The sequence below is a fragment of the Silene latifolia genome, chromosome Y (genome assembly GCF_048544455.1).
Source record: "Silene latifolia isolate original U9 population chromosome Y, ASM4854445v1, whole genome shotgun sequence".
In the NCBI taxonomy this organism is placed as follows: Eukaryota; Viridiplantae; Streptophyta; class Magnoliopsida; order Caryophyllales; family Caryophyllaceae; genus Silene; species Silene latifolia.
This window is the reverse complement of record NC_133538.1, coordinates 90,376,367-90,448,455: the sequence shown is the minus strand read 5'-3', so window position 1 is coordinate 90,448,455 and position 72,089 is coordinate 90,376,367. Positions and strand designations below refer to the sequence as shown.

At 40.5% G+C, this 72,089-nt stretch overlaps 2 protein-coding genes across 2 annotated transcripts; one reads left to right on the top strand and one right to left on the bottom strand.

The window, feature by feature from the left end:
* The first annotated feature begins 48,885 nt into the window (after window positions 1–48,885).
* Window positions 48,886–49,692, top strand: LOC141628512 (uncharacterized). Its single transcript, XM_074441644.1, has 2 exons — window positions 48,886–49,090; window positions 49,379–49,692. Exons 1-2 carry the CDS (start codon window positions 48,886–48,888, stop codon window positions 49,690–49,692), a joined length of 519 nt encoding a protein of 172 aa, XP_074297745.1.
* Window positions 49,693–50,054: 362 nt separating this feature from the next.
* LOC141628511 (uncharacterized) lies at window positions 50,055–61,844 on the bottom strand. The gene is made up of 5 exons (XM_074441643.1): window positions 61,741–61,844; window positions 61,248–61,447; window positions 51,674–52,454; window positions 50,723–51,286; window positions 50,055–50,589 (listed from the first exon to the last, which is right to left on the bottom strand). Exons 1-5 carry the CDS (start codon window positions 61,842–61,844, stop codon window positions 50,055–50,057), a joined length of 2,184 nt encoding a protein of 727 aa, XP_074297744.1.
* Window positions 61,845–72,089: the final 10,245 nt, after the last annotated feature.

Here is a 72,089-nt window from a genome sequence, read left to right as displayed (position 1 = left end):
TCCAGGTTAATAACCAGTGAAGTGTTGTGGTAGCCGTGAGTATGAAAATAATTGCGAGTCGATGATAGTTACCTAGTTGGATGTTGAATGATGTGTTGATAATACTATTATGTCTAGTGATATGCGGTTATGTGACCCCGAAGCCATGCTAGTATAGTATCGTGATGGTAATGAGAGACACCATTGAATTGCTTGTTTCTAGTCGTAGCAAACGTGATTAGATGTAAGGGGTAGGTCGGGATGCGAAAGGATTTCTATGGGATAGATGTTTACGTATATACAAAAGTGCGAGATTTAAGTTAGGATGAGTTAGTGTCGATAGTATGGTTGTAAGAGGGTGGAACATGGAAAATGAATGATTTAGTGTTGAAATCCGTTTTGTTTGATTTTACTCTGTAATTGATCTTGCTGTCATTTCCTTTCTGTTAATTTTCTATGGATGAAAATTTTATGAGAAATAGCCTCGTGAGTTAGTGTTCTTTTGGCGTTGGTTTCATGCTTATAGGGTGTACGGATTAAGAGTAATAAATGTTTTAGTGGGCTGTGGTCGGGAAGTTCCTGTTGTTTTGACCAACGCTTTTGTAAAAATCCTCATTTAATTTGTGTAAATGATTTTTGCATAATTCCAACTCCATTGACTAGAGGTTTCGCACACGTTTTCAAATTGATAAGCCACGAAAATTCTTGATGTCTCTATATTAAATGGTAAGCTTTGCAAACTGACCCAAGTTTCGGACCAATTCTTTGTCACATACTTGTTTGGACCAATGAGTGTAAAATTCTTTAAAAAATTGAATTCTTGAACTTTCAACCTCCTTCTTTTTATCACGAACTATCAACTCTCTGTATGTTATGAAAAGTAATGTAACTCAAGTTTTCGTTGAACGACTGTTTATTCGTGATTTTTGAAAGTTACAACGTGAATCATGACTTGTAAAATGTGCGTTCTATGTTAAGTTTTCATACAAAGTGGTTTGATTAATTAATGAGCCTTAGTAATGTGAAATTATAATGTTTTACATGATGATAGTAGCACGCATGTTCAGTAGTTATATATCTTAACAAGTGATAAAATTAAAACTTAGTTGATAACATGGTTGGCATGATAGCGTGAGTAAAATTGGATAGCTTAATTTGATTCTTAATCGAGGGTGAAATGTTTGTACGAGTCCAGTTGTTTGCATATTTTGTGGCATGTTGTAATACCTCTGTTGTTCATCATATTCGTATAGTGGTCGGGTATACATAAATATAAAACTATATTATCATATCTTGGTAAATTTGGTGGCGTTAAATGTCCTAATGTACTCGCATGAATTTTTACAATAATGATGTTAAATATTTACACATGAACGGTAGTAATGGTTATGTCTAAATGTTCCCACATGTAGGATGTCATCTGAGTCCTAAGGTTCTTTATGTGAGTCTGTGTGCCTATAGTTATACTTATTGCTTTCATTGCATTAAATTATTTCAGTTGAACCTAAAACCTATAACATGATAATAAACAGTGTTGTTATTCTTGTTATTGAATATGATCGTTATTACAATGTCGTAAAGTACTGAAGTGATTCTTGCAAATGCATGGGTATGATATAAAGGAAACTGTTTGATATAACACGACAATTGGCATATTTATATTCTCGTGTCGTTACTATCAATTATATTAACATGAAGATTGTTATGATAACTATGTTGACAATTATAATAGGATAACCCTTTGATGATTCACATGATATGCATTGGTTTAAATGATAGTCGTTATAGTTACATTTAATTGAGTCTACGGGTTGCCTAAGTATGTAAGTCGTGCAAATCAGTGAAGTTTCTAAGTTGCTAATCTTTTACTATAGCTAGAATTCTACAAAGTATGCGATCGTGAATGTATGTTTAAACTATTTATGCGACATCGTTTGTTTTGCTGAAAATGAGTGGTACTAAGTTGCTGGACACAATTGAACGATATGGTTGCTATGATGTCAAACACATGTGTGATATGGAAGTAATGTTGTGTTGGCATGGATCATATGTTGTTACTTTTATTAGCGAATATGTTTCAGAATTTATATCAAACAAGTTGGCCAATTCGTGTTGTATGTCTGATGAGTAAAAAGGTTTTGATTACGTGTTATGTTTTCTATGGTTTCGAGGTGTTTAAGTAATGCTCATGTACCGCATGTTTTAATACTCCTGGTGATTTGTTAGTAGTGATTGTTCAATTATTCGGAATTGGTACAGTTTTGACTTGGGAGTGGAATTTGGTGGGGTCAATGTAGATTGTATGCTGGTTTACGTGTATTCTTGCAATTGATATTTCTAAAATGATTGTTCTCCGGTAGATAATGCGAATTGTGATGATCTTGAGTTGACCAAAACCCTGGTATTACAACAGTTACCCCGAAAACTTGTTATATAGCTTTCGCACACTTAAACCTCGAGGATGAATCCCTTGTCTTAACACCCTTGTGTCTAAATTTGTTAACCTTCCATTTTGTAGGATGGATCCCTACAATGTACACCCGCAAGACTGTTACATGTCACTTGATGCCGACTTTAATGAGCATTGTGAGAGACTTTGCATTGCCATGGACATGTATGGCCATAATGGGCACCCTGAGTATTTAACTAATACTCGATTAAGAGCGTATACCCTTATCGATTCTATTTCGACTACGGCATACTAAAGGACAAAGCAAACGATTTTATATGAGAGAGTTGACCACCCATTGCATGAGGCTATTCCGTGACCCCATTCATGCGGCGGGGCCAAATACCCGCCCGAGCATACTTTGACTTTATAGCGGCGACCGAGACACGAATTTTACGCTAATGTACACGATGCCGAAAGTACGATGAACCACCTGTGCCGGACTTCGGGGAAGAGGTGAACTGAAAGGGAATGACATAGAAGTCACCGAGAAACGAGAGGAAGCGCGACCTAAGGACCGTTAGGTTAGGGCTAGTAACACCATGATCGGTCTGTTGTGAGAAGTGTAAACCTTTGGTTCCTCCTTGTTGTTCTTTTAGTTCGATGTTGTGTTTTAAGTCAAGCATGAACTAAGTAATAAGTGATACTTGTTGACAATCGATTAATTTCATAATAAAACCTTGTTTTCAACTTTAATGTTATTCTGCGCAATCTTTTGATCATGTGTTCTTTTTCGATTACATGTTGTTGACGGTGTTTTGTTACATTGGAATATGAAAGTTGAGAAGAGGTTACGAGGACGTAACCATGTTTTTAGTTGGGTAGGATTGTAAAATCTTAAGGTTTATGGTCCACTTGTGTATAGATTGTGGTTTTGATCAAGTTGTAGATCGTAGTTTGTTCAAGCTGATGTTTATTTGATGTTTCGTTGCGTGGTACCCATACAAATGAGTTCTCTATGTTGTGTAATTGAGCTGCTGCTTTGTTATGGCGCTCCGATAGTTGCACGAGTTCATGAGTGGTGATAGATTTGCATGAAGTAAGTTCCGGGACGTAACTTTCTTTTTAGGAGGGTAGAATGTAACATACCGTTTCACCCGCTTAAGTTCATGAGTTCTGGTACTAGGAAATCTGTTTTGGTAACCACGGTGGTACTTGGAGGTTTGGTAGATGAGCGAACTTCGGGACGAAGTTCATTTTAAGGGGGGAAGACTGTAATACCCCGTATTTTATATAATATAATTAATTAAACGGATATTATTATATATAATTATTATATATATTATTTTACTAATTATGTCGGGATAATAGTTGAGTTGAGTTAATTGTTTAGTCGTGTTGATGTCGTAAAAGCGAGTTGTTGCATAAGTTATTTGAGACGGGTTTATATGGTATTCGAGACGTGAGCTAAACCTTTTACCCTCGACCCATTTGGGTTTACCCAATATCATGTTTAACCCAATTAACCCAACACCCAACATCATGTTCTAACCTAAGTTTTAACCTAATGTTTTTACCCTAGCAATACACGACACACACCTCACCCGCCTCCCTTCTTCATCGACTTCGACCTCAACTCCGCACGCAAAACGAGAGGAGAGAGAGAGAGTGGGTGTCGACGGCGCAGCAAGGAAGACCTTAGGGTGGTTGTCATCGACCATAGACGACCCTGGTGGCTGTTGTGGCGGCAGGAAAAAGGTAAGAGACAACCTTCTCCGCTGTTTCATATTTCTGTCGGGTTTTTGGATGCGGTTGTGTGTCTTAGACAAACGCTGATGGTGGTGGTTGACGGGATATAGGAGTAGTGTGGTGAGTGGCGAGTAGCTTGGTGGTTGTTGGGGTGGTTGTAGGTGATTAGGGTGGCAGAAACAGGCGGTATCGATGGAGGGGGCAAAACGGGTTTTGGTTACGCCAAAGCGAGTTTTAGACGGCTAGGTTTGGGGTGGCACCACCGTGGACTCGGGGGAGGTCGAAATGGTGGTGCCACGGTGTTTAGGTTCGTGGGCTGACGGCGAGTTGGATGGTGGTTATGTGGCGAGGGGGTGGTTCTTTGGTTGCGGTGGTGGTAGGAGATAAACGGGGGTGTTTGGTGGGGCTTGGCGGTGAACCGGGCGGATGCCGACCCTGGTTCGACTCGCCCGTGACGATCGACCAGTGGTGGTGGTTGTTGGTGGTGGGGCCGAAGTGGGGAGCAGGTCTGGTGTTTGTCGCGGTGGGATAGGTGGCGCGTGAGGAGTGTGGGTGCGTGTGAAGGGGGTAGGGTTGATGACGGGCTGTTTTGTTTTCGAAACGGGTTTTTCCATGAGTTTGATCGTTATAATTCGTTATTTGGTCTTATTCATAATTTATTTAAATTAGTTCCCGAGTTATTTAAAATAATTAGAGGCGGGTTTTGAGTCGGGTTTGTTAAAAGAGAAAAGTTACTATTTCGGGAAAGTTTCTATTTTGGGAAATTCTATATTTAGTAGTTAATAATAATAAATATTATAATGGTTTTAGGTGACGGACTCGTGAAGGATCGATAATCAAATTCATTGCCTTATTTCTCGGATTTCGCTTAATCGCTTAGTTGGATTATTTGGCACTTTGAGGTAGGGGAAACACACTTGACTCCTTACCGTATTATTGAATTGAGTTGACTTGTTTGTGTTCCATATGACCAAGCTGAGATCGTTGACTTGTTCGTGGTTGTGATTGATGTTATGTTTCATGTAATGAGGTGGGGTTATGAATGTTAGTGTTGAGTATGTTATTCCAATCTTTTGATAGTGGCATGATTTCATTCATTAATATACACATTGTGTTGCATTATTATTGTTGAGCATTTCATATGCATTGGAGTTGGAGGATGGTGTAGGAGTGACGATGTTGAGATACGGTGTGGATTGTGATAAGGCCCAGGCGGGTTCTGCAGGACTTGCCCTGGTGTCCTCAAGCCGCGAGTAGCGGATCGGCTACGGTCGATATATATAGTCTCAGGGGATCGGTATGGCTGGGTTGTCCGGGTTATGAGATATGAGAAATGAGATATGAGATATGAGTTGAGATGGAGATGGAGGTGACGGAGGATCATGCATATCATATTTTGTTGTTCAATTGTTTTCCTACTCCGCTTCGTGACCCTGTGTATTCGTGTACGCTGTGATGATCCAATTATTGGGAGCGGATTGTGAGGTATTTGTAGACCGATGGGAGCCGTTTGGGGAGAGAGTTTGGATGACGGACTTAGTGCCTAGCCCACCTTAGTCTTATTAGTAGCTTTATCAGACTGTATCATTTGGTCATATTTTTGGAGACTTTGTTTTATTCCAGTTGTAATCTCACTATAAACATTTTTATTAAAGTACTGTGTTTCTTTCCTTTGTATCTACTACCTCGGGTTTCCGAGATGGTAACACCGTCATTTATCTGAGGAGTCCTAGTTCAGGCCCTTAAATAAATGGGGGTGTTACACCATTGACGTTACACATTTCTGTTTCGTCAAATAGCTTTCATCACTTTCGAGCACCAGGCTAGGGCACCCTCCTTACACATTTTGTTTGGATTGGTATCCCTCTCGCAAATCGGGGTTTGATCGCTTGGTGTGTAACCCACCCTTCTAAGCCAAAACCCGTGTCAGCATAATGCATAATATAATAAACTGTGAGTGCTTTATGCTACTTGATCATAAGTCCTTCCGTGTCATTTTCAAAAAACACCCATTTGCGCCGTTATAATGGCCATTTCAAACCTCGGTCTTTCGCCGACCAATGCAAACCCTTTCTAGGCCGTCGTAATGATGATTTTTAAACCCGGTTTTTATAACCATTTCAACACGCCTTTCTAGGCCATCGTAATGACGATTTTCAAACCCGATTTTTTATAACCATTTCAACACGCCTTTCTAGGCCGTCGTAATGACGATTTTCAAACCCGTTTTTCACAACCATTTCAAGTCACCTTTTTACGCCGTAATAATCGCTGCGTCTAGACACGGACTTTAACCCGTTTCGCGCCCACAATGGCTCTTTCAAAACCCAAGAAAAGCACGCACCCTTTTCTCGAGACACTTTTGAGATCCCAAGGACCATGCACCATCCTCAAGACCTCTTCAAACATTTCAAACTCGATTTTCAAAACATACAATTTTGAATTTCAAAACCGCCTTGGTAAACAATACACTGTTTTCCGAGCCGATTCAAACTCGAACCGTTTTTTGCAAATAAACTTAAGATAACCCTTTCAACTGATCGACTTGATGGAGATATCTATCTTCGGAAGCCGTCCACAAAGCGACGTATGAATCTTTTTGAAAATTTCTATTTTCGAAAACTTCAGTCCACCATTCCAATTCCGGCTCGTGTCTATCGAGTCGAAGCAAACGTACTTATGGGTCTTTACTTATGAGTCGTCTCACCACGAGATCCGTCCAATGGTGTCGCACCGTTATGTTGGACTCGTGTCAAAAGTTCGGTCAACACCGTCACGTCATAAATCGAGTCAGCACCGAGGGACCACACACGATCACCCTCGTCTTTTTGAGTCTGATCTTTGTCTCATCCCTTGTGTTGTCTGCGGTCAGTCTTCGAACCGTGTCGGATTGAGTTGTAATGTGAGCCGTTTTTCTGCCTCAAAGCCATAGCCCCGTCTTCAACTTCGTCTGTCAACCTAACAACAATGATAACAACAGAGATATCACGACCGATCAGCTAGCCAACATGCTCACCGCTCTTAAGGTCACCCTGGATCGCGTCGAGACCCGTATCAACGCCCGGGAAAACAAAGAAACTGGAGAACATAATACTCCACCTCTGACTGAAACTGAGAAGAGGCTAAAGCTCTTGGAAGAACAGCCCCTAGCCCGGGGTAACAATATCCATCTTGAGAACAACCGAAGGTTCGAGCCTGTTGGGGATCAATTACCTGACAACTTCACCCTAACTGACGTACCTAAGTTCAAAGGAGTGGAGGACCCGCTCAATCATATTCGTGCCTTCAATGACTACATGGCCATTAAAGGGGTCAAACAGGAACTTTTCACCTGGATCTTTCCATCCTCTTTTGAACCAATCCCTCGCCAGTGGTATTACTCCCTTGATCCGAAAAACCTTACCACTTGGGATGAGGTCGCAGTTGAACTCGCCAAACAATACGCTGACAATGTTGAAATCCAAGCTAATACCCGTACTCTTGAGGTTCTAACATAGAACGATAAGGAAGGGTTCACCGAGTTCTTAACCCGTTGGAAGAGGGTGAGTACTCAATTGGTCAGTAAACCGAGTGAATCAACTTTGGTGGAAAAGTTCGTCAACAATCTCCGCCCAGTGTATGCCAACTTACTAAGGTATCAAAATATCAAGACCTTCTAGGATCTGCAAATTCTGGGGACACGCATTAAAGATGACCTCCGGAAGGGTGTCTTGGCCAAGACTACTAGCAGAGGCTACCAAGGATCCACCTCAACCGGATTCCATCCCTACGGCCAAACAAACAAAATCGATGAGGTCAACCTCGTTGAAACATCTGCTAAGAGATCTGAGCGCCCCCAGAGAGTTTCCACTAATATAGGGTCAACTTACGCAAGTGCTCTAAAGAGACTCATGGACCAGGGAAAGTTACAACCAATCGGACCCACCCCGGATCCGACCGATGCTAAGAAGTCCCGGTTCTGGAACCCCAATGCCTACTGTCAGTACCATCAAGGGAAGGGGCATGATACTGAAACCTTCTTCAAACTCAAACACATCATCCAAGACATGATTGAGAAATGGGATTTGCCTTTACCCCCGCCGACTAAGCCAAAAAACAAAACAAACCCTCTGGGGATCCACTCCATCTATGATGATGAGCCAACATTGGACTGCTCACACCTCATCCTGCCAGTTGATGACGAGGTGAATGCATTGGAAAAAGATCCCTCAGACGGAGTGTTTGTGTTCAGTGCTGCCACTATGCTCACTATGTTCCAACAGATTGAGGAAGCCATTGGCAGTCTCTCTGAGAGGATCAGCCGACTTGACGATGCCTACCGTCGACTTATCTTCAATCCTCCGCCACCACGCTCGAGGGAAAGTCCCCCGAGCGCCCAAAACTACCCACACTAGGACAGATTGCTCCCGCGACCATTCTGGCATGCACCTCACAATAATCAACCTCACAATAATCAACCCCACAAAAACTACCCCCACAAAAATTACCCTCACAAAAATACCCCTCACAAAAACTACTCACCAAGGAATACCCCTCCAAGGTGCCTTCGAGATCCTAGAATCAACGGTATCTGGAGAGACGACGTTGAAGATGTCTACCTTGTCCCAGATAAAGAGAAACGGGCGAAAGAGATCGGTCACCTTACCCGGTCCGGACGCCCCTATCAGAATCGGAACAATCCAACGGTCATTCCAATGACGAATGACCAAGTCGTCCCGGAAGTAGACACTCAACCGAGGGCTCCGGAGAATTCAATCCTCAAACAGCATCAGAAGGCAAAAGCCGAGATCTCAATTTGGCAACTGATCGCAACGTCATTTGAGCATCGACAGGGTTTGCTACACGCCTTGGGAAAATTAACCGTGCCCTCCACCTCTTCCCCTGAAGAAATAGTGGCACATATGACAAGGGACGCCCCTGACTTGAACAACCCAGTCGTCTTTTCTGACGAAGATATCCCTCCCTTCGGAGCCAATCATAACCTTGCCCTGTACATTACCGTACAATGTCTCAAGAAGAATGTGCCCATGGTCCTTGTGGATGACGGATCCGCGGTGAATGGCATTCCCCTAAAGACTTCTCACAAGCTGGGTATTAAGGAAGCTGATTTGGTCCCGACAAATCAAGGAGTACGCGCCTACGATGGCACTCATCGCAAGGTCGCGGGGCTCATCACTCTGACCGTCGCAACCGGACCATTGGAAAGACAAACCAGGTTTCAAGTGGTCGACATCGACGCCTCTTTCAATATGCTCTTGGGACGTCCCTGGATTCACGCCGTCAAGGCGGTTACCTCAACTCTCCACCAGAAGATCAGGGTCCCCTTCAACGGGAAAACAATCACAATTCCTGCTTCCCTGATCAAAGCTGTCATGAGAAAGGGAATAGCCTCCCAGGCCATTGAGGAAGATGATAATGAAATGTGGGGATTCCAAACCGTGAACGCCATAACTGATGAATCAACACCATTTGATTGTGACCCGTTTGCCAACCTCACAGTCAACTGCATCATGATGCGCCAGGGTTACTTCCCGGGTTTGCCTCTCAATCCACTGAGAGCACCTTACCTCCCTTGAAACAGGCTAAGGTCCCCAAAATTCCCTTCGGGCTGGGATATGAGCCTACCGATGAAGATATCTAGGAGATGAACCTCCTATTCTGAAAACGCAAGAAGTACGGAATTATCCTCCGTCCCTATCATCTGACTCTCAATGGATACTTTGTCCCCGAGGGAGAGTCCGAGCTCTACCATGGCTTTCCGGAGTCGATCTATGACTCTGTGACCAAGGCCAGGTACCCAGGTGTGGAAGTCTTCCAGGACTGCTACTTCATCCCCAACAACACCGAAGCTGCTTCAACCGAGTCTAAGCCATCATCATGCCTCGACGGACAAGCTGTCACTCTCCTCTTTGGGGAACATAATATTAAGCACCTCGATTATGAGGACATCATCAACATCGCCTTGAAGGACAATCAATTTGACCCAACCACCTTGATCTCCGACACTGACCCGGAGAAAGCTACACAGGGCTGGAAGAAGACCGTCAAGTGGGCCGATCGCCAAGGCGGCATTCTCAAGATCACAACTGGAGAAGGCCTTATGTTCAAGGAGGGAAGTGAAGAAGTATCTGAATCTGAGTCAGAGTCAGAGTCAGAGTCTATCATAACTCCTAACACTCCTGATGTCCCAGTCAAGGTCCCCTTCCCACTGTTCTATCACAAAGTCGTGGCTGATTCAGAGGCTGAATCTACTAGGGTCACCCCCACTCCCATAAAAGGTGACAACCTGGAGCCTGTTCCAGGGGCCACCTCCTCTGCTGTGTCACCTCTGACTGACCACAAGATGTCTGTCCTCTCCGAGCTTTTCGCTCGTGTCAACTTAATGAACGCTAAGTTTGCTTATGACTCGTCTCAATTTAACTGCAATGCAATTCTGAATGACTATAAGGAATTTGACTTGAGTGACTACCCACCTCACCTAGCCAAAGAACTTGACAAACGGGAAACCAGGACCCCCATCATTGAGGAGACCGAACCTATTAACGTAGGGACCGACAATACACCTCAAGAACTTAGGATAGGGACAACCCTGGACCCCTTGGAAAGACAACAGTTCATTGACCTCCTCCACGAATACAAGGACGTATTCGCTTGGTCTTACAGAGACATGACTAGGATTGACAGGGAAATTGCAGAGCACCGGATACCCATTAAGCCCGGAGCTAAACCCGTGAAGAAGAAGCTACGCCGAATGCGTCCTGAATGGGCCCTAAAAATCAAGGAAGAAGTGAATAAATAGTTCAAGGCTTGGTTCATCAAAGTGTCTGAATACTCTGATTGGGTGGCCAACATTGTGCTTGTACCAAAGAAGGACGGAAGAATTCGGGTTTGCGTCGATTTCAGGGATCTGAACAAGGCGAGTCCAAAGGACGACTTCCCCTTGCCACATGTTGACATTCTAGTAGACAACACCGCCGAACATGCCCTCCTATCATTCATGGGCGGGTATGCCGGATACAACCAGACTAAAATGGCTGAGGAAGATATGCACAAGACAGCATTCACTACACAATGGGGTACATATTGCTACACGGTCATGCCCTTCGGTCTTATCAACGCCGGGGCTACTTATCAAAGAACCGCTACCACTCTCCTACATGATATGAAGCACAAGGAGGTAGAGGTGTATATCGATGACATGATCGTCAAATCAAAAGAACGGGACGGCCACATCGGTGCCCTTCGGAAATTCTTCGCTCGTCTGCGGAAATATAACATGAGACTAAATCCTCAGAAGTTTGCGTTCGGGGTCACCTCCGGAAACCTCTTGGGACATGTCATCAGCAAAAGAGGCATTGAGATTGATCCGACCAAAATCAAAGCCCTTCAGCAAATGCCTCGGCCTAGGAACGAGAAGGAGATTCCGGGATTTCTCGGCCAGGTCCAATACATCAACCGCTTCATTGCCAAGCTCACCATGATTTGTGAACCGATAATCAAGAAGCTTCGCGCTTCCGATCACACCGACTGGAACGACGATTGTCAAAAGGCCTTCGACAGGATAAAGGAAATCCTATCCAAACCTCCTGTCCTCATGCCACCTCAACCGGGGATCCCTTTATCCCTATACCTGACTGTTACCAAGACAACCATGGGAGCAATGTTAGCGCAAACAGTTAACGGCGAAGAACGAGCCATCTACTACATCAGCAAAAAGTTCATTGAGTACGAGACGAGGTATACCCAACTGGAAGAGACATGCCTTGCCCTAGTATAGTCAACAAAAAAGCTGCGGCATTACATGCTCAGCTACACGCTCCACATCTACTCCAAGATGGACCTGGTCAAATACATCTTTGAAAAACCCGTACTAAACGGAAGGTTGTCTAGGTGGACGCTCATGCTGTCTGAGTTTGATCTCAAGTTTGTACCCCTCAAGGTTATCAAGGGAAGAGCGGTTGCCGATTTCCTAGCTGAAAATCCCGTTAACGAGGATCCAAAGACTGACACGTGGTCACTTCCTGACGAAGACATCCTTTGTGCCGATTCCGACGCATGGGACCTATACTTCGGTGGTGCATCTAATCTGAGAGGCTTCGGGGTAGGAATCCTTCTAATATCACCAGAGGGAGAACATGTTCCGATCTCGGTCAAACTAGACTTCACCGTCACCAACAACGCCGCTAAATATAAAGCATGTCTCATCGGCCTACAAGCAGCCATCACACTTGGCATCAAGAGACTGAGGGTCCACGGCGATTCCTCGCTCATCATCAATCAGGTGTCCGGATCATGGAAAATACGATCCGACAGCTTAGCTCCCTACCGAGCAAAGATCAATCAAGAGGCCGAGTTCTTCGACCAAGTCGATTATTTCCACTTGCCGCGAGAGGAAAATCAATTTGCTGATGCCGTGGCAAAGCTTGCCGCACTCGTCAACATACCTGACGACATGACATCGATGCCCCTATGTGTCGAGAGAAGGAGCGAGCCAGCTCACGTTTGTGCCATCATCGACGATGAAGAAAGCCATGATGAACCTTGGTACCAAGCCATCCTCAACTACAAAACCAAAGACGAATTCCCTCCCAATTCTGATCAAAGAGGACAAAGAGCCATCCGCTTACTTGCATCACAATTCCTGATAAACCAAAATCAAATATACAAAAGAACACCCCAAGGAATTATCCTCCTTTGCATTGACCATCACAAAGCCAAAAAAGTAATGAGTGAGGTTCACGATGGAGAATGTGGCCCTCACATGAGCGCAATGATGCTTACTCGAAAAATTACACGGCTAGGCTACTACTGGACCACCATGGAAGCCAACTGCCGTAACTACATCAAACATTGCCACAATTGCCAAATCTCCGCCAACATACAACGCATACCACCATCCCTTTTATACACCATGATGTCACCCAGACCTTTCTCAACCTGAGGCATCGACATCATCGGGAAAGTCAACCCCGTAGGCACCAAGGGGCATTGCTTCGTCCTCGTCGCCATGGACTACTTCACCAAATGGGTGGAAGCACAGTCATATGCAGTCTTGACCGCCAAACAAGTGGCCAAGTTCATCCAGAACAACATCATCTGCAGATATGGGGTACCCCATGAGATCATCAGCGATCAAGGCTCTCACTTCCGGGCAGAAACTCAGGCCTTGCTGGACAAATACAAGATCAAACGACATCGATCATCCCCCTACCGTCCCCAAACCAACGGAGCGGTGGAGGCAGCGAACAAAACTCTTGTCACCATTATCAAGAAAATGCAAGACAACTACCGCGATTGGCCGAGCAAACTCCCATTCGCACTCTAGGGATACCGAACCTCCATTCAAACACCGACAGGTGCCACACCCTTCTACCTAGCATACGGTATGGAGGCGGTTTAACCGGTAGAGTTAGAGGTCCCTTCTCTATGCATCCTACTGGAGAGTCAAGTCCCTGAGGCAGAATGGACCCGTCAAAGGTACGAGCAACTCACTCTTCTAGACGAACAACGACTCAACGCCTTGCACAACGTCCAGCTATACCAATGACGTATAAAACGGGCATTCAACAAGAAGGTTAAACCCAGGAACATCCAGGAGGGCGACTTGGTCCTCAAGTCAGTTCGAGCACCATTACCCGTCGATCCGAGGGGAAAATTCAAACCCAACTGGGCCGGGCCATACCTGGTCAAGAAAATACTTTCGGGGGGCGCATTGAGACTGAGTGACCTAGATGGGGAGGACTTTACAAACCCGACCAACCTGGACCAACTCAAGAAATACTACCCTTGAACCATAGCAACCAACGACCTAAGCCTAGTTTTATAACTAGCAACCACCTCAACCCTTTTCAAGTCAAGTTTCTCAAACGCGTTCTGATTTGAAATTGCATGTTTTATCGAGTCTAAGTTGCGGCACCTTACCCGTTTCGAATGTCCTTTGATCTATCAAAGGCAACATCCATTTGCACTAAAACAAAAAACCCTAAACTACGAGCATGGTTTGATTTCACCTCTTCAGGTGGATACGTAGGCAGTCCCTCTTGTGCCTGAGGGATACAACCACAAAACCCAATCAAACTCTACAAAATGTTTCGAACTACGATCATGGTTTGATTTCACCTCTTCAGGTGAATACGTAGGCAGTCCTTTCTTAAACAAGAAGGATACAACCATCCCCACAATAAAAAACAACCATCCCATAATAAAAAAAAGACATCCCCATCAAAAAAGGAAAGGGAACAACATTCCCTTTTCCCCACAAAATACAAAATAAGCCTTTCTCCCTTCCTCACAAAATACCACTTTCCCAAGTGCAAACGTTTAGGACATTCAAATCGAATCGCCTTCACCAAATGGATGAAAGAAACAAGCGTTCACAATTTTCGACACGGGCAATCCCCTTATTTAATTAATAATGGGAGGGATTACATTTCCAACGAATAAAGCTCGACGAGTCTAGAACTTATCGAAGCTAAGGTGTCAACTAAAACACCTCACATAATAAAACTAGCACAAAACACACAATAACTAGCTAGTACAACATAACAAAAACTCACAACAATAATACAACATAATAATAAAACGGGTAATGGAGGTCTTCACTCTTCCATTCTATCCTTGCCTTTTCCCTCGGGGTACATCTTCCCCTTGTTCTTCTTGTTGGCCCGCCTAGCATGGACTTCCTCCTCGGAACGGATCCTCAACGGATCTAAGACGGCGAAGGCCTCCGGTCTAGCACAAGACCCCGTGTTCGACCCAAAAAGAGCCAATGCACGGCCCACCATATTCTTGGGGCCGGAACTCTTCCTCTTCGGTGGTCTCATCACATCAGGGGTAACTGATGGGGAGTGTCGTTGGGGCTCTCAATCAAACACATTTATAATACTCAACAAACAACTAGTTAGCGGTAAGTCGAGGTCGATCCATGGGACGGTGTGCTTTGGGTTCTAAGTCTATCTATCTCAATTTATGCTAGTGTCACGATTTGTTTGGGTTTGTAGTTGTGTCTAGACTAATGCAAACAATAAAGTAAAGCAAACAATAAAAGGAAAGATGTAAACAAATGATTAAAAGTGCTAGGATATCATGGGGTCATAGGGGATTCATGGTATTGATCATATAAACATGTTTACAATTATATGCAAGCAATTAGTGTTGTGGAGGAACCGAGTTGGGTTATGTCTTACGGTTCATAGGAAGGGTTGGGTCCCGGAGCCGAATCGATTAGATTGTACAACACCTACAAGTCGACTTACTTTCCTCCTATTCAACTTCTATGCATGATCTAACAAGACTCGAGTTGGGTTATATCTTACAAGTCAAGTTGAGTAGATAAGAGATGGTTGTAAATGCAAGGATTCATAGGCTTAGCATTTCATCAAACATAACATGTGCATAAAGTTGGCATCACAACAAGCAAGCAATTTAATCATGTGAACATATTAGATTAAGCATGAACCAATCCCATGTTGGTTTCCCCTAATTACCCACTAATCCTAGCTAAGTAACTACTCACTCATCATCATGGGAAACATGTCATTAATGGTGTCAATCATCACAACAAGTATAAACATGATAATAGAATGAAGAAATGAACAATAAAGATTAAAGAGTAAAGTAATTATACCAAACTTGAGGTGATCCAAATAATAATGCAAAGAATAATAGAAGAACTTGATGATTGATGGAAGGTTGTCAATCTCCCAATAATAACCCAATAATCTTCAATTACCCAATAATAAACTTGAATAATAAACTTGAACAATAATTAAAGAGAGATTAATGTGTAATTTGTGGAAAGATTAAAGAGTAATCCATTCTAATCTACTCCTAATCTAATCTAAAGGAGGATTTTCTAGCTAAAAACAACATGCACGATTAATTACAAAGATGGGGTATTTATAGTGCAATTTAGGTGGATGCAATTAGGGTTAACTAAGGGCTAAACTAGTAATTACACTTTTGAGATTTGAGCAGGGAGACTCCGGTATTTCTTGAAGGAAGGGAGTCTTTCATTGAAGCTTGAAGGACGAAATTATGTCGTAAAGGAATCCGGGCGGATTAGAGTCGGGACGGCGGATTTGGGCGGTGCAATCCGAGCGGATTCGGGAGAGGGACGCTCGGATTGTTGAGGGGGAATCCGAGCGGATTCCAAGGAGGGACGCTCGGATTGTACCAAGGGAATCCGAGCGGATTGGGAGCAATCCGAGCGGATTGTAGCAGGGGACGAGCGTCTTGACGTAAGACGCGCGGATTGCTGTCTGACTTCTTTGTTTGAGCTCGGATTGTAAAACGGACGTCATTTTCTCATCCAGGACTCTATTGGAGTGATTCAAAATCCTAGATCGCTTATTTTTTCGACGCCGTTCCATCTAGCATATTTTCAGAGCCAAAGGAGCAACCCTTGGTTTGCGTTCCGAGCAATTTTCTTCATGAATGGCTTCCTTGCTTTTCCTCCTTGCTTTAAACCTTATGACCCTTCTTTATACTCTTTATTCCTACATCATTGGTCATCATTCTTGCCTCCTCTTCATACTAGTCCATCTAATATCATCAATAAGCTTCCAAATATGCACGAAAAGACGGAAATTTCCGCCTTATTATCTCCTTTTCTACAAAACATATGAAATGCGATAGAAAAGCAAATAGGAAGGTTTTGACGGATAAAATGGCCATAGAATGTTATAATAGTATGCAAAATAGGCTCAATTAGGGGACTAAATGTGCGCAAATAATGTTCACATCAAATATCCCCAAATCAAACCTTTACTCGTCCCGAGTAAAGAGGTGACTAAAACTAGACCTTTATTTAAACTAACCTAATAACATAGCCGATATGAGACAATTAGCGGGTCTCACTCCGCCCCTTCAACTCACAACAAGACAACCATGAGGTAGGATGCCTTCTTGCAAGGCAAGGTGGGTCTTGCCAAAATGGCGACACATCCAAACATTAAGCACACAAAATCACATAATGGATGCATCTACAAAAAGAATAGCCACTTTCCTCATCTAAGTGGCGGAAATTATCTACAAGGGAAGCAATTCAAGGGTACACAATCCTTCATAGATGCAATTTGTTCAAACTACTAAGCCTAGAAGGATACCAATAAATCACCTCAAGTTGTGTCAAGCTAGGGTACCTTTGTCCTCAATCGTTAAATGCTTTTGTCAAGAGTAGACTCCCTATGGTGTTAGAAACACTGGAGGATCGCGGAATTCCCCCTCTTGCCTAGACAAGAAGAAGGGTCGTCCCCTCTCTACCATGCACAAAAATGGATACGATGGATAAAGGGATCAATAGATATTTGAGTTTCATTTTGGGAGTTTGCTTTGTTTTTGTTTTCCCCCCAATTTCATTGGCATTTGACATTTGAGAACACTTTCTTTGCCATTTCTTTTTGATTTTTGGCAATTTCAACACTTGACAACTTTTTGAATTTCTTTTTGAACATTTTCAAAGTCACCCCAATTAGTAACGAGGGTGCCTTGTATTTGAAGCTTAGGAGTTCTATTTTTGCTCCTCTTTTCATTTGATGCATTTTTGCAAACTTTCTTTCATTTTTCATTTCTTTGAACTCAAATTGATTTCTTTTTGTGCCCATTCCCTTTGATGACAAAAATGTGTGGTAGAGCATGGATGAATGATGGATGTATGCATGGTTTCAAGGGTCACCTTGGAATAAACGGTAGCCAAGGAGTTATCACACCACAAGGTACTCTTGACTAGGCCTTAATCCATGGGTCAAAGGATACTAGCATGACACATCCTAGGGTGTTTTACCAATATTCTAACAAGCAAAGTCTTAAGAACAAAAGGCATCTACTAGGGCCTATATACACTTGTCAAGCTTCCCAAGTAGACGGTTTCGCAAAATTTTTCTAACCATGCAAAACTACATGCCATGATGCAACTATCATATAAACATCCTAATGCAAATGTTTCTACCAACTATTATGCCATATAAACTAAATGCAACTCTTAAGTTCACATTATTTATACCGCATCAATCAAAATAAAGCCACATAGTCATTAACATAAAGAGGAGAAAGGAGATTGGAAAGATCATACCATGCGGTCTTCAATATCCTCATGTCTCGGATGTGGCGTAGTCAATCAATGTGAAAAAGGATGGACAAACACAATATATACAAAACAATATATACAAGTCTACACTACAAAGGAAATGAACTTGTTTTTGGATTTTTCAATTTTTCAAATTTTTATGGTTTTTCTTTTTATGAAATTAAAAGACATATTTTTGGGATTTTTCGAAATTTTTCAATTTTTATGCATTTTGGAATATAAATTCCCATCCCCCACTTTATTTTGGACATTGTCCTCAATGTACATGTAGGAGTAGGAATAAAAAGGAATACATGTTTTTGAATTTTTGATTTTTTTTGGAAATTGAAGTACAAATGCAATATGATATGATATGAATGCATGCTCTAACTAAATGCAATTCTATATGACATATATAACAAATGAATGCAATCTAAACTATACTATATGATGCATGTTTAATGCTTAAGTCACTTATGATCAAACCTCCCCAAACCGATTTAAACACTATTTCTAGTGTAGAAAAGAAATAGGTTTGGTCATTAGTAACTATGCATGAATTCTAATCTATATGCAACTATCTATATGAATCATGTGATATATATTACAATGCAAACTAATGTAAATGGACTAACTAATGCAAATGCAATATGAAATATAATACAAATGCAAGCTAAATGCTATACTAAATGCAATGTAAATATAAAAGAGAGAGGGAGAGATGGATATCATACAAGTGGAAGTGGTGAAGTAGGCCTCTTTCACTCGTCATCCTCATCTTGGTCATAGCCATAACCATGAGAGCTTCCGGCTTGATCATGTCCGGGTGCTTGGCCCCAATATCCTCCTTGGTCAAAAGCTCCTTCTTGACCCGAGTACCCTCCACCTTGGCTAGAATGCCCTCCATCGCCGCGACCCCAAGCTTGGTTCCCATAATTTGGGAACAAAAGCTCGGTTGTGCCAAGAGGGTTTAGGACCATCGGGGTCAATATACCCTTGTTGAGCCATGTTATAGTATTGGGGGTAGAGGGCTAGGTAGTTGTCTTCCCTCCCTTTGTGCACCCCAAGGTCCACTCTATTCATGAGTGCCATCAAATCATTAATACCCGGGGTATTGGGGATTTCTGGTTGAAATGGGGTATGTGGAAAGGGGTAAGGTGGGATAGGGACATAGGAAGGTGGGCGCATTTGTATCCCCGGCCCTCCACGAGGTGGTTGACGGCGTGGCTCTTCCCTTTGAGGGGGATTATCAAGAATTTGGATATCAAGGAGGTAGCTTGGTGGAGGGGAGTATGGACTCAATCGTGGTTCGATGCCCGGTATCTTCCATCCTTCAAGGATCATCGAAGTGCAACCCTTGGTGTACCATTCCACGCTCTCATCTTGAGTGTAGTTGCACCATCGGTGACTATATAAGATGGTGTGCTCATCAATCAAAGTCCTCCCTTCAAGAGGAACATAGGTTCCTCGGGCATTGAACCCGGGGCAAAGGTGTTTAGCCAACATTGTAATTAGACCTCCCATCACGAAGGTTTTAAGTTGAGATGTCCCTTGAGCAAAGTCATTGAACCTATTGAGTATCTCAAGTGGCGTATTGAAGTTATAACGCCTCACCGCTCGAACATTCAAATGATACTCAAGAAAAGTTAAGTCGATGAGAGTACACCGATCTTGCTCGTACCTCCCATTGATGCATCCGGCTACAAAGCGTTCGGTGAATCGAATCACCGGGTGTTGAATAGCAAATGTATAGCAACACTTTATATGGGTAAAGTTCCTCCCGGAGATAGCTTTCCAAATAAAATCCACACTAAAATTATCGGGCTTGTCGGTATAGGCGGTGGGTATTTCAAGACCGAAAACATAGGCAAATTCCTCAAGAGAAAGAACATGGTCTCGGTTGCATAACCTAAACTCCATGCCTAAATTATTGCGGGCATCCGCCACAATGCGAAGGCTACTCAAGAACTCAAGGGTGAGACTAAGGTAAGTCTCTTCATGAGCATGGAAAAGGTCCCCAATGCCAAGGCCATTGAAGAACGCCTCGGTAGGGTACCTTATCTTAAGGATTTCCAACACCCTAGTGTCAACAAATTGAGTAGGTTCGTATTTCTTACCTAGAAGCTCGACGAAATTTTCGCGGTGGTCGTCGGATATGAAGATCACTTCTTGGAAGTTGTTGAGTTGTTCAATACCTCCCCTCATTATCACATCTTGTGGTGTTGAAGAGGATGATCCCTTGCGCTTCTTTCCGATCGAATCAAACAATTTCTTGGCCTTTCCCTTGGAACTCATGTTGGTGATGGGGTGATGTGGGTGATGTGGTTGTTTTTGAGGATATGAAGGTGATTTTGAGAATTGAAGAGAGTGTTTTAGGGTTTGATAAGATGAGGAAATGAGGGAGAAGGGGGGTGTTTATATAGAAGAAGAGGGGAATCCGAACGGATAGGGTTGGACCTAACCCGTTTTTCTCGCGTGAACAGTACAATCCGAGCGGATTGCAGACGGGACGGACGGATTCTCGATGGGCAAGACGGGCGTCTTCCGCAGAGAATCCGCGCGGATTCTAGAACAGAAATCGTCGGTTGAGAAGCGAGGACAAGACGGGCGGATTTTGTACGGGACGGACGGATTGTAGGGGACGGGCGGATTTCTTCGAATCCGCACGGATTCTTCCTCAGTTTCAGCTTTTTCTTTTCCGTGGGTCCTGGACGGGCGGATTTGCTTGGATCCGAGCGTCTCTGCTTCGTTCTCCTTCCTCTTTCTTCTTTCGTGAAATAATAAACCCCTTTTCACTGATTTTCTCTTTTTCCTTATCCTTTTCTGAAATTTGCTTAGGAAACATGTAAGATGACTCTCTCTCTCTTCTCTCTCATGCAAGAAATTAAATGCAAAAATAAAATGTACAATATTAAAATAAAAAGGTTCAAGAAATATCTTACAAATGGTGGTTTGGGGTAGGACTCCACCAAACTAGTTCAATTTGTAGAAGTTCTTATCCATAGAGCTTAAGGCTCTTAGTAGAAGATCAAAAGCTTGTGAGCAAGCTCCAAATAAGCATAAGTATGGGTTGCTCCACTTGAAGATGAAATTTGGCCAAGAAGGCTTGTAAAATGCTCTTTTTCTTGTCTCCTCCTTAGTGTTAGAGCTTTCCCAATGCTTCAAGTAAACACATTCATGAGTCTTGTTAAGATTGAGCGTGAAGTGTGGTTCATTTTCATCCATGGACTTCCACTTACCAACTTCTCCTTCAATTTTGGTGATGATGATAGCATTTTGATTCTTCAATCCTTCCAAGGTGGAAGGAGAGTCTTCATGACTTTGATGATTGGATACCATAGGAGTTGAGATTTTGGGTGCCAAATTTTCACAAGTAGCCTCACGAGCAATTTTCTCTTTGAGCTTTTTCACCAAATAACTCTTGTAAGACACTTTGGCTTTTTGAAGAAGATCTAACATATCCTCTTCAATGATCATTGGCTCCAAGATAGGTGCCAAGTGGTCTTCATGAAGGATAAAGGAAGGACGTTCTTCTTCATGATAAGGTATCTCAAATGTCTCAAGGATAGGCTCCTCAAGCAAGGTGATATTGTGAATCTCTCCTCTAGGTTCATCATCATTGTTGCTATCTTCACGTAAACCATGAATGGGGGCTTCTTTTAGCTCTTTTTCCAACACCTCAATGTTCACATCAAAGGACACACCCTCATACTCACAAAGGCTAAGAACATTTGGTTTGCTCAACCTCATGTCTTCCTCATTAAACACAACACTCTCATAGTCACAAGAGCTCAAGGAATTTGGCTCCTCCCACTTCTCATCTTCCATGTCAAAGGTCACTACTTCAAACTCGCATTTATGCTCAATATCCAAAGAATGGTGGTGAGTGATTGCTTGGAATTCTTTTAATTGGTCAATTTGAATCTCCAACTCCTCACTTTGGGAAACAATGCTTTGAAGGACATTGTCCCTCTTTTGGCTCTCCTCTAGCATTTGTTTGAAGAAGTTTTGTTGATCTCCCATCATTTGAAGAATCATATTTTCAATGGGTTTATCTTCTTGTTGTGGGTGGGTGTGAAAGTGGTTGTATTGCGGCAAATGAAGTTCATTGTGAAATGGGTATTGGGTGGGTGGTTGTTGTTGATATTGGGTGTGGTGCTTTTGGTGGGAAAAATTGGGGTAGTGGTTAGGATTTTCGTTGTACAAATAATAAGGTAGGTTTGTGTTGACTTGCTTCTCAAACTCCCCATACCCATAGTCATACTCAAAAGATCCACCACATACTCCATAAACCAAGTCTTGAGTCATCATAACTAAGACAAGGAGATAACTACAAACATGGAAACTACACGAAAATGGTAAGAACAAGCCTCGAGGAACAAGTTCCTCAAGGTGAAAGCAAAAATAAAAATAGACAAACAAGTAAGAACTTAATCACATAGCACCATCCCTTTGAACGGCGCCATTTTGATGGGGAGTGTCGTTGGGGCTCTCAATCAAACACATTTATAATACTCAACAAACAACTAGTTAGCGGTAAGTCGAGGTCGATCCATGGGACGGTGTGCTTTGGGTTCTAAGTCTATCTATCTCAATTTATGCTAGTGTCACGATTTGTTTGGGTTTGTAGTTGTGTCTAGACTAATGCAAACAATAAAGTAAAGCAAACAATAAAAGGAAAGATGTAAACAAATGATTAAAAGTGCTAGGATATCATGGGGTCATAGGGGATTCATGGTATTGATCATACAAACATGTTTACAATTATATGCAAGCAATTAGTGTTGTGGAGGAACCGAGTTGGGTTATGTCTTACGGTTCATAGGAAGGGTTGGGTCCCGGAGCCGAATCGATTAGATTGTACAACACCTACAAGTCGACTTACTTTCCTCCTATTCAACTTCTATGCATGATCTAACAAGACTCGAGTTGGGTTATATCTTACAAGTCAAGTTGAGTAGATAAGAGATGGTTGTAAATGCAAGGATTCATAGGCTTAGCATTTCATCAAACATAACATGTGCATAAAGTTGGCATCACAACAAGCAAGCAATTTAATCATGTGAACATATTAGATTAAGCATGAACCAATCCCATGTTGGTTTCCCCTAATTACCCACTAATCCTAGCTAAGTAACTACTCACTCATTATCATGGGAAACATGTCATTAATGGTGTCAATCATCACAACAAGTATAAACATGATAATAGAATGAAGAAATGAACAATAAAGATTAAAGAGTAAAGTAATTATACCAAACTTGAGGTGATCCAAATAATAATGCAAAGAATAATAGAAGAACTTGATGATTGATGGAAGGTTGTCAATCTCCCAATAATAACCCAATAATCTTCAATTACCCAATAATAAACTTGAATAATAAACTTGAACAATAATTAAAGAGAGATTAATGTGTAATTTGTGGAAAGATTAAAGAGTAATCCATTCTAATCTACTCCTAATCTAATCTAAAGGAAGATTTTCTAGCTAAAAACAACATGCCTGATTAATTACAAAGATGGGGTATTTATAGTGCAATTTAGGTGGATGCAATTAGGGTTAACTAAGGGCTAAACTAGTAATTACACTTTTGAGATTTGAGCAGGGAGACTCCGGTATTTCTTGAAGGAAGGGAGTCTTTCATTGAAGCTTGAAGGACGAAATTATCTTTGTAAAGGAATCCGGGCGGATTAGAGTCGGGACGGCCGGATTTGGCCGGTGCAATCCGAGCGGATTCGAGAGAGGGACGCTCGGATTGTTGAGGGGGAATCCGAGCGGATTCCAAGGAGGGACGCTCGGATTGTACCAAGGGAATCCGAGCGGATTGGGAGCAATCCGAGCGGATTGTAGCAGGGGACGAGCGTCTTCAGCGTAAGACGCGCGGATTGCTGTACAGCTTCTTTGTTTGAGCTCGGATTGTAAAACGGACGTCATTTTCTCATCCGGACTCCTATTGGAGTGATTAAAAATCCTAGATCGCTTATTTTTTCGACGCCGTTCCATCTAGCATATTTTCAGAGCCAAAGGAGCAACCCTTGGTTTGCGTTCCGAGCAATTTTCTTCATGAATGGCTTCCTTGCTTTTCCTCCTTGCTTTAAACCTTATGACCCTTCTTTATACTCTTTATTCCTACATCATTGGTCATCATTCTTGCCTCCTGTTCATACTAGTCCATCTAATATCATCAATAAGCTTCCAAATATGCACGAAAAGACGGGAATTTCCGCCTTATTATCTCCTTTTCTACAAAACATATGAAATGCGATAGAAAAGCAAATAGGAAGGTTTTGACGGATAAAATGGCCATAGAATGTTATAATAGTATGCAAAATAGGCTCAATTAGGGGACTAAATGTGCGCAAATAATGTTCACATCAGTAACTCCATCAACATACTCCTCAAATAAGGCACGGTTAGCCTTGCCAACCTCTCGGTACTTCAAGTTGACAACCTCGTCCGTACGAAATTTGGATCTCTCTTCCAAGGACGGAGCACGTGACCACTTGACATAAGCGGGAGTCACCCATGTCGTGGCAACGGGGTTTGGTACCTCTCAAAGCGGCCGAGTGGCCCACCATCTTTCGAAGACCTCCACAAGCTCGATGTTCCGGAAAACATTCTCTTGGACAAGAGTATCTTTAGCGGGCACCTTTTGTTGACGCCCCATTTGCCTCATGAACCTTTCGGGATAAATGAAGGAAGCAACCTTCAAACCCACCACCATCAAAGAACGAGGAATAGCACCTGAAACGGACAAACCTGTGAAGGACCTCAAGTGCCACCACGGCACCACCCAACGGATGTGAGGACCACCCTCCTCCGCCAATCTTGCGGCGCAATAAACCTCGGTAGAAGCAAAACTATCCGGGTACAACTTCTTCCTCAAGGTAAGGTGACGGAAGGAATAAGAAGAAGGATTAACCAGAGGCTCCACATACCTTAGTCTCTCCAATAGCCACACTTAAAGGATCCTTGGGGACCCAAATGAGGGAACTACTCCACAAGAGCCTTCCTTGTCCAAAGCTTGGATGATCTCGCCAAGCACCAACCACGATGGATCTCTACCATGCTCCATTTGCTCAACCACATGAACAAGGGTCATGCTACAATAGCATTTTAGCCCCTCCTTCTTCAAAACATCGACAAAGAGGTACACATGGATAAGGTAAAAGGCAAGAGCCCTTCTCCTAGCCACTTTCGAGACATTGACATCTAATCGGTTTGAAAAGATGTTGATGAGAGCCAACATATCCACACCATGTGGAGCAAGAAGAAAGTTGACTTGACTTGTCGACAAACCCAACATGGAACGGAATTTCTCCTTTTAGCATAACCGAGTCAAAGGAAGAACCGGAACGCAACCCGGCCACCCACCAATGGCTCCAACTTCTTCGGCAAGAGGACAAATCTCACCCTTCGGGAAAACGAAAACATGGTGTTTCGAATCCCAAAACCGAGAACATGCTTCAAGAAATGAGGATTGCACCTTGACTTGACGGAGCACTAATAATTGACCAACTCCCATGCAAATAAGTTGATACTTTTCGGGAGGCGACAAATCCCGGCACCATTGTCGCAATGCGTTCTCGAAAGCATCCATGAAATATTTTTGTGGAAAAAGAAGAAGGAGTTTTGTAGAGGTGTTTTGTGTTTCAGATGATGAAACAATGAAGCGCAGACATCACTATTTATACAAAAATGACCAGCACGTTTTTCAGAAAAAGGGGAGAGCCGGCTTCCATCGCCAGGCTGCTCGCGCCTCTTTGAGGCTTCCCCAGGATTCCCGGTGTTGACTTGTCCCTTTCAAGTTGTGTTTCCTCCTGACGCCTCAAACCTCCCGCCAGGACGCTCGCGCCTCTTCGGGATGATCCAGGACATTTTTGTGTTTCCTCGCACTCACATTTCCTTGTTTTCACGTTTTACGAAACCCGACACGGTTTCCATGACGCAGCTTTAAACATACGGATTTTTCTTTCTTTTTTTTAAGGGGGTAGGGCTAGTCGGCCCGATCCACGACGGATCATTTCCATGTCAGTCGAAATTCCGAATTTTTTTTCGCTTTTTCGCAATTTTCCATCAAAATAAAAATTGAAAATTGATAACACGACATTAGTTTTCCTCAAAATTTCAAGCACTCACAAATTCGAGTCTTGACCTCAAAAAAATCAAATCAAATACACTCCTAAAAATCCTTTCTAAAATTCATCCGTGACGGTTTGAGTTTGAATTTTTCGAATCACAAATCAATTTCAATAATTTCGACGCAATTTAATTCACGTCACGAGTTAATTGCTCAAGTTTCCAAATCAATTCCTTTTGAATTCCGAACGTGACGACTTGTCGCGGAATTTTTCAAAATTTATTTCAATTTTTGAAAATTCAATTTTAACTTCAAGTCATCTTGGTTAATTTTGTTTTTAATCAAATGCTTTTGACATATTTACGTTTATGCATATGTGCTACCTGTTGCTTGTTTGCTACACTAACGAAACATGAATTGATGCAAAACAAAAGGAGAATCAACGACCGACAGCGCTCCTCCGAAACACAACACAAAAAAGCCAAAAATCACAAAATGAGCTACAATCCAAAAACACATATATACAAACCGCCTCACGCAAAATATAAATATGTACAGTCAAGAGTCCAAGGCACGGACAAGCTACTACAACTAGACCTGGCAAAATCAACCCGACCCGGTTGACCCGACCCGAAAAGGATGACCCGAGACCTGAAATTAACCCGAATTGCAGAACCCGAATGACACCCGAAGCCCGAAGTGACCCGACCCGACCCGAAAATAACCCGAGCTTTCTTGGACCCGTAACAGACCCGACCCGAAATGACCAATCCGAAACCACTCAACCCGAAAATGACCCGACAAAATATAACTTTAATTGTCCCTAATAGACTTGAAATGCCTCTCTTCTCTTAATCTTTGACCCGAAAATGGCCTGACCCGAATTAACCCGACCCGCTTGACCCGAAACACACCCGGCCAACAAACCAAAATAAACCCGTAACCCGAAATGAACTGACCCGATCCGAACTAACCCGAAAATTTGAGAAACCCGAAATGACCCGACCCAAACTGGCCCGACCCGAACCCGACCCGGTTGACCCGTTTGCCAGGTCTAACTACAACTACTCAGCACCTCCCGTCGGACCAGTCCCGGTCTCACAAGGAGTCGCCGTCAACGCAGACACCACCACCTGCTCAGGCTCCCTCTCCGGACTCTCCAGCGTCTACTACTCCATCACGATGCGAAGCTCCTCCGCTACAGCCAACTGAGCCGTGAGAGAGGCAATCTCCGCGTCTCGGCTCCGCAGCTCGTCCTCACGACACCTTAAAACCTGGTGTCGACGGATGATCCCCAACTCCTGGTCCTCGATCGTCGACCTGGCTGCCTCCAACTCAGCACGGACCCGAGCAAGCTCCGCCGGATCCGCAGTACCCTACATAACACAACATAGATCATCAAGATCTAAAAACATGAAATGCAACACAACATACGCAAAAAATAGCACAAAAAGTACCTGAGAAAGTTGAGCCTCCCTCGCAGCCAGGTCCCAGCAAGCGCCCTCCAGCGGTTAGCCATCCGCCACAAATCCTAATGACTAACGGTCGTCACCTGCAAATCAAAAATGTCCTTCAATACAATGTAAGGCAAAGTTTAGCCGAGGAAAGTGTCCACGGCAAGAACTCACCCTCAGAACGATCAATCTCCACTCCAAGCCAGCCTCGGTCACCTCGGCAACCGCAGGCTCCGGTAAGCGCAACTAAAGCTCCTCGCCACCCGACCCCTGAAAGGTGGTCTCCGTCGGGAAAGCTGGGGGCTGAGTCCTTATCGGCAAGTCGACTCCCTACCATTTGGATCCGTATCAAAAATAACAAACCCTCTTATCAAAAGGGGGCAATGAAAACAAGAAAAACAGAGGAAAACATACCTCGATCGGGTACCAGGCAAGTCTCGACAACCGGAAGGTGTCATAGTCGACGTCCCGTAACAACAGCTCCTCACCTCCCTGACCATGAAGGTGCTCCTCAACCTCATCACAGGTCAAGTCCTGGAACAACACCCTAGGCGGGTCGACCGGCATGACGAAAATCTCGGTGAAGCACTGACGAGCTAAACGCTCGCCCAAGTACCAAACCGGCTCGATCGCCGTCTCCAAGTACAAACGCAGGGAGCTGCGAGGCCGCAAACGCTCCCTGATGGCAGCCGGTACGCCCGTGTAGTGCTCCCAAGGCCGCCCAACAAAATACATTAAAGACAAAGCTACTCAGCCAACTGGGCGCTTCATAGGCTACCTAGTCATCATATCTCTATCTATTTCTATAAAGGAGAGGGGGAAGAGAACAAGAGCTTACGTCAGCAATCCAAAGCTTGTTCACGCGACGCCTGCAGTCCTCATAAGTCGACTTAATCGACTTCTTCCGAGCCACCGTCCAACCCTTCACTGCAGGGTAGGTCGAGGGAACACCGCCTGTGGTCCTCGGAGGCAGAGGAGTGAAGTAAGCATACAACCAAGCCTGTAATCAAACACAGCAAACAGAAATCAGCCAATTTCTCAAAAATTGCCAAAATCAAAATCAAAATCAAACTAAAAAAAACCACAAAATACTCGTACCTCAAAAAATGAGGCCGGGACCGACCAAAGCAGGGGCACTACCGTCCCTCACTGACTCCGGACGCACCGCCGCGTGCAAATCGGGTGAAACTCGCCGAGCCGGGCGTAACCCGGTCAAACTGACCCAAAGTGTCAAGGTCAGTGAGGAGAGGAAGCACTTTGGTCGACAAGCGCTCACCCTTGTCACCAAAGTACGTGGCACCCAAGAAGTACCACAACCACAACCGCGCCTCCTTCATGTCAGCCTCAACCTCTGCCTCCGGACTCTCCAACGGCGCCGGAGTAACACCTGCCACCCTCCCAGTAAAGTGGTCCTTCACGTACGAGCTCGCAATTAAGTATGGGGTGACGTCGGAAGGCTCCGGCAAAGCAGTACCGATCAGACGGGTAACCGTAGGAGAGGACACTCTCTCCAGCGTCTCGGTAAACTCAACAGGCAACTCGCCGCAGGGAAGAACAGATATCATGGCAAAGTCCTCTAAAGTCACGCCGACCTCGCCGAACTCCCTGTGGAACGACAACGTCGTATCCCAATATCGATCCAACATGGCGCGGATCAGACACAGGTTCGACCTGATCGTAGACCTGTGAATATCCTGCCAAGCGGCCACCAACGGCCCAAAAGCCGACCTCTCTATCAACGCCCTCGTCCCGGTTCGGAGAACGTCATAAAAGCCCAGGCAGGTAGTGAAGCCCGAGAAAGTCCTCATGGTGCTGATCTTCTGAAATAAAAAACAAACAACGTCAGAATTCCTATTCAGGCCTGACATTTCAAAGGTTCAATTGAGGGGCGCGACTCACCAAACCCTCGTTAGCACGGTAGGAGATGTGTCTGTCCAGTCGAAGCAACAACTGGCTGCCGTCGAAACCCTCAGCCCAAGCAGGCGCCACCCGCAAGTGCAACCCCGCGGAGCCGTAGCCCGTCTGGCTCTCCAACTCGCGACGTCGGCATCATCCTCGACTGTCTCCGCCCTCCGTCTCTTATGGCCATAAGACTCAACATGACGGATGGGGCCCATCTCAACGACCCTGGTGACGTTCTGTAACGTCCGTCTGGTCGACCGGGGACGACGCTCCCTCGTAGAAATCCTCCTCCCGGAGGTACCAGCCTCAGACCCAGTCTGAGCTCTCCCAGTGATGGTAGCCCCAACAACGGGCACCTCACGCTCCTCAACGGCCCCTGAGGCCCCAACAGTCTGCTCAGGAGGTCCCTCCTCCTCGGTAACGTCCTCCACTACCACGGCGGGCGCACTAACCGGAGTGCTAATCGGACCCGTCCCGAACAACTCCTCAAAGGTCGCAGCCAGGGATCCAGCCTGTCCCGAACACTCTCCTGCAAACAAAAAACGTCAGCCGAAATTTCGGCATTATGACGGCATAAAATGGACAAGTCCAAAAAAAACACAACCTGCAAAACAAAACAAGGACAATCCCGCCCAAAATCCAACCAAACAGAACAAAAAACAATTCACAAAAAAAACGCACAAAAAACGACTCCCCCATCTTTTCAAGCAAAAGACGAGTTAAAACCACTACAAAAAAAACTGCATTTCAATACCCATACAAGGTCCACTAACGAACCAAAAGTTCATTCCCAAGGCAATGGGAAATTTTTCTACGACTCGAAAAGGCAATTCATGTGCCAATTTGAGCACAAGCCGGCCAAAATTCAAAAATGACCGCAAAAAGGGGAAACGTGATTTTATCACGCCCAATGTTGTCAGGATCGGGATTCTACTTTGGATCGATAGGGAGGGTAGGATCGAATCGGTAGAATCGGATCGTAGAATCGCAATATTCTACAAACTCACTAAATATAATTTTTTATTTGGTAAAAACATATAATTGAAAATCAAAACAGTTATTTATTAATATTTATTCATAAAATATTGGTAATTAATTATTTTAGTATCATTGTATGAACAACTTACACGAAATTTGGGTTTTACGGTATCATTATATAAAAATATATATTAATTTTTTTTTATTATGGAATCGGATCGTAGGATCGTAAAATCGTAGGATCGTATTATGATCTCATCTCTAAAAATTTTCAAATTAATAGGATCGTAAGATTCTACAACTATGATAGAATTGTAGGATCCAGGATCGGTCAAGCATTTTTGGATCGTAAAATCGTAGAATCGTTGGATCGAATCGCGATTCTGACAACAATGATCACGCCTCAAGGCGACCTAAACTACCAATAAGGTCCATTTCAAGGTAAACTGACTCAATTCAAGCTCAAACAGACGCTTATTTTGTCAGACATAAGACCGTTACAAAAGGCAAAAATTCCAATTCTGCCCACAATATCCAACAAAGTCCACAATGGCAAAATTGATCTTTTCCTACTACAATGCAACCTAGTGGGACCCATTATCCAAGAAAATAAATTTGGCATTGTGAAATGAGACGGTTTCTCACCTCACTCACGTTTTTCGAGCCTAGGGAGCGGGAACGGGGACCAAAATGCAAACTAAAAGCACCCCTATACTCCTAAACAGGCTTCTAACCTAATGCAATCGTCAATTTCACTCAAAATAGGCTCAATCAAAAACGCCCAAATCGATTTTCTAGGGTAAAATTTCGCTCTAATTCAATTAAGCTAAAAGGCCAACAAAAACAAATGGGTTCGAGAGGAAATGCATACCTTGAGACGACATTATTGTTGATGGCACGAATGGAAGCTAGCAAAAGTCCAACAATGGTGATTCTTTGCGGGTTTTTATGTCGAAGGTTGAAGATAAATGAGGAATGAGGAGCAGCCAAACCTCGCGTCTTTTTACAGAAAAAAGGGAAGCCCCTTTGGTTCGCCAGGTGGCTCGCGCCTCAATCAGGTGTCCCTTACTCTTTCAGCGAATTTTGGGCTTTGGCCCAATTTCCATATAACAAACTTCAAATTTTCATTGACGATATTAAAGATCGTCATTTTCTCGAAAACAAAAACAAATAGTGAAAATTTAACTTCGCTATTTTCGAAATTTTCAAACAAACGGCGATCAAAACCGCCAATTTCAAAAATAATAGTGAAAATTCAAAATTCACTATTTTCTTCAATTTTCAAAAATAATAATGAAGATTCCAAATTCACTATTTCATCAAATGTAAATAGCGGCACATAAACCGCCACTTCAATCAATAGTGATGATTCCAAATTCACTATTTCATCAAATGTCAACGGCGGCACATAACCGTCACTTCAAATAATAGTGAAGATTCCAAATTCACTATTTCATCAAATGTCAACGGCGGCACATAAACCGTCACTTCAATAATAGTGAAGATTCCAAATTCACTATTTCATCAAATATCAACGGCGGCACACAAACCGTCACTTCAATCAATAGTGAAGATTCCAAATTCACTATTTCATCAAATGTCAACGGCGGCACATAAACCGTCACTTCAATCAATAGTGAAGATTCCAAATTCACTATTTCAATCAAATGTCAACCGCGGCACATAAACCGTCACTTCAATCAATAGTGAAGATTCCAAATTCACTATTTCATCAAATGTCAACGACGGCACATAAACCGTCACTTCAAATAATAGTGAAGATTCCAAATTCACTATTTCATCAAATGTCAACGGCGACACATAAACCGTCACTTCAAATAATAGTGAAGATTCCAAATTCACTATTTCCATCACATGTCAACGGCGGCAAATAAACCGTCACCCCAAACGTGATAGCAAAATTCAAAAGTTGCTATTTCCTTCAAAATTCAAACAAACAGCGATCAAAACCGGCACTGCAAATTCAGACAAACGAGTAGTGGAAGCTTAAATTCGCTATTCCTTCAAATACCAACAGGGGGCTTCCTCGCGAAACCCGCTCATTTCAAAAAACAGTGATAGTGAAATTCAAAATTCACTATTTCCACGGCGGCATCACGAGTTCGCTACTTTCAAAACAAGCCCATTTGACGCGGCTATTCTCACGGTCCGTTAACCGACCGCTCATGGCTGGCGAGTCTTACCACGCGCCATGGCTGGCGAGCCTTACTACGCGCCATGGCTGGCGAGCCTTACTACGCGCCATGGCTGGCGAGCCTTATTATGCGCCATGGCTGGCGAGCCTTTGTCCGCATACACCCAAGGACATATCCCGAAGATGCCTTGGGTACAACTCCTTGTCACAGCTGGCGAGCCTTTATCCGCACACACCCAAGGACATATCCCGAAGATGCCTCGGGTATAACTCCTTGTCACAGCTGGCGAGCCTTTGTCTGCAAACACACAAGGACATATTCGAAGATGCCTCAGGTATGACTCCTTCTTATGGCTGGTGAGCCTTCATACGTAGTCTAACGGACTTTAAACGACCCGCACGGATAGTCGACAGACTCTAAACTGTTCCCGACGATAGGTCCTTGGCTCGTACCCTCGAGTCGCCTTGGCATCGCCCTTCCCGAAGGCAGGTCCTTGGCCCGAATCCTTTCGAGCCGCCTCGACGTCGCATGGGTCTCCAGGTTGTAATCTTCGATTGACTTGGGGGCTCTAGTTTGACTTTCGCCCTGTCCAAGCCTCAGTCAAAGTGGGGGCTCTGTAGATACCCAGTATCTGCCGAGACTCCAACAAACACACGATGATTATCGGACTATAACATGTTTTGGGATCGCGGCGTTTGATCGACAGTTTTTGTACAGCTTTACGTCGGAAAACTTAAAACGATTTCAAAAATAAAACATTTCAAAGCATTTCAAAAATACCTGGAGTGTTTGATGCACGACGACGGGGTCGCAATGACACTAACTAGACTCAAAACCGACACCGGACCAAAAACCGACTCAAAAATTTAAATCCCGACTCCAACAACGAGTCAAACAGGGTCAACCACCAAAAACAAAACATTTCAAACCTTCTACCTTAAGTTTTCCCGGATTTATGTTTGGTCAAGTACCAAACATATGACTGCAAAACCTAGGTTAGAACAAATCATGATTGCGTTTGTGTGAAAGCGACAACTCACCTCGAAGACCCGCGACGTGGCTCGGGCCTCTTTGAGTAGCCTAGGTGGCCACGTCGCTCAAAACTCACACAACCACTCACTTCCCTATAAATACCCCTCAAATGCCCCCCATTTGAGACTTACGCGAGTGTCCACCCCCTCTTTTCTCCCTTAAAATTCTCGACTCGACTTCTTAAGTCACAATCCGACGCGTATTTACGACCTATCGATCGTAAATACAAGCCTTACACATTGTTTGGTACCGTCATCGTGCATTAAATCACTTGACCGACCACTTCGACCACTACACCGTCACTAATCTTAAAACACTCTTTTTACTTACCAAAACGGTTTTAAACCGAGTTTTTTCCGACCAAGTGAGTTGTTACACTTACGTCGGTCACTCGCCATAGCAAAACATGTAAGTATAAGGGTGTAAAAATCCTCTTTTTATCATGTTTTTATTTGTTTCGTGACTATAACATGCTAAAACGTGCATAACATGAACCGAAACATGGGATAAACGAGCCAAAACTGATTTTTGGCCTGAGACAGAAGCCCCTTGGTTCGCCGGCTTGCCCGCGCCTAAATGGGGTGTTCAGGTCAGAGATCAACCATGTTTGTTCTCGTCTTTCCCCTTTAATTCGTTTTCATATTTGTAATGGTTTTTACCATATCAAATATTTTCAAACCCTTTTTATTTTATTTCATTTGTTTTAACCATAAAACAGTTTTCACCCTTGGTTCCTCATACCATTACGGTTAAATCCGTGTCTCGGTGACAATATTTGGTTAATGACATTTAAAAGGCATTTAAAACCTTTTATTTCATTTCTTTACATTTTGGGAGGTATTTTAAAGCCTTTCATCATTTCTTTACATTTCGAAACAAATATATTAGTGACCAACACAAAGTCATCCTTGGTTCTACGTACCATGCCTGATTTTAACCCGGGTACGATGATGAGTATCGACTAATTATAGTCAAATGAACTTAAAACAATTAGTTCATAATCACTTTCAAAACTATTCATGTCAAGCTTGACAAGTCGAACCCGACACCGAATATTATCAAAATAATGATGATTATTCGAGTCTAGTTAGTCAAATCAACAAATGTTGTCTAAACGACCCTTTCAAACCAAATCGGGTTCAAATACCCATTTCTCAACACGTTTTATAACGTTTTCAAAAAATCAGAACACAGCATATAACCGTAGGCTGACCCGCGCCTCAAGCAGGCCTTTTCTTTCTCATTTTCAGAACTAGGAAAGGCCTCTTTACACCGCCGGCTGGCTCGCGCCTCATGTAGCCGTCTGGTACAAGGCATGTTCCCTTTCCAGCATTAGTCTAGTACGATCCCGACTCCGGTTAGCCCGGATATAGGACGGATCAGACGACTATTCGTTCGTTCAAAATCATATTTGCAAAATGCTTTACTAAGACAAATGGATCACGTTCACCCTAAACCTAATACGGTAAATGGATGTTTAATTTCCGTCTTGCATGCAAATCAATCATTAATCCAACCCGACATCTTATACTTGATAATTGGATTAAATCAACCGACTTAGAAAGTTCTCACATGTTAGGTTTAAATTATTGGATGCACATTCATGCATTTAAACCGTTTTATCAACTTTTGCATTCAACCAACCAAGATCGATCAGTAGAGGCCGCTACCGCGGGCGGGATTGGGTGTCTGATTAAAGGGCTTCCCAATATGTACCTTCACCTCTTACTCAGAAAATTTGGATAGTGGACGACCTTATCCAGGGCGTACGAGAGTCATTCTAGAGATAGGATGCTAAAAAGGGACGATTTCCTTATCTTTAGTACCTATGTCAAACGCTGCTTTGTGCTTCGATTTGACCGAGGTATAAAGTGGATTTTGAACAGGTTCCAAGCATCCCACAAATTCTTGCTGGCGACTCCGAACATCTCTAATCGTTTCGAGACCCTTACCGAGACGAAACCGACCGATCTAAAACGATCCGGTCGAAAGCATTTTTACGCCGCCGTGCGTGGCTTTCAAAAGACTGTTGCGTGTCCACGGATCGAAGTGGGCTCGCAGGTGGACCATGTCCACATAAGCCGCATTGTATTTATATTCAACCGTGCATGAAGTAGTGTTTGCGTTAGTTTACGAGTTTGTGAAGTCTATGTATATCGCGGTATATGAATACAATTAGGTTGCCCTCCTGCCAACTCTATCTAACCAATACGACAATTGCATAGTAGTTTTCTTAATACTAAATTACGAAGGGAGGTGCTAGGGCGACACCGGGTGTTACCGAGTTTCGGTAACACCCTAATAAAAAAATAGAAAAAAGTTAAAATTTAAAAAGTGATTTTCGTTTTTGCGCCAATGTCATAGGGATAAAATCGTAATCAATCTATTATATTTATAATAAAATAAAATTTAAAAGATACTAATCCAAACTAAACTATATCTAATATTCCTATTATACAATACAATAAAATATACTCCGTACATATCATAACAAACTCATCTTCATCTTCCTTATATCATACGTTTTACCAATTAACAAAAATAAAAGAGAGAATTTTATTGTCAAATCTAAAACGACAAATACTTTACAGAAAATTCCTCGACTGAATTCATAATTGTTAAGGTACGCTCAATTATATAAACCTGAGAAGTGAGAACCTCCGGCTACGTACTACCTCACGCAAGTCATTTGACAGTAACAAGATTTATATGAACAAAAAGTTGAATCATTTACAAGATGATTGTTTTTTTTTGTGCATATGGTCAAGATGATTGTGAGTAGTTGGTACTAGTCAACATGTACTCTTCCACGCTTTCACAAATATCATACAGAATTATCGGACAAAATGCTTCATTTTTTTAAAAAATTTATTATTATCATTATTGATAAATTAAATGATTAATGTTAAGTTCCTAAACTACCCTTTAACATAAATTAGTTTGAAATTTAAATTTTGATTGAGGGAAAACAAAATAAATAAGTAAATTACAATAATACCCCGGGTGTTGCTCAATTTGAGTAACACCCGGTGTCGCCATCTCATTTTCCAATTAGGAAAGCAGATTGATTAGCATATTTCAATTACAATTTTGACCATCACATATTATTATTAAGTTAAGAAATTGTTTTTTTTTTAAGAAAAGATCATTATCATTATTAAAAAGTCATACGACATCTACAACATATGCCAAGCTCAATCAGATACAAATCGATTACAACGATAGGAAATAAATTCTTGTTCAAAGAATGAAACACTGCAACAGAGTCTCTATCATCGATTCGCCGCGAAAGGCTTTTATCCATAAGAGGGTCTCCTAATCTTCCTTGACGAGTATCCATTTCTTCTGACGTGATTGATTGTAGCCATGAATCGGACAAAATATGTAAAACCATATAACGATCTATAACAACGCTGATCTTCTGCTGACTTATTAGAAAAGCGCAAATGAACGGAGAAAACGAAAGCTCTCAAACTGAGAGAAGGACACCACCGATAGACGGGGACAAAGCCCTCAGAAAGAGAGACGAAACAAAAACGAAAGCGGAAATTAAGCAAAAACATAAAGGAAACAAAGCGGAACACAGGAAAAAAACGGAAGCCACCGCCTCCCTACCAACCCACAACACCGCCAGATCCAAGCACCACCCTGCCACACCACGTCAATAAACTCGTCTGATAAGACCCAAACAGCCCACATACACCACGCAGACCGAGAGGAACGGGCAGACCCGTACAATCCAGAACCGGGTGTGGGTAAGAAAGGGGAGGAGGGTTAATCAGAAGAGAGGAGATGGGTCGCCGGAGAATGGTCTTGAGAGACCCCATCCCCGGCGACATGGTAGGGGTTGATGGGTGGCGATGGGAGGAAGGAGGAGAACGGCGGCAGCAATGGGGGAGGGGGGGGGGGGGAATTTAGGATTTTGTTTTTTTAGAGAGAAGGAGGATCAACTTATCCCTTTTTAACCACACACTAACTTTGAATAGTTAAGAAATTGTTTTTGGTAAATAGCTTATGTCGTGAAATTTAAAATCATGTTGAACGTATGTAGCACCTCTAGCCTGTTGGTCATACCAACTTATTTATATCTCATCCTAATAAGCCATATACATGCAATAGAATGTTAAATTTTTTAAACGCATGTCGTTGTAGGAATTAGGGTAATTTCGTGTCTGATCATTTCTAGTTCTTTTATTATCATGTTATTTATGATAATTGTTAGTTTGTTATAATAAACATTCGATTAGATCATATTAGGTCAGACTAATTCGAGTTACGAGTCAAGTTGGGATACTGAGTTCGGGTGACAGGTCAGGTTATTTGGGCTGAGTCAATTTTAATTTCCCCACCCTTCTACGTATAACTCTATCTACCAATGTCCAATGCATTCAAAAATTTAACTTAGGCCTTTACACGGATTTGTTTTATTCTATTATGTTTCCCTTTATGATGGTCTTATATGTTTTTCTAATATTTCTGACTTACTAACTTTTAATAGAGAAGGTGAATAATTAAATGGGACAAAAAGTGAAATTCGTCTCAATATGTTTGTCAGAGCAAATAGATAATTGTCAACATGAATAAATTGACGGATAACTGTTAGTGTGCGATAATAAACATTCAGGTCGAGTTAGATAGGGCCAGGTCGATTTGGGTTTTGGGTCTTTTACTCGGGTGTGGGTTAGGTTTGGGTCAGGTTTTTTGGGGTAGGTCATTCATAAAATTAACATTAACTAATCATCTCGCTCAATAGAATGTATTAGGACGCGTGGTTCAGTCAACACCCGAGTCGAATAAAGTTTTCATGAAGTTTGTAGTGGTATTCTATAACGTTTTAAAACAAGATATTACAAGTGTCCTGTGCATCGTACGAGGATTAAATCTAGTATATATATAAAGCAGGAACTTTTCAAGCTACATTAGAGAGTCCAACTTCTTTAGAAATCCTATAATTTAAAGAAATGTTTAATAAATTGTCCTAACAAGAGTAGATTTCTAGAAATATTTAATAAAATTATCCTAATAAGAGTAGGTTTCTTAAAAACAAAACAAAACAAATTTTATTTAATTTTATATCCTAATATAAGTAGATTAAATTTATTAAATCACACACACACACACACACACACACACACACACACACACACACACACACACACACACACACACACACACACACACACACACACACACAAGTTTAGTGATTACAAATTTATAAGTAGTTGTAAGTTTAACTTCTCATTCTATATTAAGTTGAAAATGAACTAAAGTGTTAAAGAAATGTATCCTAACAATAGTAGATTTCTAAAAAAAATTAATAAAATTATCCTAATAAAAGTAGATTTCTTAAGAAAAAACAAATTTTATTTAATTTTATCCTAATATAAGTAGATTAAATTTATTAAATCAGACGCAGATATTATATATAAAGTTTAGTGAGTATTAATTTATAAGTAAAGGTAACTTTAACTTCTCATTCTATCTTAAGTTGAAACTGAACTAAAATGTTATATATTTCATAACAGATGGGAGTCGGTTTAGTACTTTATATTCCATGAGTATTTGTGATATTGACATAGTGTTTTCCGAGTGAATTTATTTTGTAGGAGACAATAATATATGGGGAGGATTTGTATGATTAATAAAATTGACACCACCTTTAAATTTTGAGTTTCTAAAACGTTTGTTTAACTAATTCATGATCTTCAATTAGGTTACAGCTCTTCAATGACAATTATATAGGTATGACAATCTGATTAAGATTTTTATGATCCAAATCAAACCATGCTAGAAGCATATATGTTAAATGTACGAAATTGAATTTCTTAGTGCTTAAGGCATAGGTTAATACAACATGCCACGCCAATCATCAATACCAATAATAAAATATTAAAATAACTATTATAGAATATACTATTAAGATCAACTCATGTACAATAACAACAATATTTTTAAGATAATGTCTACTTATACCCACTAGACCTGACAAAATTAACCCGACCCGAACCCGAACCCGACAGGACACTCGAACTCAAGACCCGAACTTAACTTGAACCCGAATTAACCAGACCCAGTATAACCGAACCTGAATATTTATTATTGCAAACTGATTATTATCCATGAATAACTTGGTAATATGTAATTCCTCTTATTTTTAAGACTTGTTCAAAGGTTAGTCAACGGTAAAATTCGAAAATGTGTTATATAAATTATATTTATTAAATTATGAGATTATGTTGTAAGACAGGAATAAATAATAAAATATAAAATGAGACGGTATAGTATGACTTAGGTGTGTGGAGTATGGGTAGGGGAGGTGATTGCTTGTGAAGGTAGTATATAATAATAAGAGAAATAATAATAATAATAATATGACATATTATAATAATTAGCAACTTCCTAGCAATTTCCTATTTACATCTACCACACTACTATATAAGCCAAGCTAACCAACTCATAAATCCTTATTTCAGATAAAACACATAACATCACCTAAAAGAGAGCCCAAAATCTCATTGAAGACGGGCACTATCCGTCACAAGCTGAAGACGGATAATGCCCCTCTCACAAGATGCAAGTGGCAATATGCATGGGTGCTCCATTTTCCCTCCCACTTGCCAACCCACTTGCTTTATTGTGAGAGGTCTTCAGCTTGTGACGGATATTGTCCGTCACAAGCAAGACGCTTTGAAAAGAGAGGGAGGGAGATTTAGAAGGGAGAAAAGAAAATGGAATTCATCACCTTTTATTTGTCTCAAAGTAAGATTTTATAAAACCTTCTCATAACTAATTCTCCTTTCAGTTCTCTCTCTCTCTCTCTCTCTCTATATATATATATATATATATATATATATATATATATATATATAGAGAGAGAGAGAGAGAGAGAGAGAGAGAGAGAGAGAGAGAGAGAGAGAGAGAGAGAGAGAGAGAGAGAGAGAGAGAGAGAGAAGAAGATCCAGGGTGAATTCACCTATATATTTAGTCAAAGTTAATAGCTCATAACACAATATCACGCACTATACAAAACAATATCACGAATTTTTTTTTCCGAATTTTTTTTTTTTCGAATTTTTTCTTTATTTTATTTTTTTTTTCAAATTTTTTTTTTCGAATTTTTTTTTCAATATTTTTTTTTCGAATTTTTTTTTCAAAATTTTTTTTCGAAATTTTTTTTCGAAATTTTTTTTTTCAAATTTTTTTTTTCGGATTTTTTTTCGGAAAATTTTTTTTTTTTAAGCTGTGATATTGTTTAGTATAACGTGTGATATTGTATTACAAAATAATATCACGATTTTTTTTTCAATTTTAAAAAAAAAATTTAATTTATGCTGTGATATTGTTTAGTATAACGTGTAATATTGTATTACAAAACAATATCACGATTTTTTTTTTGAATTTTTTTTCAAAAACTTTTTTTTTTCAGTTGTGATATTCTTTAGTATATCGTGTAAATCAGAAATGTTCTTTGTGATATTGTGTAGTATAACGTGTGATATATCAGACGTGACTTACCGACTCAAAAAAGATAGGGTGACCAAGTGATCCTAATTATATATATATATATATATATATATATATATATATATATATATATATAGTCAAGATCCGGTGAGAACGCATGTGGACCTCACACTTTTATTATATCTGACATCCCCACTATCCTTTTATTAACGCAAATCTCACGATCCGCTGCCCAAACCCCAATCGCCATTATCCTCTCTCCCATCCCTATACACCAGCACCTGACACCGGTGACCACCACCTTGAAGACACCGTCGTTATGCACTGAAGACGCCCTGACATCACCGACGATGTCGTCGACTATGCTAGAAGTTGCGCAGTTACTCAGCCCTTCTTTCATCAATTATTATCTGCTGATGCCGTCGCCGGAGCTCTAGCGGCCACCACCAACATTCATTCGGACAACGCCGCCTCTTCTCTCACCACTTTATCTCCCTGACATCTAAACCACCCCTAACCAGGCGTCTGTTAGATTATATAATCCTTCAATTCCATCCCTTTATCAATCAATCAATAAAAGTGTATCGTGAGGCCGTGCTTCCGACTTGAGAATTCCACTTCAGTAATTTTTTTATGTGGGATTTTGTGACTCTCATACAAACTACATTATTTAATCCTCCACTTTAGTAGTTTTATCTTCAATTCCTGCAATTCATTGATCACATTATTGATAGACTAAAAATAAGAGAAGAGAGTAAAACATAGGGGGAAAGTTATTGTAAACTGACTCAAATAATAAACATAATATGTTGGCCTTTAAATAGCCACACAACACAACGTAACAAAGTGATAGTCATGGACTTAAATCCACGCACAACATAATCATAACTATTAGGTGTTCCACTAACATATACTCTATTTATTAGGGACCATATTAACCACTAACTTAATTATAGGAAACTAACTTAGACTAAATTTTGGAACATAATCCAACACACCCTTTTGATCCAAAATTTGTTAGATCGAACAATAATACTTGTCATTAAGATCTTTTTTTCCGTAACGAATACAGGAGGCTCCCGTGTCCTCGTAGTTGTCCTTCAAATTTTTTTCATCCATGCCTTTAGGATAAAACTCTTCGCTGATCTTTGCTTTCTTCATTGATGAGCAATTTACCTTAAACTGACGTGCGATTCTTTTTCGCATCCACCCAGGTTCTATGACCCATACATGTTTGGGCTCTACACCCAAACTTCACACAAAGCCCCCTTTCGAGACTTAAATCGAGTCTCCTTGCCTGGACTCCATAAAACTTGTAACATTGCTTCATCAAATAGGCTTCTCTTCATGAGCCTGTACTGTTTACGACAATAGACCACCGATTAAAATAAACCACGCCACCGCTACCGCTGCGTACTTGGATTTGCATTCTTAATAGAGAACATATTTCCATGTTGCCGTGCTCCTGTGCATTTGCAATGCACCAATTGAAACTCCTACTAATGCAATAGGCTACTGCTTTGCCTACGTACACCAAAAATCAAATTTTTTTTTTCTTCAATGTGTGAAGCCCTTGTCTTCACCTTGTGACCCACTTTTTGTCACCGACCTTGTTGATGCCCGTTGTCACCAACGTCAATTGACGGAGTACTTTTCTCCATCTCACTTTGTGAAACCCTTGTCTTCACTTTGTAACGCACTTCTCGTCATCCTTTTCTTGGTGCACATTATCACCAACTTTCATTTAATGGAGCACTTCTCTCCAAAAAAAAAAAATCTTGATAGAGCCCTTCTCTCTACCTTTGGATTATGGTGCACTTCCCACCAATATGTGAAGCACTTCTCTTCACCAAAATAGGGTAGAGCCATTTTTCTCTACCAAACACGATAGAGCACTTCTCTCTATCACTCTATGGCGCACTTCTCACCATTTGTTTTTTTTTTCTCAAACAATTTACTCACCTTCTCTCTCAATTTTTTTTAATGCGGAAAATAAATCGATACAACGGCTGTGTGGCTCACTTGTACAACTCAAACAAAAAATGTGTGATTTTTTTTTCTTTTGATCTCACCATTTTTTTTTGTGATCGCCGCCTTTCGGGAATCGAACCTGGCTACTTGAACGGAGGTGACAATCGTGTCTACCTTCCCTACTCAGGATAGCTCTGATACCACATGATAGATTAAAAATAAGAGAAGAGAGTAAAATATAAGGAGAAAGTTATTGTAAACTGACTCAAATAATAAACATAATATGTTGGCCTTTAAATAGCCACACAACACAACGTAACAAAGTGATAGTCATGGACTAAATCCACGCACAATATAATCATAACTATTAGGTGTTCCACTAACATATACTCTATTTATTAGGGACCATATTAACCACTAACTTAATTATAGGAAACTAACTTAGACTAAATTTTGGAACATAATCCAACAATTATTTGATACCTCCAATTCCATCCCATATCTTAATTCTTTTATCAACAAATAAACGTGTATTGTGAAGTAGTGTTTGAGTAGTTTGTATCCGAGTCACATTAATTTATCACTTATTTGAGAATTCCAGTTCAATAGTTTTTTATGTGAGATTACAAATCAGTGGCATATTTCTTTTGTGGGATTTTGTAATTTGGGGTTTATCAATCCCACATTAGTAGTTTGGATCCGAGTCCCTTTATATACGTGTATCTAGATAACATATTTGCGTAGCTAGATAGCTCGTATTTTTTGTATCACGTGGGAATAAACGTACCTAGGAAGGGAAAATATCGTATCTGCGTTGTTATAAAATGTATTTAGAATTTATGTAAAAAGTGTACATAAGATAAAAAAATGTATCTAACATAGTTATAAAATACATCTAGAATTTACGTAGAAAACGTACCTAGGATGGAAAAAAAAAATGTATCTACATTTTCATAAAATGTATGTAGAATTTATGTGAAAAGCGTACTTATAATAGTGTAAAGTGTATCTGAGAATTTATCAAAAAAAAAAAAAGTATCTAACATATATTTTAATGTATCTAGTAATTGTACAAAAATTGAAAAAAGATGTATCTGGATTGTTATAAAGTGTATCTAGATACATTTTTTTCCAATTTTTTAAACATCTACAAGATGCATTAAAATACATGCTGGAAACGTTTTTTTTTCTATAAATTTTTAGATACATTTTTCACTATTATAGGTACGCTCTTTATATAAATTTTAGATACATTTTATGACGATGTAAATACATTTTTTTTCTATACTAGATACACTTTTTATATAAATTCTAGATACGTTGAGTCTTTAGCACCGATAATGGTGTCGAAACTCTACATGTTAGGATTATCTATTGTCCTGAAAATCCTGAAAACACTCATAATCCCCATTCTAACGTACCCATTTAACAAAGCACAGCAAGAAACCGCATTCTTTTTCCTCGTCCTATCAAACACACTTTGTGAGTCTTTAGCATGCTCACATTTCCCGTACACACCGACTAGGCTAATCCCAACTATTATATCCCACCAAGGTCAGTCATAATCACTATGGCATGCCCTTGCTTCAATCTCCCTAAGTTTCCACAAGCAGTCAAAATAGAGCCATAAGTAAATTCATTGGGTACTAGCTTATGTTTCCTCTGCATAAAATAGAAATACGTCGAAGCTTCCTCATATAACTCATTCTTGGTCAGGCATGAAATAACGGAAGACCAATATACCGCGTCTGGTTCAGGCAATTGATCAAATAGATGGCGTACGCACATTAGCTATTTATATTGTCCATACTTATCAATTAGTGCGCTGATGGTGGTGGTGATTGTGGCGGTGATCACATTTTCCATACATATCAACTTGGTGTGCTGATAAAAAGCCGATGAGCACGATGGCCGGAGTGAAGATGGAAAACAGAATGATATAAGGGAGGAGTTGTATTGCAAAATGAACGTCGACTTGGTGATTGTGGCAGTGGTCACGCAATAATCGGCATCTGATGGTGGTCGCCGACGTAGGTCTTGGTGGTGGTGGTCGGAATGTGTCTTTGGTGGGTGGTGGCGGTGGATGGGGGATAAAGAAGATTAAGTTAGGGTAGTGTGTGAGGTGTGATTAATAATTAATAATTGGGATAGTGAGCATTGGTCTCAGCCGTTGATTGTTTTTAAATCAAATGGTTGTAGGTCGTTCTCACCGAGTGATCGTTCTCACCGGATCCTAAATCTATATATATATATATATATATATATATATATATATATATATATATATATATATATATATATATATATATATATATATAGGTTTTAAATGGGCTCATAACTACACTATACTACACTACACGGCCCAACCTTGTAAATCAACATTGTTTCGATTTTTTTTTTTTTTTCATTTCGAAATCGTCTCACTTACTAATCCCGACTCATAATAAAATATAACATAAAATAAAAATGCTAATAAAACCCTTATAAAATTACGGGTATTACAGTCTTCCCCCTTGAAATGAACTTAATCCTGAAGTTCACCCAAGACATATACAAGACAACCCACTCAAATTAACATGAAATTAATGAATTAAACGGTGTTTTACAAATATTGCCACATATTATCTGAAGGATGAGGCCGACAACTGGTGGGTTCTTGCTGGAGCTGGTCTGGAGGTTAAACTATGGTATGGTTGCGCTGTCTTCACTGAGGCGCTAAAGAAGAGGTTCTATCCAGAGGAGATGCGCTGGTACAAGGAGCAAGAGTTCCTTCGTTTGCAGCAGGAGTTCCTTCATTTGCAGCAGGGTTTCATGACCGTAGAGGAGTACACCAACAAGTTCGTGAAGCTGTCACGATTTGTTACCTTTGTTGCTAAGGACGAGGTGTCGATGACTCGTGTCTATGAGAAGAATCTAGCTTCTAAGGCCCGGACTACTATGTCTGGTATTACTTCGACTTCTTTCTAGCAGGCTTATGATCATGCTCTTTGCATTTATGATTTAGTTCTTGCTACCGAGGCTGAGGAGAGTGTGAAGAGTAAGTTGTGAAGAGGCCTTATGTTGCTCCTTATACTCCCAAGAAGAAGCAAAAGTTTGAGGCTCGTCCGTATGCTCCGCGTGATCAGGGTCAAGCTAAGAAGGATATGGTTTGCTTCAAGTGTGGAAAGGCTTACCACCGGGTAAGTATTGTGCTACTGGCAATCAGCTCACATGTTATACCTGTAAAGTTCCGGGACACAAGGCCATCGATTGTCCTCAGAAGCCGAAGATTGATGCTCCTAAGGCTGATGCTCCGAAGACTGGTCGAGTGTTTGTTATGAGCTGTGATGAAGCATATGCAACTCCAGATGTGGTTACGGGTACTTTTCTGGTTCATTCCTTATCTGCTTTTGTACTTTTTGATACGGATGCATTGATGTCTTTTGTATCCGAATCCTTTTCCGTCCGTGCTGGACTCACTTCCTCATCTTCCGTTTATACCTCTATTTCCCTTCCTACGGGTGAGATTGTTTCTTGCTCCGTTCTGTTCAAGGACGTACCTATCAGTATTGGAGGGGCTATCCTTCCAGCCGATCTTATCCAATTCAAACTATGGAAATTTGATGTTATTTTGGGTATGGATTTGTTCTTTCGTTTTAATTCTAGGTTTCAGTGCCGAGATCACAAGATCTTGCTTAAGAGTCCTTCAGGTTCCAAGATTTCTTATCAGAGTGTTAGGGTTACACCTACTGTTAAGTGGGTTTCTGCTTTGAAGATGGTTAGCATGGGTAGAAAGGGTCATCAGATCTATTTGTGCAGTGTTCGTGATGTTTCAGCAGAGTTGAAGTTGGAGGATATCTCTGTGATTAAGGAGTTTCCCGATGCCTTTTATAACGATCTACCTGGTATTTCTCCTGAGCGAGATGTAGAATTCTGGTCCCATTTCGAAAGCTCCGTATCGTATGGCACCAGCTGAGTTACAGGAACTGAAGAAGAAACTTGAAGTGATGAGGATAAGGGCTTTATTCGACTGAGTGCTTCACCGTGGGGTACTCCAGTTTTGTTCGTCAAGAAGAAAGATGGTAGTATGCGTTTATGCATCGATTACTGTGAGTTGAATATGGTTACTATCAAGAATAAATATCCTTTCCCTAGGATCGAGGATTTGTTTGATCAGTTTCGTGGCGCTAGTGTGTTTTCTAAGATCGATCTAAGGTCAGGTTACCATCAGATTCCGGTTAGGAAAGAGGATATTCCTAAGACTGCTTTCTGATCAAGGTATGGCCACTATGAGTTCGTGGTAATGCCATTTGGGTTGACGAATACACCTGCATTTTTCATGGATCTGATGAACTTCACTTTCAGCAAGTATTTGGATAAGTGTGGCGTGGTGTTTATAGACGACATACTGATTTACTTGAGGGATGAAGACGAACACGAAGGTCATCTTCTTGTTACTTTGGAGACTCTACGTAAGCAGAAATGGTATGCTAAGTTCTTGAAGTGCGAGTTTTGGCTGACGAAAGTGACTTTCTTGGTCATGTGATATCTTGCGATGGAGTTATGGTTGATCCGTTAAAGATTCGAGCTGTGGTCGAGTGGGAAAGTCCGAAGAATGTGAACGAGATTCAGAGTTTCCTTGGTCTTGCTAGTTACTACCGTCGTTTTGTGCATGATTTCTCTAACATCGTAAGGCCGATGACTCAGCTAATGAAGAAGGAAACCAAGTTCATTTGGACCGAGGCTTGTGAATCTGCTTTCCAGGAGTTGAAGAAGAAGTTGACTACTGCCCATGTGTTGACTCTACCAGAAGAGGGCGTCGAGTTCGATGTCTACAACGATGCGTCAAAGTCTGGGCTGGGTTGTATCTTGATGCAGAAGGGTAAGGTTGTGTCTTATGCTTCCCGTCAGTTGAAATTTCATGAGATGAACAACCCGACTCACGATCTTGAGTTGGCAGCATTGGTGTTTGCACTTTAGTTGTGGCGACGCTACTTATATGTAGTCTCTTGCATAATTTATACGGATCAAAAGAGCTTGAAGTATATCTTTACTTAGAGAGATCTTAACATCAGGCAGAGCCGTTGGTTGGAGCTGCTTAATGACTATAAGATTGAGCTGCAGTATCATGAGGGTAAGGCAAATGTGGTTGCCGATGCTTTGAGTCATAAGGTGTGTCATGCTATGAGATCTGTGATGGTGTTACCTGATGACTTCAGTCGAGAGTTCCAGAAGATGAGCCTTGTAGTAGTTCTTCCTGGTACTTTAGATTTGAGTGCGATGGTTGCTGAACTTGAGGTCCTTCATATGATTTGAGTTAAGCAAATAGAGGATGAATTCCTAGAAGGAGTTTGAGTCACCGTGAGCGAAGATCACGTCGAAGGCTTCGACGATGGACTTGATGATTGTCTACGATTCCGTGGTCGTTGGTGTGTACCTACCTACGAGGTCCTTAAATGTAAGGTTCTCAAGGAGGCTCATAGTACTCTCTATTAGGCACATCCTGGTGGTGAGAAGATGTACAAGGATCTAAAGTTACATTTTTGGAGGCCAAATATGAAGAAGGAGTTCGCTAAGTTTGTGAGTCGTTGCCTAATCTATTAAAGTGGTCAAGTTTGAGCATCAGAGACCTGGTGGTATCCTGCAACCTTTGGAGACTCCCACATGGAAAGGGGATTTGATATCGATGGATTTCGTTATGGGTTTGTCGAGGTCACCGAAAGAAATAAATGCTATATGGGTCGTGATTGATCGTTTGACTAAGATCGTACATTTCATTTCGATGAAAGAGACTTGCAGTCTCAAAGAGCTAGTTAATGCTTATCAGCATGAGATCATTCGTCTTCATGGAGTTCATAAGGATATCATCTCCTATCGTGATCCGAGGTTCTGTTCTCAGTTTTGGAAAACGCTGTAGTTGGCTTTGGGCAGTTAGCTTAAGACGAGTACAGCTTTTTATGCTGCAATTGATGGTCAGACTGAGTGTACCATTCAGACGCTTAAGGATATGTTGCAAGCTTGTGATTTGGAGTTCTAGGTTAGTTGGGAGAATAGCTTACCGCTTGTGGAGTTCTCCTACAACAACAGTAACCAAGCTAGTATTCAGATGGCCCAGTTTGAGACACTTTATGGAAGAAAGTGTCGTAGTCCTTTATATTGAGATGACTCCAATGAGGCAGTTGTTCTTGGTCCAGAGTGGCTTCAGGAATCAATTAAACAAGTAAGGTTGATCCATGAGAAGCTTAAGGCAACCCAAGATCGACAGAAGACGTTTGCAGATTTGCAGCGTAGGTCAATTGAGTTCGAGGTTGACGATAAGGTTTTCCTTAAGGGTTTGCCGATGAAAGGTGTCAAGAGGTTTGGGATTAAGGGAAAGCTTAGTCCCAAGTACATTGGTCCTTCTGAGGTGCTTGAGAGAGTCGGCGAGGTAGCCTATAGGTTGGCTCTGCCTCAGATTTTGTCGAAGGTTCACGATGTTTCCCATATGTCGTAGTTGCACCGTTATCACATTTTAGAATGTCAGGAGAAGAGGCTAAGGAATAAGGTTGTGCTTTGGTTCGAGTTCTATGGAGGAGTCATAAGTTCGAGCCGGAGACTTGAGAAACTGAAGCGCCATTGAGAGAGAAGCATCCACATATTTTCGAGTGAGGTAGTTCTCTTATCAAGTTTCGAGGACAAAACTTCTTTTGAAGGGGTTGGATTTCCGTTTAATATTTCTTTAATTTTTTTTAGGTAAAATGTGAGCATTTGTATTCATTCAATAATAGACGATCAGTACATAGTTTGACAGATCAACAACTTGTAAGACAATGGACTAATACATCATACATCAATAACAAACCCTATACAAGTTAGCTAAAGTCTATCACTACTAGCTACTGGCAGCTGCACCAGCTTCTTCAGTCTGCTCTTCATCTGTTCAGTAATTGCATTCATAATTAGAACAGGACGTCTTAAGTTGAACTCCAGCCTACATCTATTCCTTTCATGCCAAATGTGGTACCAACAGGCCAAGTTCACCATGTTGCAAATTGTAAGCTGTAACTTTGAATAATTCTGACATGGAGCAGAAAACTTCAATTTTAACCAATGCTCCACTGCTATTAAAACCTGAGAACTAAAAGCACACTCTGAGAAAAGATGAGCATGGTTTTCCACTCCCCTTTCACAGAGTACACAGAGCTCAGAATCACACAGTCCCAGATGATGCAATTTAGCTCTAGTGTTGAGAGCTTCTCTATAAATCAACCAACCAACAAAGGACTGCTTAGGGATGTTCCACCTATCCCAAACAGCCTTGCTCCATTGGACAGGGGGGGTGTGGTCCCCTAATCCAATGGTAACCAGAACTAACAGAATAACTCCTAGTGGCAGCCACCTACTGGTTATCCTGAAAACCACATGCCAACACATCCTTCACTTTATAAATATTTCTCCAGTTCCAATTAGAATCCAGAGAAGGTTGATAATCATTCCAGTCACTTCCTTTCAGATAGACATGATCTACCCACAAAACCCATAACCTGTCAGCTTTAGTATATATCCAATTCACCAATTTTCCAATTACTGCTATATTCCACACCCCTGCTGCATAAATTCCCAGACCACCTTCTTTCTTAGAACAACATACCTTTTCCCAAGCCACAAGAGGTGTCCTATGATATACTTCATCATTGCTCCATAAAAAATTGCGACAGATAGCTTCAATTCTTTGAATCACACCTTTGGGAATGAGAAAAATGGAAGACCAGTAATTATGTAAAGTATTGAGCACAGAGTTAATAAGGACAAGCCTACCCGTATAGCTCATCTTCCTTGCCCCTATGCCCCTGATCTTCTGAACAATCTTCTCAATCAAAATATGACAGTCAGACCTAGAAAGTCTACCAGGTTGAACAAGCACACCCATGTATTTAAATGGAAGAGATCCTTCCTGGAAACCAGAAATATGGGTGATATCAGCCTTTAACCACTCAAGGACCCCATTAACTACCACTTCAGACTTATCAGCATTTACTTTGAGACCTGAGGCAGTACTAAACGTGGACAAGGCTCTGAGAATCAACATAATAGACCTGACATCACCTCTACAAAACATTAATAAGTCATCAACAAATAGTAGGTGTGTCAGCCTTAAACTCTTACATAGAGGATGAAACCTGAAATACGAATGGCCTACTGCATAGTCCATCACCCTGGAAAGATATTCCATACACACACAAAACAACAATGGATAAATGGGATCTCCCTGCCTTAAACCTCTTCTCCCCTTAAAATAAACAAACTATGAACCATTCAAGCTAAGTGAATATGAAGTGGTACTAACACAAGTCATAACCAAACTTCTAAAATGATCAGGGAACTTTAAAGCAACTAACATTTGATCCAAAAAGCTCCATTCAATGGAGTCATAAGCTTTTTGTAAATCCAATTTAAACAAGCATCTAGGGGAAGCCATACCCCTATTATAATACCTGACCAAGTCCTGGCAAATCAATATATTCTCCAGAATACTCCTTCCCTTCACAAATGCACCCTGACTTCGATTGATAAGGTCTGGCAAGATGAGTGCCAATCTAGTACAAAGAATTTTTGAGATAGCTTTATAGAGCACATTACAGCAAGAAATAGGTCTAAAATGCTTCACACTTGTTGGCCTATCAACTTTTGGAATTAAAGTGACTATAGTGGAGTTAACTTGAACCAAAAATTGCCCAGTACTGAAGAAATTCATTATAGCAGAGCATATCTCATCCCCAACAACATCCCAAGCATCCCTATAAAACTGACTATTATAGCCATCAGGCACTGGAGCCTTATCTTTTGGGATGCTAAGGATGCTATGCTTGACTTCATTTGCAGTTACAGGCTTTGCAAGAATGGCAAGATGCTCCTCAATGCAACAATTACCCATTCTGACTACAGTTTGATTAACACAAGCTACTTCAGTCTGTGTCCCCAAGAGTTCTTGATAATACTCCAAGAACGCAGCCTGAATGCTATCCCCTTCATTGCAAACCACCCCATGGTGATCCTCAATTTGAAACACTTCATTAAACATATTCCTCTTCTTAATAACATGATGAAAATAAGATGTATTCAGATCACCCTCAATAGACCACTGAATCTTAGCTTTTTGAGTCAAAAAGCTATCTCTAGCACAGATGAGCTCCCTCAACTCAGCAGCTAATTGCAGTTCCTGCTGTATCAGATCAGCATCACCAGGTTTATTAATCAGCTCCTTCTGAATGTGTTCTAAAACAGTACCAGCAATACTAGTGCTATTCTCAATGTCAGAAAAACAAGACTTTCTTTAATTTATTTTCCCATATTTCGTGTTTTAGTTTTTGGGAAAATATCCTTTTCTTGTTCTTTTGGCTTTTCTAGCTCGAAATTCGGTGAAAACCCGCTTTGCCGATGGGTTTCACGTGTGTTTAGTGAAGATGGGTGAGTTTTAAGCCTAAACATGGAATAAACCCATGAGTTTTTGAAGTGGCTCATGTTTCGCACATTTAGTCCCCTAACTAAGCCTCATTTGCATACTAATATAGCATTTAATAGCCATTTTATTCGTCATTTGCTTCCTATTTGCTTTCCTAGTGCATTTTATATGTCTTGTAGGAGAGAAGATAATAAGGCATAATTCCCGTCTCTCGCGCATATTCGGAAGATTGTTGATGATCTTGGATGGACTAGTATGAAGAGGATGCAAGAATGATGACCAATAATGATAGAAATAAAGAATATATGAAGGCATCATAGGCGTAAAAGCAAGGGAAGAAGGCCTGACCCTCAACCCGCTCGAGTCGAAGGTAACCCGCTCGAGTTGACCCTCAACCCGCTCGAGTTGGTGCCCAGAACCGCCTCCCACGGATCCCCTTTTGAAACGTGCAAGACTCTATTCGACACTTATGCTTGTTTCCTAATCTGCCCTTGCTTAAACCTAATGTTGTACCTACTATATAAACTCCATTTCTAATAATCAAGAGGTTAAGTCCTCTTAGTTGGGATTACGCTCCCTTAGATTAGATTAGGAGTAGATTAGAATAGATTAGACTTTAATCATTCCATAAATTGTACTTTAATCTTTCCTTAATTATTGTTCAAGATTTCTTATTGGGTAATTGATGATTTTTGGGTTATTATTTGGAGAATTGACGACTCTTCATCAATCAATCAAGTTCTCTTCGATTATTCTTTCCTTTCCATTTGTTCACCTTAAGATTGGTATAATTCCTTCACTCTTTACTTGTTTATTGTTTATTGTTTCACTCTTTCATCATGTTTATACTTGTTAATATGATTGACCCCATTGTTAACATGTTTTCCATGATAATGAGTGAGTAGTTTCTTAACTAGGGATTAGTGGGGGATTAGGGGAGTTAATCATGGGGAAGATTTATGCTTAATAAGTTCATATGTTTGCTTGCTTATTGTATTCTCAACTTATGCACATGTCATGTTTGATGAATTACTTGATTGACAACCTAGCTTGATTCTCTTATCCTTTCAACATGACTTGTAAGACATAAACCAACTCAAGGCTTGTTAGACCATGCATATATTTGAATAGGAAGAATTAAGTCGATTGTAGGTGTTGTAAAGTCTTGACCGACTCAGCTACGGGACCCAAACCTTCCTAGGCCTCATTTATGTTATCTCACCAAGAATAGGGAAAACCAATTCGAATTGTAGGTGTTATAAAGTCTTGACCGACTCGACTTCGAGACCTAAGTTTCCCTAGGAATTGTAAGATATACACTAAATTAATTCCAAAAACTTGCATCTATGAAAATTGTTTGTTTGATCTCATCATGATTCCCCTATAACTCCATGATTCCCTAGTATTGTTTATTATTTGTTCACATCCTTGTTTTTATTGCCTTCATTAGTTTAGAATTATCAGCTCAAACCAATTGTGACAATCCTAGTGCAACTACAATTACATTGAACAATTTGAGTACCCCCGTCCTTTGGATTCGACCCCGACTTGTTTTCTATGCTAGTAGGTGGGTATAAATGTGCTTGAGAGCCTACAATGACCCGTTCATCAAAATGGCGCCGTTGCCGGGGACGGTGTTGTGTATTTGAATCGTTCTTTTGTCTAGTTTTAGTTGTGCTTCTTCTTGAGCGACCTTGGTTCCTTAAGAATTTTATTTCTTGTACTTGCCTTATTTAATATGTTCAATATGTCTACTTTCACTTTTTGGCAATTTGAAAATGAGTCATTCGATAAGTATATTACAAGATTTGAAGATTATATGACATATGCTTGGCATCATGGTTTTACTCTTTCAAATTATGAAGCATGTTGTATTGTTTGTGATGGAATGAACCTTGAAACCCGCAACTTAGCATTTCACTTGAGTGGTGGTAGGATATGTGAGATAAATTGTGAGGAATTTTGGGAATTTGTGGAGTTCATGGCAACTAAATGTCTTAAATAAATTGTGCATAACATATTTGAGAGTGTCGAGGAAGGTATGTTGGAAGCGATAAAAACAACATTTCAAAAATACAATAAGGAAAACTACGATGAAAATGAGATTTGTGAGAATGAGACACCTTCCTATAAGCATGAGCCAGCCTACTATGTTCACAAATTAGCCCCTCCTTGGGAAGATGCAGTGCTAGATTATGAGAGTGATGATGATGAGGAGTATATTCGTGACTGTGAAACCAATGCTTGGATGCCGTCACCTTATTCTTCTTGTGTACCAATGAACGCAAATTTCATGGAATTTGATGTTAATGGGTAAAATGAGAGTGAGACGGATGTGAGCTTGAGTGAAAACTCACAATTTGAGGATGACATGTTACAGGGAGACAATTGTGTTGAACTTGGTGAGCCTTGTTACGACAACCCCTTTGATAATGGTCCTTGTTGGGATGAGGAATATGATGACATTTGGGAACCCCAAATAGACACCATTGAAGTTACCTTAGCTTGGATGATAATGAGAGTAATTGCCTTGAGTGTGGTGACTTTGACTATTTAGAGGACGAGTTGAGTGAAATGCTAAATTACTCATTTCATGTTCCTTCCATCCATCACATCTGTTATGATTTTTATCATAGTGTTCTTTACATAATTATTCGGTCTATTACTTGGGCATTTTTCAAATGTGCATAATTTTGTGTTGTTATCCATGACTATTTATAATTTTCACAGTCAGAACCCAACTCAAGAACAGTCGCAACAAGTGATGCGCCTCTTCCAGAGGATGCGGATTATGCTGCGCTTGTTCTGGGATGGCTTCTGCCTCTGAACTCCTTCTCGCTTCGACGTACCTTTCTATTAGGCCTCTATTAATACACTATTATCCATTAATATCACCTTCTAACCAATTTATTTTAATTTCCTTATCTTTTTATTCCATATTTCTTTTATTTCCTATTTCCTTTATTTCCTATTTATTTTATTTTATTTTCTTTTATTTCCTTATTTCCCAATTTTCAGATTTTCCAATTTTCCTTTTCTTTTAAATTTTCTTTTATTTCTTTCCTAAATCCCATTTTTGGCATTTATATGATGTACATTCAGTTGTTAATTATATTTTATTCTTTTCTATGCTTTTTCACATGTAATCAATATAACTTCCAACTTCGACCCAATTAATTGCTAAATTGTTTGTTCACCGACTTATTCTAATTCTCACATGCTAGGTTTAAAACGTTGAATGTTGCACTGCATGCATAGAACTGACAACATATCAAGTATAGACAACTTCCCTGATCATTAGTAGAGGCCGCTATCAAGGCGGGCGGGATTAGGTGTTCAAATAAACGAGCTTCCTAATAAGTACACTCACCCCTTACTCAAGATCTCTCTTACCTTCCGTGTTCATTGGCATCACGAGAGTCATTCTAGACATAGAATTATAAGGGTAACGGATTTCTTATTGTTCATGTCACTACTATGTGTCTTGACATGACGTGAAGTATTCGAATGGTTCTAATTTTCCATAAATATTGGTGGCGACTCCATAAATGCAGGGTTGTCAAACCTTTCACCGGTTTCAATACCTTTCAAATTGGTAACGGCCCGTGACGTGCTTTGGCCTCGCGGCGGAGTTTTGTGGGAGAAGTGCCGCCACCTCGAAACCAACGCACGGGTGCACGCGGCGCGGTTGGCTGTGTCCACAATTTGCAAGTAAGAAACTTTTTTCCCGGATTTTGCAAAGTCCAAGAAGTCCTTAATTCTGCTGGAACTGAGCAGTTACATGTCCCTGTTGAAATAGAGGAAGAAGAAGAGCTACCACTTGACATAATTTGAGTAATAAGAGGGAGAAAGGAAGAAAGAAAGAAAGAAAGAAAGAAAGAAAGAAAGAAGGGTGAATGAAAAAAAAGAATTGTGGTTAATAAAGAGGAAAGAAAGAGTTTTGGAGGGAGAAATAAAAATGGGGCAAAAAAGTGGAGGAAAACTAGTGAATAAAGGCATCTCCATGAAAAATCCAACGTCTCTAATATTCCCTATCCCCTATATCTAAACCAACAGTTTCAGGTGTATGATTATTTACCTGTACATCAGATTCCCCATCCCCATCCTCTTCCTCTAATTCTCCATGAAAAATCCAACGCCTATAATCTCTACTGAAACTATTCTTTTATAAGTGTATTTTGACATCTGGGATAGGCAAAACCCTATAATTACCGCATCTATTACAAGGAAAGGGGATTTATGAGTGGAGATGAAAATTTTCACTAACGAAATTGTAAAATTTAGCAATTCCGTCATTATAAACGGGATCACCAATTTCACCATCAATCATCCAAGTACGACCCATATATAAACAAGTAGCTATTCAGCAATTGCATAATCTAACACGGTTCTTATAAGAACCGTTGTAATTATATTATTAATATCTTCCAATTTCCATTTATTTTTAGAGGTGTTTATATTCTAACACGGTTCTTATGAGAACCGTTGTCATTATATTATTAATACTCCTTATCTTTCGATTTCCATTTATTTTTAGAGTTGTTTATAAACTTTGTTTATAAACTCGTTACTAGAAGTATGAAAATGTTTAATTTGATTTTTTAATTTTTCATTGAATATTTATATGTTATTGTAATTAATGTAACCTAAATCATTATTATTCTTTCATTCATTTTTCTATTCGCAATTTATTTAAAATCTATGTTAAAAAGCATTTGCATGTAATTAAGAGTAGAACTATATATTAAAACGAGTATATCATATAATGGCAAAAACCAAAAAAAAAAAAAAAATAGTACAACAAGGAAAAAAAGGGAAACACAATAAAAAATAAAAAAAAAACCCACAAAAACAAACAGCTTGCTAAGTAAATTAATTAAACACCCTAACAATAGTTTGACTAAGGGGTGTGTAATCAGGATAAACTTGATTATAAATCAAGCTTACTATATCGGCATCAAGACGGTCATCAAAATGAGGCACTTCTTCGTCTTTCCATGATTTCGGTACAGTAATAAAACTGTACCAAAAAAACCTTCTCAGCAGATGAGCATCCTCAGCAGTGGCAACCCATAAGTAAGGCCCTACGTGTAGATAATGATCCTTAGGGTCGTCAGAATAAATGTCATGTTTGCCCCTTTGATGGTCACGTGATGCATACCTTGCAGCGAGTTGTTTTGCTTGGCGAAAATAGTCAAGACCATCCCCTCGAAACTCGATCACAACATATCCAAGTAACCCACGACTCGAAATCCAAGCCGGGTGGATTGCCCTAACATTTGAAAACTCATTCTCAATAAGGATGTCCCTCAACGGGGTAAGGCTCTTAGAAGCTGGCTTCCTAGCAGCATCGCGTGTGACTGGGAGATTGTGAATTATGCACGTAATCGGATTGATATAGCGGGTTACCGATTGCTGAGGAGATGCGACTGTGGATGATAAAGACGACGACATTTTAATTATGATATGTATGTATATGTATATTATGTTTAAAAAGTGAAGTAGATAGGTTAGTAATAATAAAGTGATTCTTATTATTACTGCAAATGTGATGCTATTTATAGTATAAAGCTATAATTAATTAGATTAATTTAATCCATACGTTACATTCAAACTTGTATTAATTGTGCATGCATGCATGAGGTGAATAATGGCCAAACTACCAATAATAATAGGGCATGCATTGGTAAAATCACAAACTTTTCAGTTTTCACAGTGGATCTGTGTTTACAACAGTTATAAGAAAAACCGTTGTTTATTGGTATAATATTACCACGGCTTTAAAATAACCGTTGTTGATATATGTAATTTAATAATGGCTTAACAAGAACCGTTATCATTTTGTGTTATACATATGGTCAAACAATCAATACTGTAACTTTGAATCAGAAAAGGTAAAAATTACAGGGCATGCATTAGTCAAATCACAAACACTGGAAAATCACAAATAATTAAATTGATAATATGATGACATTGTTTGATAATTTAGTTTAAAACGGGTTTTGTCCAACCATTGTGTTTTTATTCATTGGAAAACGGTTTTTTGGATAACCGTTGTAAAATTATATGTTTAACACGGTACAATGAACCGATTCTTATTTAACTTGTACCGTTTCCACTTTCCAATTCTTAACTTGTTAAGTTTCTAATTCTTATCTTATTATACCAGTTCCAATTCTTATTATCTTATTATACCGTTTCCAATACAACCCAAAATTATTATTAGTAGAAAGTTAGCCACTCCCTCTTTTAAAAAAAAAAGCTAGTCCTCCATTAATTTTCCACATCGATTATGTCGTCAAGTTCATCAACTTATAGTGGTTCATATTATTCATCTGATGATGATGATGATGATGAAGCATCATATGAACCTCTTGTAGGACCCCCAAGTAGAATTACGTACGCTAAACCCTTTACGTGCATCATTCACAATCTCACGTACACAGAGGACGGGCATGGAATGGCTATACTCTCGTATAGCTTTGACTGTTTAATAGGTTTGATTCGGTTAGCCGGATTGAATTTGGTTCAAACTATCTACCCGGACAATGATGCGCATAATGGCTTCAGGCTTTACGCCCTTATTGAGTTTGGCGGAGGTGAGGAGCGGGAATGCTTTTGTCAGGCTCACAAACTTGAGCGGGCATTCTATAACAATGACTCTTTGAGACTCTGGTTTGATCGCGATGATCAGCGGGTAGGCCCATATTTATGGGTTGCGAAAGAATCTGACCGTCTCCTACTACTTCCGATTCTGCACCGCCAAGGTCGCAGTGCCGAGCAGGGGACAGTGCCATTCGAATGGGAGAACGACTCTGTGAATTGGGCTGAAGGTGAAAGAGATATATATGGTAATATTGTCTTTGAATTCCAGAGGATGGGCTAATAAAAACATACTCCCTCCACTCAACTCCACACTACACATTTGCTTTTTCACATTTGTGAACGCTTGTTTTTACGCGATAAATATCTTTAGGTACGTATTTGCAAAAATTATAAAAGTTAGATATTTTTAATGTACTTCTAAAGACCTAAGTCATTATAATATTTTATTTGGTGGATTGCCTTTGAGTGTAAGGAGTACCGTACTCCCGGAGGACACAAGAATTTTTCTGGTGATATTGTCTCTGAATTCAAGAGGAATGGGTAACAAAAAACGTATCAAAAACATAAATAATTAAACTTTAATTCAAAGAACCACCATAATCCAAATACAACTTATAATGCCAGATATTAATTAAAGACTTAATTTTTAGAATCTGATGAAGTATTAGGATACTCATAATGAATTTCGGTATACAACAAGTCAGAGAGCGGCCCTTCATTATCACCGGGCAGCGCAGGTGGAATGGCCTCTTTCTCCCATGACATAGGCACGGTGGCAAGAATGTGAAGCATCTTGTAATGTCTCAGCAGATGATGCATCCTTTTTGTCTATCATCCGAATAGAAGTCCTCTTTCCCCGCATCTTCCCCCGCAAATCTAGCCCCTAATTTTCTTGCCTGACAAAAACTATCATGGCAGTTGGCTTCGTCAAACTCGATAAAACCAAAGCCTACAAAACCTTGCTTGTTTGTTGACACATGGTAAAATTTTTAACCACAGTGAAACCAGAGTCATGAAGCATTTGCGTCAACCACCCAAAATCAGGGTTTAAACCCTTTCCATTCTCATCATAATGAATCGGGAGATTATGGAGTATGCAACTAAAAGACTGTACATAACGAGAACGTGATTGTAGCTCCAATACACCAGCTATAATTTATTTAGAGTGAAAATTAGAGAGAAATGAAAGTGTAAATGTTTGATAATTTTGATTTTGACTTAAAACATTATGAGGATATATTTATAGAATTATTTTGGTCAAATTGAATATTATTTGTCAAATTGAATATTTATTAATGTTCTGATAAAGTTTTGCATGTACTGGTCAAACTGAGAAATCTAATCAAATAGTGACAACAGTTGAATTGAAAAACCGTTCTTTCATAATTGAAAATGATAACGGTTACAAGAAACCCGTAGCTATAACATAACAACGGGTACCACAAACCGTTGCTGGTGTTAATTTAGTAGCGGTTTTCGAAATGCCGTTTCCTTAAACTAGGAACGGTTCTCTAACAACCTTTGATAAGAGTGATTCTATAACGAGTTTTTGGAAACAGTTAAACGTTTTTGATAACGGTTTGTTAAAAAGTCGTTATCACATTATAATAACAACGGTTTTCGAGAAAAACCGTTATTCTTATTAGCGCGGTATAGGTTTCCACCAATATTTGGAAAACCGTAATCTAAGTATCATTATTATCTACATTAAACCGTTGTGATACGCTCGTTATTGATGACCAGATTTGGCGTAGTGTCACCATTCCTAGTCTTGTGAATTGTAGTGTCCAATATCTCCTTAGTAAATCGTTCATCGGTCAGCTGCTCATCTAGCTCAATATTTTTAACTTCCAGCACATGTGACGGGTCACTTACATATTTTATGAGCTGTGACACGTGAAACACATTATGGACTCGTGCTAGAGCTGGTGGTAACGCTAGACGGTACGCTATTTCTCCAAGTCTATCCAGAATCTCATATGGTCTCACATACTTCTAACTTAGCTTCCCACGCTTCCCAAATCTTATAACCCCCTTCATTGGTGACACTTTAAGTAACACCTTATCACCAACTGTGAACTCAATAGAGCCCCTCTTCAAATCTGCATAGCTTTTCTGTCTTTCTTGTGCAGCTTTCATCTCTTGCGAATACATTGGACTTGCTCTAGCATTTGCTGAATCATCTCTGGCCCCAATGTAACTGCATCAGATTTATCATCCCAGAATACATGACTCCTACACTTCCTTCCATACAAGGCCTCAAAAGGTTCCATGCCAATACTAGCATGGTAAATGTTATTATAAGAGAATTCAATCAAATCCAACCTTTTTTCCCACGAACCCCCAAACTCTATCACACAGGCTCTAAGCATGTCTTCCAAAGTCTGAATCGTTTGCTCTGTCTATCCATCAGTAGCCGGATGAAATGTTGTACTCATCGTTAAGTTAGTACCCATACACTTCTTTAATTCTTGCCAAAACTTGGATATAAACCTTAAATCACGATCAGATACAATATCCTTAAGTATTCCATGCAATTTGACAACATTCCTCCTATAAGCCTTAGCTAACTCTGCCTTTCTCCAAGTATCCTTCATTGGAATGAAGTGAGCTGACTTAGTCAGTCAGTCAACAATCACCCAAATCATATTATTCCTCTTCTGAGTCCGTGGAAATCCCACTATAAAATCCATAGAGGTACTTTCCCATTTCCTTTCAGGTACATCTAAAGGTTGCACCATCCCTTGCGGTGTCTTATGCTCTCCTTTCACCCTCTGGCATGTCAAACACCTAGCCACAAATTCTGCTACATCCCTCTTCATCCCTGGCCACTAGAATGTATTCTTCAGGTCTTTGTATAACTTGTCTCCACCAGGATGCACTGAATATGGTGTGCCACGAGCTTCAGATAAAATATTTTGCTTTAATTGATCATCATCTGGAACACACCAGCTGATGCCCGTCGTTGTGCACCAAAGATAAATTTATAATTTCTAACTACAACTATAAATAGCGGTAGCAGGGTCGAACCACAGAGAGGCAGATGTAATTATTAGTTGTCTAATTTCAGTCTAAGGTAATGATTATGTGGGGGTTGTTTGAATTGGTCTATAACTAATGAGCAATAAACTAAAGAAATGTATAAAATCAAATTTAAAAGGAGTACTAAGATGATCGGTTCAGTGTAGTTTCGGCAGCAGCATACTAAGTAGGTCTGAAATAAACACATGAGGCGGGAAAACAAGAGGTCCTCTCGGTCCACTCTCAACAAGTAACGTCTTTCGATCTTGCTACAGGTCCCTAATATCACTAGTGCTGACTCTCGTCCTGAAAAGTGACTAAAACTCTAAACTTTACCTATCTTTCGATCTTAGCATAGTTTAGTCATTTTAATTGGTAGTCTAACAACTTTCCCTATCTTTCGATTTAATGGGTCGGTCATTCCTTGAGCATTCAACTAGTCGCGTGCACTCAATTCATCAAATATAGAATTTAAATCAATTAAAACGAAGCAAAACCTCACGTGGCCAGTCGATCGACCAGGGTGTGCGGTCGATCGACCGTGGCGCGATTCAGGTCGTATCATTCTACTGCCGCCTAATCTACAGTTCCCCTACATCCTAGCACAAGGTACTTAGCTACTCATGATATTGGTAAAAACAACAACAAGATTAACGAAATAGACTACTGAATTCATGCTTAAAATAGTTAAATAACAAATAACAATAAACGATAATTGGCTTCGGGAAACTAACTAGCAATTCTATACTATCAACGAAATATAAGCAATGAAACTGAATAAGAGCAGGAGAATACCGAACGGAATTGCAGAGAATAAAGATCCAGAAACCGAATGCAATTGTAAATTGTACGAAACAATATTGAAAACCCTAATTACTTGATATTCTAATACCTAAATAAAACTGAATGGAAACTCGACATTAAAGCTTAATGTCAGGTTACGTTATATAGGAATATAACGTAACATTATTCGCAAAACCTAATACACATTGGGCTTCCTTATTCTCGATCTTTTTTTTTGCGTCAGAGTAGCGGCTTGGTCGATCGACCACTGTGACCGGTCGATCGACTGAGGTAAGATGAACAGATGTTCCTGTAAGTCGGGCTTTGGTCGATCGACCATAGGGTCCAGTCGATCGACTAGAGTAGCTGATAATCCGCTTTTAATTCTTCATAAGGTTGTCTTTCAAGCTTCAAAACGCGCACCAAGTTCATCTCTCGAGTCTCTACTTTATGTCAAATGCAATGCAAGGTACTCAGGGACGGATTTAACTCAATATCGACTCATTTCCGCATAAATCTGCAATATTACATAAAAATACGAAAGTAGACGAAATGGGGCAAATAGTAGCATAAACTACACAAATGAGCTCTGAAATGCGTGTAAAATGGGGTGTGAAACATCATATTTAAGACACGCATCAGACTTCCCCAAACCAAACCCTTGCTTGTCCCCAAGCAAGAACTAGACTCAATCCTAAAACCTAATGGAACGAGTTCAATCTCAGAGCGAAATGCAAACTGTAAGGCCTAAACCAATTTAATGCAACAACCAACAATCAATTAGAAATGTGAATCATGCAAACGAGTTATGAAGTCGTCAAAAACTGCTGAACCGTCAACGATAGAGACTTATTAAAATGGACTCTCACGGGTCGCTCAAATCACTCAATAAATACCGGTGAGTATATGTAAAAGATAGAAAGAATTTAGTTTGTAGTGACTCTCACCTAACTACTACCTATAAGAACATGCCTGCAATATAATATGAAAATGATCTCTACAACCGTCAACGATAGAGACTTATCAAAATGGACTCTCACGGGTCGCTCAAATCACTCAATAAATATAGGTGAGTATATGTAAAAGATAGAAAGAATTTACTTTGTAGTGACTCTCACCTAACTACTACCTATAAGAACATGCCTGTAATATAATATGAAAATGACCATGACACATGCCGAGGTAAATAAGGGATATGTGAGGTAATGGGCAGGAAGAGGCAAAAAATTTATGGGAACGTGGAGGTACAGGTGATCAAGCTAGTACCCTAACAAAACCATATGACAATATCCAACTTCTTGCTCAAACTCTTCGATGAAACCAGTGCTATTAGCAAGCACAAAACTCACAATCTCCATAGTAATCAATCAACTAACTCCCCATAAGATACAAATGCAACATGGGAGCAAAAATCGCCATATAATAAAGACTTTGAATTATGCGAATTGATTTTTCCTTTCCTTCTCGGGCATCAGTCGATCAACCAGGATGGTCAGTCGATCGACCAGGATGGTCAGTCGATCGACCATGTCTACAGTACAGTACTCTCTTTTTTCTTTCTTTTTCGAATCATTTTTTCTTTTCTCTTCTTTTTTCCTTTCCAATTTTTTTCTTTATTTTTTTCCCTTCCTTTCTTCATCTTCCCAACAACATCTCAAAATGAGCAAATGCCACCAAAAACATAGTAACAATCCCAAAACTAGACTACTAGCTTGACAAGGGCAGGCTAAATGTAGGATGTAGTAATGGGACAAAAAGGCTATTTCTGGCAGTGTGGAGCTTATGGGCAAAATGAATAAAGGAAAACCTCTACCACATGTGTCAACTAACCACAAACTGAATGCATACAGGTATTAAGCAGATTAAGTTCATATTTATGCATATTGATATAACATGTCTCATAAGGAGTAACTACTCACATTTCTAGATAAACTGGTCATGAATGTCACCAGTTATACACTACTACAAATCCAGGCAACTACAACGCCCCTTTAACAACGATTATTCACGAAAATCACAATAGACGTTGTAGAATGTATGGCGCGAATTTTACTAAAATAAATTACAACGGGTATGGTTATAAAAACCGTTGTTATTAGTTTTAACAACGGGTCACACATGCACAACCGTTGTTAATAATTTGGCGCAAAATTGGCGCAAAGTTAGTGAAAAGTAATAACAACGGTTATTTTTGAAACCCGTTGTTAAAACTTATTTAACAACGGGTGTTTTTTACAACCGTTGTTAAAACATATTTCACAACGGTTGTTGTTTAATAACCGTTGTCAATACCTTCCATACTATAAAACACACAAACAGAAGTCTGCTGCAGCCACAAAACACAACCCTTATTAATACACAAACATAAACACAGCAGACAAACAAACACAAAACACATACACACTCTCTTTCTCTCTTTCTCTCTTTCTCATCGTCGCTTTATCTTCTCGCCGTCACTGTGATTTCATCGTCTATTACGTTCTGTATTTATCAGGTAAATCTCGCCGTCACTGTTAGTTTCATCGTCATTATTTTCTTTTTCTATTTATTTCTTTTGCATGTATGTGTTTGTATCGACCATTATGTTATTTGTTTAAGTATTGTTCGCATAATTAGTTAGTAAAACAATGAAGAAGCAAGATGAAGAAGTAAGATAAACATAATTAATATATATATATTAATTTATAAATACATAAATAAAAAAAAAAATTACATATGTAAAAATGCAATTCTTATATTTTCATAGAGGATCTTATTCTGCTCTATCGTATCCGTCCTCTCCTCCTTGGCTATTTGGAGGTTCCGTTCAGCAGTGGCTATATCGTCATATAGCCGCAATCGCCGCCGCTCCATCAAGCCATCTTCTTTGGCGTGCTTCAGTGCGGATCGAGCATCCGCAAGGTAGCTCCTGAAACTTTCCTCAATATGGAGGAACCGGCGGATGAAGTTGTTGTTGTTCTCGATCATGGTAAGAGTCTTAAGGATGAAATTATTCATTTTGTTGGAGTTTTTTGAGTTTGTTTTGAAAGATTAAGTAGAGTTTGTTTTAGCAGTTAGGGTTTGGAGATGAATATATTGAGATAATGGAAATGTTAGTTGAGAAATGCAATGTATTTATACTAAGCAATGTGTGGGTTGAGTTGCTTTTTAATTAATATATATGTTAGGAAGTTGTGCCATAATCATCATCATATCTCTCAATAATGCTGCTTCAAATCTTATTACTAACCCTTCTCATTCCATATTATCCGTTCATATGTATAGTGATGTCAGTAACAATGCATGCATCGGAATTCTAACAGGCCGTAATTATGCATGCATCTAGTAATATTTAATTTAATTTTGTTTTATTTTTTAAGAACAAACAACAACGGTTATTTTAAAACAACCCGTTGTCTTTAGTTATAACAACGGTTTTGTATATTAAAACCCGCTGTTATAACTTTCCCCCCAAAATTGAGTCACACTTTCCACAACGGGTTTTTATACATAAAACCGTTGTTAATAGTTTTAACAACGGTTTCCTTAGAAAACTAACCGTTGTTAAAACCTTCTACAACGGACGCTTTAACAACGTCCGCTTTTTTATATAACAACGGTTTTTGACCGTTGTTATAGCCTGTATCTGTAGTAGTGATAGGCTCTAAATCTCAGAAAATGATGTAGTTTGCCAAAAATCAAAGTCAAGTTTCAAGTGCAGCAAATAATTTAACGAAAACTCGTAGACTATGCATATTTGATTCTACTAATAACATGTCAATTAGCAAGGCTTAGGCACAAAAAGATGCAAATGCAATGTCATCATTGAAATACTACCGTTCCTTCTCGGCCTATATGCTAAAATAAACGTGCATTTTTTTGAATTTGTTTCAAAAAATTTCAATTTTTTTTGAATTTTCCGTATATATAAGGGAAAATAAACAACAATGCAAGACAAAATATGTAAATGTGAATGCAAGCAAATGAAATGCAACGCAAAACCCTTACCCAAACCAAATCACACAATGCCCTCATTGTGCAAAATCATATAATGAAATAACAGGAAAACGGGAATTTGCGTAAATGAACTACATAAGGCATGAAGTAAGAACTCGAAAACTCACAAGACTTTAAGCGCAGCAAAAAGAAACCTCCCCAAACCAGCGTGAACTAGGAGGATTCAGTAGCTAGCAGTGCTACCAATAAGTACCTGAAAAGACAACAAATACCACGCATAAAACCAAGAAAGCAAAGTGGACGCGGTAATTATGTGCAAAAATTAAAAACGGAAGAAAACAGAAATATGGCGGAAAATAAAGAGGAGAGAAGACTCCCTCAAGTCCGCAAAACTACCAAATACATCAGGGGAAAGGTCGAAGACAGGTACAGCAGTGGCCAACGGTCGATCGACCACCTCACCCAGTCGATCGACTGTAATGTCGAAGAAGATCCCGGCATCTTTGTGCAGCCAATCGATCGACTATCACCCGCCGATCGATCGGAATAGTCTTTGCAACCTTCTGATTTCTTCGAATTAGCTCACTAACTTGAGCTAATATGGTCTATATACCTGTAAAAGCACATAATAACGCGCTAAAATTGCGCAAAACCCAAAGTAACCGACTAAAGTGTTTAAAATCCTAAGCAAACGTATTAAAATGCGAAGTCTCGCGCACACGAAAACAATAAAAAGTCTTAAAAAAGCAATAAAATGAAAGTTTGAAAAAGCATGTGATCAACTAATAGTTGATCAAGAATGGGCACGGAATGGCCCACTTGGCCGGCTTCTGGCTACAAGAGGTAGCCTCAACAGTGCTCATCTCCTCAGTTGCACTCTTCTCAACTCCAACATCTGCAGGACTCAACAGATCAACAGGTCGGACATCTTCCCACTCAATGACCTCCTCTAGCTCATCAAAGTCCAAGTCGAACTCCCTCACTTTGAGTGGCTCATCTTCAAGCTCCTCATCAGTGCCAAAGCTAAGACATCCTAAGCCGCCTCTTGAGACGATTGGCTCCTGCACAGCTGGAGCAACATGCGGCTCTTCCTTCCCCAAACCAGCTCCTGTAATGTCAGAAATAGACGAATCTTCCTCTAATTTTCTCCCAATATGGGGCGGAGGGGTTACAACAGGAATAGGCGTAGAGACAGGCATATCAGGAGGTACAAAATAGGATTTCTTTTCAGAAACCGTATTACAAGTTATCGACCACATGGGGTCTTTCTTCTTAGCAGTCTGGGCAAAGACAATAGAGTGTTTTCCTACTTTAAAGGTCAAAGTCCCTGAACCAACATCTATAACTGCTCCAGTAGTGTGTAGAAATGGTCTACCCAATATGATAGGAATGTGAGCATCCTCGGGCATATCTAGTACAACGAAGTCAACAGGGAAAAAGAACTTTCCTATTTGCACAGAAATGTCCTCTAAGACTCCTATAGGCTGGACTGCAGAACGATCAGCCATCTATACTGTCATGTTGGTAACTGCAAACCTAGTCAATCTGAGCTTCCTAGCAAGACTCAAGGGCATTACACTACTACTGGCTCCTAGGTCACACAAGGCCTTCTCAATAGAAAAGGTGCCAATACTACATGGAACTGAAAAACTACCCGGGTCTTCTAGCTTATGGGGTGCAGTGTGGGTCAAATAAGAGCATGACTCCTCAGTGAGTGCGACAATGTGCACAATTTCAAGTGACTTCTCTTTAGATAAGAGTTGCTTCATGAATTTCATATATGCAGGCACTTGATTGACTAACTCAAGAAAAGGAACTTGTACGTTTAAGCTACGAATAACATTTTCAAACTTATTAAACGATAACCGTTCGTTCGTCGGCACCAATCTCTCTGGATAAGGAGCTGTAAGAAGTAACTTATCCCTCTCCCCTAAATCTCTCATGCTGGCATCGGTGGACTTAGGCTGAAAGTCCACAACCTTCTCCTTGTTGTAGCTTGACCCTTCTTCAGACCGTCTCAAATGTGAACCATTAATCGACAGAGGGTCGTATTTCGGAACCGGAACGGACCCATCAGCATTCGGGTCTTGCCTCAATATTTTCGGGGCAGTAGTACCCCGAAACAAGTGGTCCCTCAAGTTATCAGGCATCGGAGGACGAAAAGAATCATCTTCAGCAGCTTGGTCTGTCGATCGACCATGTTGCTCAGTCGATCGACTGAGTTCTACAGTTCCAGAAGCTGTCTCTTTGCGCGGACTGGTCGATCGACTGGGTATGTCAGTCGATCGACTGATATACCTGCTGATCGTCTTTTTCTTGTTACTGTTTGTTCCAGCTTTCTTTTGACTCGGTTCCGCCTCATCTTTTCCAACGACATCCTCAACCATAGCGGGCCCATCAAGGGTAGACCCACTCCTCAAGGTAATTGCATTTAAGGTCTCCTTTTGATAAGTTTGAGTCGATAAATGTCCCGGAGCTCGAGTTGTATTCTTGCTAGCGAATTGGGCAATTTGGCTCTCTAACATCTTCTTCCCGGCCTCTCTAGCTTGGGACTCCTTCAGCAACAAATTCTTCAATTCGGCAAACTCAGAATTTTGGGATTGCTGTTGCTGCTGAGGGACATATGGAGGCTTCTGGAACTGTTGTTGCTTATGAGGGGGCACATAATTCTGCTGCTGCTGCTGCTGTGGAGGTTGAGTCGGATTCAAGACATTTTGGCTATAATGTTGAAAGGCAGCACAGGACTCAAAGGGATTATGACAGTTGTCTGAAACATGTCCCTCAGCTCCACATCTTTTGCAGACGAAAGGGTCGTCTGAAACAGCATTCACATGGTAGATCCCTCCTGTTGAAGCTCCTCCCAACTCGTACTTTTCACATCTCGCCATGAGAGCCTTTAATGCAGCTACAGAAGGAGATTCAGCAGCTATCCTTTGATTTCCCCTGGAATTTCCATACTCAGCTTTATGGGTGGCCAAGTCATCAATGATCTTCCACCCCTTAGTTTCCCCCATATTCTCCTGGAATCTGCTACAAGCTGCCGCATCCAGGATAGCTCTCTGATCGTCACAGAGCCCATTATAAAACTGATTGCATAGGCTCTATTTCTCAAACCCATGATGCGGAATGGTTTGCACCAGCTTCTTGAAACGGACCCACGCCTCATGAAAGTTCTCGTCAGGACCCTGTTTAAAGCTTGTGATCTGAGCTCTAATAGCATTTGTCTTCGAGGCAGAGAAATATTTCTTGTAGAATGCCAAGGCCAAAGAATTCCAGTCGGTGATTCCATTAGCAGCTCGATCCAGGTCTCTATACCACTCCCTTGCAGCATCACAGAGTGAGAATATAAACATAGTCTCCTTTACCTGGTCCTGGGTCACACCGGTCGGCGGGGGTATAGAGCAGCAATAATCAATAAATCTCCTCATATGCTTGGCTGCATCTTCATTTGCAGCTCCCCCGAATTGGTTTCTCTCAACCTAGTTGATATAAGAAGGCTTCGGTTCGAATTTTCTATCAGCTCCCGGTAATTCGAACCCCTTATATAGATTAGTAGCTGTCAGCTCAGAGTGACTTGCTATAGTCGCTTCTTCAGCCATTTCTAGAAAATATGGAGATGTGACGGTCTCAGCTGATGAAGTGGAAATGGGAGATGAAGGTAGATCTTCCTCAAACAGCTCGTTCTCGTAGTAACTAGACAGAGTACTCAGCTCTTCCTCTGTCGGGAATATCCTAGATGATCGTCTCAACTCGCGCAAAATCTTCTCAATCTCAGGATTGAACGGTAGTAATTCACCACCCTGTGACCTGCGCATAAGAGAAAACTACAAAAAGAATATGAGAATGGCTTAAGGAACGAATGTCCCTTAAACTAAGAAATAGGCTAAAATAAAACAACTAAAAATTAGAACAATTGCCTCCCCAGCAACGGCACCAAAATTTGATGCCCGTCGTTGTGCACCAAAGATAAATTTATAATTCCTAACTACAACTATAGATAGCGGTAGCAGGGTCGAACCACAGAGAGGCAAATGTAATTATTAGTTGTCTAATTTCAGTCTAAGGTAATGATTATGTGGGGGTTGTTTGAATTGGTCTATAACTAATGAGCAATAAACTAAAGAAATGTATAAAATCAATTTTAAAAGGAGTACTAAGATGATCGGTTCACTGTAGTTTCGGCAGCAGCATACTAAGTAGGTCTGAAATAAACAAATGAGGCGGGAAAACAAGAGGTCCTCTCGGTCCACTCTCAACAAGTAACGTCTTTCGATCTCGCTACAGGTCCCTAATATCACTACTACTGACTCTCGTCCTGAAAAGTGACTAAAAATCTAAACTTTACCTATCTTTCAATCTTAGCATAGTTTAGTCATTTTAATTGGTAGTCTAACAACTTTCCCTATCTTTCGATCTAATGGGTCGGTCATTCCTTGAGCATTCAACTAGTCGCGTGCACTCGATTCGTCAAATATAGAATTTAAATCAATTAAAACGAAGCAAAACCTCACGTGGCCAGTCGATCGACCAGGGTGTGAGGTCGATCGACCGTGGCGCGATTCAGGTCGTATCTTTCTACTGCCGCCTAATCTACAGTTCCCCTACATCCTAGCACAAGGTACTTAGCTACTCATGATATTGGTAAAACCAACAACAAGATTAACGAAATAGACTACTGAATTCATGCTTAAAATAGTTAAATAACAAATAACAATAAACGATAATTGGCTTCGGGAAACTAACTAGCAATTCTAAACTATCAACAAAATATAAGCTCAGAAACTGAATAAGAACAGGAGAATACCGAACGGAATTGCAGAGAATAAAGATCCAGAAACCGAATGCAATTGTAAATTGTACGAAACAATATTGAAAACCCTAATTACTTGATATTCTAATACCTAAATAAAACTAAATGGAAACTCGATTATTAAAGCTTAATGTCAGGTTACGTTATATATAAATGTAACGTAACATTATTCGCAAAACCTAATACACATTAGGCTTCCTTATTCTCGATCTTTTTGTTTGCGTCAGAGTAGCGGCTTGGTCGATCGACCACTGTGACCGGTCGATCGACTGAGGTAAGCTGAACAGGAGTT

Coding starts and splice junctions, on each gene's coding strand:
- LOC141628512 (XM_074441644.1), top strand. CDS start 48,886: ATGGATTTCGTTATGGGTTTGTCGAGGTCACCGAAAGAAATAAATGCT. Junction 49,091..49,378: donor CTATCGTGATCCGAGGTTCT/GTTCTCAGTTTT, acceptor CCAATGAGGCAG/TTGTTCTTGGTCCAGAGTGG.
- LOC141628511 (XM_074441643.1), bottom strand. CDS start 61,844: ATGAAGGATACTTGGAGAAAGGCAGAGTTAGCTAAGGCTTATAGGAGG. Junction 52,455..61,247: donor TGGGAAGCGTGGGAAGCTAA/GTTAGAAGTATG, acceptor GTACTGTTTTAG/AACACATTCAGAAGGAGCTG. Junction 50,590..50,722: donor ATATATACTAAAGCTGACAG/GTTATGGGTTTT, acceptor TGTGGTTTTCAG/GATAACCAGTAGGTGGCTGC.